Here is a 72,089-nt window from a genome sequence, read left to right on the forward strand (position 1 = left end):
TCTACTATTTATGTTGTTATTGAAGATCAGCCTTTGTCCGTGGTGACCTGATAGGATGCATGGGATAATTTCAATATTTTTGTATCTGTGGAGGCCAATTATATGGTCAATTTTGGAGGAGGTACTGTGTGGCGCTGAGAAGAAGGTATATCCTTTTGTTTTAGGATAAAATGTTCTGTAGATATCTATTAAATCCATTTGTTACATAACTTCTGTTAGTGCCCATGTGTCTCTGTTTATTTTCTGTTTCCAGGATCTGTCCATTGGTGAGTAGGGTGTTGAAGTCTCCCACTATTATTGTGTGAGGTGCAATGTGTGCTTTGAGCTTTACTAAAGTTTCTTTAATGAATGTGGCTGCCCTTGTATTTGGAGCATAGATATTCGGAATTGAGGGTTCATCTTGGTAGATTTTACCTTTGATGAGTATGAAGTACCCCTCTTTGTCTTTTTTGATAACTTTGGGTTGGAAGTCAATTTTATTTGATATTAGAGTCAGCTTTTTTCTTCAGACCATTTATTTGGAAAATTGTTTTCCAGCCTTTCACTCTGATGTAATGTCTGTCTTTTTCCCTGAGGTGGATTTCCTGTAAGCAGTAAAATGTTGGGTCCTGTTTGTGTAGCCAGTCTATCAGTCTATGTCTTTTTACTGGGGAAGTGAGTCCATTGATGTTAAGAGAAATTAAAGAAAAGTAATTGTTGCTTCCTGTTATTTTTGTTTTTAAAGTTGGGATTCTGTTCTTGCGGCTGTCTTCTTTTGGGTTTGTTGAAGGATTACTTTCTTGCTTTTTCTAGGGTGTAGTTTCTGTCCTTGTTTTGGTGTTTTCCCTTTTTTATCCTTTGAAGAGCTGGATTCGTGGAAAGATATTGTGTCAATTTGGTTTTATCATGGAATAGTTTGGTTTCTCCATGTATGGTAATTGAGAGTTTTGCTGGGTATAGTAGCCTGGGTTGGCATTTGTGTTCTCTTAGGGTCTGCATAACAGCTATCTAGGATCTTCTGGCTTTCATAGTCTCTGGTGAAAAGTGTGGTGTAATTCTAATAGGCCTGCCTTTATATCTTACTTGACCTTTTTCCCTTACTACTTTTAATATTCTATCTTTATTAAGTGCATTTGTTGTTCTGGTTATAATGTGACGGGCAGAAATTCTTTTCTGGTCCAGTCTATTTGGAGTTCTGTAGGTTTCTTGTATGTTCATGGGCACCTCTTTCTTTAGGTTTGGGAAGTTTTCTTCTATAATTTTGTTGAAGATATTTGCTGGCCTTTTAAATTGAAAATCTTCATTCTCATCCACTCCTATTATCCGTAGGTTTGGTCTTCTCATTGTGTCCTGGATTTCCTGGAAGTTTTGAGTTAGGATCTTTTTGCATTTTGCATTTTCTTTGATTGTTGTGCCCATGTTCTCTATGGAATCTTCTGCACCCGGGAGTCTCTCTTCCATCACTTGGATTCTGTTGCTGATGCTCGCTCACATCTATGGTTCCTGATTTCTTTCCTAGGGTTTCTATCTCCAGAGTTGTCTCACTTTGGGTTTTCTTCATTGTTTCTACTTCCTCTTTTAGGTCTTGAATGGTTTTGTTCAATTCCATCACCTGTTTGGTTGTGTTTTCCTGTAGCTCTTTAAGGGATTTTTGTGTTTCCTCTTTAATGACTTCTACCTCTTTAGCACTATTCTCCTGTATTTCTTTAAATGAGTTATTAATTGCCTTTTCAAGGTCCTCTACCAGCATCATGAGATATGATTTTAAATTAGAGTGTGTTGGGGTATCTAGGACTGGCTGAAGTGGGAGTGCTGGGTTCTGATGATGGTGAGTGGTCTTGATTTCTATTAGTAAGATTCTTACGTTTGCTTTTCACCATCTGGTAATCTCTGGAGTTAGATGTTGTAGTTCTCTCTGGTTGGAGCTTGTTCCTCCTGTGATTCTACTAGCCTCTGTCAGCAGTCCTGGGAGTCCAGCTCTTTCCTGAGTCTCAGTGGTCAGAGTACTCTCTGCAGGCAAGCTCTCCTCTTGCAGGGAAGGTACACAGAAGTCTGGCGTTCAGACCTGCCTCCTGGCTGAAGATGAAGGCCCGAAACAGGGCCTGTTCCAGAAGATGTGTTGCCTCTGCAGTCCGCACTCTCACCTGCGCCGACTGGTCTCTGAGGGACCCAGGGCCCAAGATGGCTCCCTCACCTGCTCAAGTAATCAGAGTCCTCCCAGGCAGACACCTCTCCTCTGGCGGGGAAGGTGCCTGGATGTCTGGAGCCCTAAATGGGGTCTGTCCCAGAAGCTGTGTTGCTTCTGCCTGTCCCAGAAACTGTGTCACTTCTGTAGTCCGCACTCTCACCTGCGCAGACTAGTCACTGAGGGACCCGGAACCCAAGATGGCTTTCTCCCCTGCTCAGGCAGTCAGAGTCCTCCTGGGCAGGCACCCACAATATGCATTTTTACAAATGTATTTGACTTGATTCCATTCAGACCATAGGCTTCATTTACATTTCACACCTAGCCTTTCAGGAATTATGATGGACCACAAAAGTTTGGAAAGGAAGACCCCTTTGTAATGTCTCTTTGTTTTGTTGTACCAGCAAAACAGTGTGTCACTAGAACAGGCAGATGAACCTTGGGCTGATACTGGCCCTGTGGATGGGAATAGGCTCAGGTTCCAAGGCACCTGCTGACGCTTTGGTTACTATGGAGAGAGGCCCAGTAGAAGTGAAATGGGGACAACTGAGAGCCTTGGATGACTGCAAGTTACTAATAGTATAGATGTCTTTTGAAATGTTTAGCCATTCCATAGGACATCAGGCAGACATCAGCCTGTGTGTACATAGATGCTGTAAGGAGGAGGGGACCTATCCTGTAGTGTTTCCTCCCTAAATATTGATAACTTCCCGTTCCTGCAGCTTGTTTGACTGTTTGTACTACATATATCTTTTTCTCTAAGTGCAAGGACAACTTTTTCAGATAGGTCATACCCTTTTGTATAACAAATTATCTTAAAGTGTGGTGGTTTAAAACAATAAGCCTTATCTCTCATAGTTTCCTAGGGTCAGGAATCTAAACTATCAGCTAAGATTGCAGGCACCTGAAGGCTTAGCTTTGAAGGCTGGGTAATTGTCTCTGAGCTCACTCACGAGACTGAGGCAGGAGACTTAGGGTTGGGAGGACCTCACAAAGAAGATAATGATTAATCTTGTCAACTTGGAATGATCTAGACTCAGCAAAGAGACAAGCTCAAAGTGAGTTTCTAGATTGGGTCAACTGAGATGGGCTGGGGGTCCCTGACTGAATAAAATGGGAAGCCATCTGGGCTTCTGCCTTCATCTCTCCTTCCTGGTGGCAAATACAAGCTCCAGTCCTGATAACTCCCCTGCTGTGATGGACTGTACCCTAGGATGGACTGTAACCCCAAACTCTGAGCCAAATAATCCCTTCCTTCCTTCCTTCCTTCCTTCCTTCCTTCCTTCCTTCCTTCCACGGCTGTGTCAGATATTTCGTCACAGCTACGAGAAAAGTAACTAAATACAGAGGGTAACCATGCTGGTTGTTAATGACACAGCCAGAGCTTTCTGAAAGGATGGAACCTCAATTGAGAAAACACCTCCATGAGATCCAGCTAGAGGGAATTTTCTTAATTAGTGATTGATGGGGAACAGTGCTATCCCTGGGCAGGTGGTCCTGGATTCTGTAAGAAAGCAAGCTGAGCAAGCCATGCAGAGCAAGCCAGTAAGCAGTGCCCCTCCATGGCCTCTTACATCAGCTCCTGCCTCCAGGTTTCTGTCCTGTTTGAGCTCTGGTCCTTAATTCCTTCAGTGATTGACTGTGACATAGAAGTGTAAGCCAAATAAACCCTTTCTTCCCTAAGTTGTTTGGTCTTGGTGCTTCATCCCAGGAACAGAAACCCTAAGTAAGGCAATATAAAGCCCTGAAAGTTCCACCCTGAGGAATTGGTCAATGCTATCTATAAAGGAGCATTAGGTTTCAACTTTGACCTCTCTTGCTGTACTTCATGTGATGGCCTCTACCACGTCATGACTGATAAGAAGCCCCTCACCAGATCCGGCCACCAGAACTACAAGAAAGAAATCTCTGTTCCTTATAAAGCAGCTGGTCTGTGGGTCTCTGTTAGAGCAGTGCACAGAGCAGAAAACAGCTGTGACTCTTCCAAAGCTGTCATAAAAAGTGTTACCCTGTGACATATAAGTCTGCAGTCCAGAGGGATGCATACTTACTTTTTAAAAGGACTTTGCTTTTTTTGTTAGTTTTACAATCCACATTACTCGAAATACATCTCAAGTGAGCTGTTTGCAGCATCTTATTCTGAGGAAACTAAAGTTGGGCTTTGCAGGGACATGGATACCTCCAAGTCCAACAGCATTTAGTCAAGGATTAGACTCTGGTGAAATGTTAGTGTATTTTCTTGATTTCTTTGTTCTCCATGAGTCCTACATAGCCACAAAATGCAGAGCTTTGGGGGTGTGCTTGGTCTGAGGAAAATTCCCTATCCTTTCCCCCACTTATTTCTAACTTACAGAGAAATAAAATTGAAGTAAAAATAATGACAGCTACCATTTATTGTGTGTTTATAATATGCCCTTCATGAGGGTTTTTTTTCTACATGCCTTCATATTTCAGAGTGAGAAGGACCCAAGACTAAGGGAATGAGTTCTTGAGGTCTGTAGCATATGAGTTATGTCTGAGTGTTTTAACCAGTGTATTATCCATCATAGTCTATGAAATTATAAATCTTGCTTCAAGAACAAATGGCACTGAGTTATAGAGTTTATTAAAACTCTGTATGAGAAATGACCAGAAGTCTTTTTGTAAAGGAGAGTTTGGTAAATGAGATCTTATTATTTAATGTTTTAGAGACGGCAACTGTACACAGAATATGCTTAAAGAACAAGTGTAGCATAAATTCTTTTAATATTTTACTTGGTGTTTGTAAAAATTTGCAAATATTTGTGAGGTGCAATGTGATGTTTTGATTTGTGGGTATATGGGTATGGATGGAGGTTAATTAATAATTTTGATCATTTACTTTGGTGAACACGTTCCATTCCCATCTTCTATTTTGAGATATAAAAGTATTGTTGCTAAGCATGCTTGCCCTTCTTGTGGCACAGATCACCAGAATTTACCCTTCCTGTCAATAACATGGTGTCATCGACTAACTCCATCCTAGTCCCTCCTCACTACTTTCCCCTGTCTCCTCCTCCTTTGGGCGCATGCACCCTGGTGGGATTGCTGGATGTGTGGTAATTTCACTGTTTCTAGGACCTCCTGTTGTGTTCCCCATAATAGCCTCGCTAATTGACATCCCTGTTAACTGTGAATAAGGGTCCCTCCTTCTCACATCCTTGTGGGTGTGGTTACTTGTTGGTTTTATAATAGCTGCCCCCCCCCCATGAGTTCTGATTTGTGCCATTTTGATGATTGGTAATAGTGATCATTTTTATATGCCTATTGGCTATGTGTATGTCTCCTTCTAAGAAATATTTTCCAAATCTTTAGCACATCTTAATTGAGTTATTTTCACTAAGTAAATTATTAGGCTGCTATTTAGCAAAAGCCCAATCCATGCTTATAAGCTTGATATTGGTAGGTTGAAGTAGTATAACAAAAAAAAATAAATAAAATTAATAAAAGCAATTGTCACCAGGATTTCACTTATACAGGAGATTTTGGGTCAATTCTAGGTATGTTAGAATAAATCTAAAGAAACAGATTTTTTTAAAAAAAGCAACAGGGTGAATATTCCAATCAGCTCTGTCAATCCCAGAATGGTAATGACCAGCTCAACTCTGATCGGATGGTTTCCACCATGTTGAGATGGCTTCATTACCTCTTAACTTTTGTTCCTTCATTATTTGATGTGTTTATTGTCCATGGGATACTCCAATCACTTTGTCCCATCATCCTCATAAAATCAAAAGTATCTGTACTCATTTCTCAGTATCCTGGAGGCATTGGCTTCAAGATCCACAGTAGCTACCAAAATTCATGGGTTATCAAGTCTCTTATAGGAAAAGGTTAGCTGAAGCGATGGCTAGGTAGGTAATAGCACGTGCTATTAAACAATCAAACACCCAGGACCCATGCAAAGCAAAAACAACACAATAACTGCAAACTCTGTGTGTGGCTGTGAATGCCTATAACATCAGTTTTAGGAGTGGACACAGTTGGATTCCAGGAGCAGGCAAGCTTCAAGTTCAGTGAGAGACCTCATATCAAGGAAATTAATCAAGGATCAATACAGCAGGATGCCCAACATCCTCCTCTCTAAGTCCAAGGATGCTCACGCACACACACACACACACACTGATAAATATATAAATGAAAAATTTTAAAGGAAAATGTGAAGCATTTTCTTATGGCCCACACACATCCTTCTGAATACTTTAACTCATCTTTATATGACTTATTTTCCTAAAATAATGTAAGTACTGTATGAAGAGTTGTTATACTATATCAATGATAAGAGAATCCTCTGTCTACATGTCTGACAGACTGAAAAACACAGGCATGTAACACCATTTCCACTCTAACTTGGCAATTGGAACTATATAGCTGGTGGATGGTTGAATTGTGACTATGTATGCAGTGTCCATGCATATAGAGAATACTGTATACTGTAGAGCCTAGGTCTGTGTGCACCTCTGGGAAATAGCACCAGTAACATCAAAAGACCAGTACCATGTCTAAAACAGTTTTCTTTCTTTTTTATTTTATTTAAGATTTTTTATTGGATATTTTATTTATTTACATTTTAAATGTTATCCCCTTTTCTGGTTTCCCCTCTAGAAACCCCCTATCCCATCCTCCTTCCCCTTGCTTCTATGATGGTGTGCCCCCACCAACCTGCCTACCCACTTCTACCTCCCCACCTTGACATTCCCCTACATTGGGGCATGGAGCCTTCCAAGGACCAAGGGCCTCTCCTCTCATTGGTGTCCAATAACGATATCCTCTGCTACAGATGCAGCTGGAGCCATGGGTCCCTCCATGTATTCTCTTTGGGTTGGTGGCTTAGTTCCTGGGAACTCTGGGGGCGGGGGTCTGGTTGGTTGATATTGTTGTTCTTCCTATGGGTTGCAAATCCCTTCAGCTCCTTCAGTCCTTTCTCTAACTCCTCCATTGGAGACCTCATGCTCAGTCCAATGGTTGGCTGCAAGCATCCACCTCTGTATTTGCCAGGCTCTGAAGAGCCTCTCAGGAGACAGCTATATCAGGCTCCTGTCAGCAAGCACTTCTTGGCATCCACAATGTGTCTGAGTTTGATATCTGTACATGGGATGGAGCCCCAGGTGGGGTAGTCTCTGGATGGCCTTTCCTTCAGTCTCTGCTCCACACTTTGTCTCCAAATTTCCTCCCATGAGTATTTTGTTCCTCCTTCTAAGAAGAACCAAAGCACTCACACTTTGATCTTCCTTCTCCTTGAGCGTCACGTGATCTGGAATAACAAAAAACCCAGGATAGCAAAAACTATTCTCAACAATAAAAGAACTGCTGGGGGAATCACCATCCCTTGACCTCAAGCTGTACTACAGAGCAGTTGTGATAAAAACTGCATGGTATTGGAACAGACACAGGCAGGTAGGTAAACGGAATAGAACTGAAGACCCAGAAATGAATCCACACACCTATGCTCCCTTGATCTTTGACAAAGGAGCTAAAACCATCTAGTGGAAAAAAAGATAGCATTTTCAAGAAATAGTGTTCCTTCAACTGGTGGTCAGCATATAGAAGAATGCAAATTGATCCATTCTTATCTCCTTGCACAAAGCTCCAGTCCAAGTAGATCAAGGACCTCCACATGAATCCTGATACACTGAAACTAATAGAAGTGAAAGTGGGGAAGAGCCTCGAACACATGGGCACAGGGGAAAATTTCCTAAACAGAATACCAATGGTTTGTGCTCTCAGATCAAGAATCGACAAATGGGACCTCATAAAATTGCAAAGCTTTTATAAGGCAAAAGACACTGTCAATAGGACAAAATGGCAACCAATAGTTTTGGAAAAGATCTTTACCAACCCTACATCTGATAGAAGGCCAATATCGAATATATACAAAGAACTCAAGAAGTTAGACTCCAGAGAACCAAATAACCCTATTAAAAATGAGGTACAGAGCTAAACAAAGGATTCTCAACTGAGGAATACCAAATGGCTGAAAAGCACCTAAAGAAATGTTCACCATCCTTAGTCATAGGAAATGCAAATCAAAACAACCCTGAGATTCCACCTCACACCAGTCAGAATGGCTAATACCAAAAACGCAGGTGACAGCAGATGCTGGTGAGGATGTGGAGAAAGGTTGGTGGGATTGCAAGCTGTTACAACCACTCTGGAAATCAGTTCGGCAGTTCCTCAGAAAATTGGACATAGTATTACCTGAGGACACAAGTATACCACTCCAGGGCATATACCCAAAAGGTGCTCCAACATATAACAAGGACACACACTCCACTATGTTCATAGCAACCTTATTTATAGTAGCCAGAAGCTGGAAAGAACCCAGATGTCCTTCAACAGAGGAATGAATACATAAAATGTGGTACATTTACACAATGGTATACGACTCAGCTATTAAAAACAATGAATTCATAAAATTCTTAGGCAAATGGATGGAACTAGAAAATATCATCCTGAGTGAGGTAAAAGTCACAAAAGAACACATATGGTATGTACTCATTGTTAAGAGGATGTTAGCCGAAAATAGTCTTCTAAAAGGTGCTTCTTCCTGACCTCCTAACCTCCTGTGGTTGTTGCTCAGAACTAAAACAATTAATTCCCTGAGGCTGCCAAGAAGTGGCTGCTGCCTCTGGATCAGGAGACCAGAGCCACTTCTGTGACAGTATGTAGGAAATAAGTGCCATGGTTGCTTAACAAAGGTCACCTGTCCTCAGGGAGCTTATCTCCACAGTGGGAGAGCACATTCCTGAAAGTCCAGTGATATCTGGGCTGCTGGCTACCTGAGGGGAGTGAATCAGTCTGTGGCCAGCCGGCAGGATTCTGGAGCCATTCTGAAGAGCTCTCTGATTCTGTAAGATAAACAGAATCAGAGTCCTGGGAGTCACAATGGGAGTGGCACAGGAGGGTTGTGATCAGTGCATAGGCGCAGAGAGCAGAACAGACAGCCGTGTCCATTCATGCTATCTGACCACACCCCAGTTTCCTCATCTACGAGGCTGAAAGGGTTTGAGTCCCTTTACCACTATGCTGCCATGAGAATCAAGCGGGAAGTATACCTAAAGAGCTTACAACAGTGCCTAGAACACAGCAATGTGCTGAATGTGAGGGTTCCCGCAGTCCAGCACAGGGTGTTAATTCCTCATGATCTGTGAAGTCAAGTATTATATGTACAACTGCATTTTACAGGGGACCAAAAAAAAAAAAAAACCAGAAAGAAAGAAAGAAAGAAAGAAAGAAAGAAAGAAAGAAAGAAAGAAAGAAAGAAAGAAAGAAAGAAAGAAAGAAAATGGATTTGGAAGGAACTCCCACGGTCACACAATAATGGGTGGAAGGCAATCAATTTAAATCTGATGGGCTCTGGAAGTAAGATCTGTCATGGAGGTAACACCAAGCAACAGCATTCTTAGGAAGATGGACTGACCTGTGTGATTGACATCTATGTGCCTCTGCTGACGACTCCCATCCCCAAGGGTGAGAATGTGTCTGTTTAGCTCATCAGTGCCCCCCACCCCCGCAATATCCAGTACAATACACACCAGGTATGCAAAGAGCAAGTAAGTGAGCTACCAAAGGGATGCTCATTTGACCTAAGTTCTGTCAGTCACACAGGGCATATGAGTGCCTTGATTACCAGGAAGAATGAGGGAAACTGATAGCTGAAGCTAGGCTAACCTGGAATCTGACCGTTAGGCTTTTGATCCCCCCACCCATCTTGAGCTGAATTCTTGAGGAATAGGAGCCAATTTAACGCAGGGGATTCTGAGAGAAAGAGGAGCACTAGGCCCTGTTAGATTGTTCTGTTATTTTCTCTTGAGCTGAGGCAGGAGAATGTGAATTTTGAGAAGCCTAAACTACTCCCTTCTTGTACCTGAATCTTGTTGCTATCACTCTAATGGGTCACCCTGTCACACACGAGGTCGTGGAGCTATAACAACTCCCACTGGGCACTGCCTTCTAGATTGTCCTTGTCCTTTGCTCCTCTGGTCTGTGCCAGAACAGTCTGGTCAGTGTCATGTTGTTTCAGACAGTGTCTTGTAGCCTAAGATGCAGTATTTGCTGAGTCAGCCAGTTCTCTCTGCACCGTGCTATGCAACAAACACAGTCCTAGCATGCCATTCTTGGCTCTGTATGTTTCATCGCATGGCAACTGTCATGGACGCCACTACCCTGCACACAGATGTCTGCTGAAATGGCCTCCCTGCTGTCAACCTGCTATTCCAACTTGAGGAATTCTGGCAGCTTTCACTCCTCTGCCCTTACTTCCCACAAACCACTGCAGTGGACAGGGCACAGCGAGACTTTTCCATTTCCAGATGAGGAAAACACAGAAAGATGCAGGCATGCTTGTCTGCCATGAAATTCTGGCATTTTTCTATCTGTCCTGGCTGAGGACCAACAGTGTCAGAGACACTGTGTCCTGCCCAAGCCACAGGTGGCTCAGGTTGCTCTGCAGCTCTACTCACAGTCCCCAAGGGGTCATTGCCCTTTGATCTCTATCACATGGCTTACCTTGACCCATCTCAAGTCTGCAGCATTGGTGTTTGTCCAATACTCTGTGTTGACCATTCCCTGGGGACTTTGGCCTGCCCTGGCTAGCCCTCCATCCACAAATGCTAGTAATCAGGAAGTCAGCACAGTGTAGAGTGGGAGGTACCCGACCCTCCAAGCTCAGTTTTTGTTCTAGTTGCCAGACTATGTCAGTATGTTTCCCCAGCCATTAGTGTGCATGAGAATCCCCTGCAGGACTTGCTGGAGTTTCTGACCTGCTAGGTCTGAATTTGGACAGTTTCCAAGTGGTGACTCTATTGCAGCTGCTCTGTTTTAAATAACTGCATAAGCAGCCAGCCTGGCAGGGAGGCCCCCACTGTCTGTGACCAAGAGTTGAAGCTGGTCACCCCAGAATTCAGAACACAAAGATCCGTTCTGGGCCACAGAAAGTCTACCAGCTGCCTGAAAAAGACTGCCACTCACAGAGTAATGCCTTCTGGAAGAATTTGCTTGTTCTCAAGGTAGAGCCCTCCTCCCTGTGTCTAGATAAAGCAGAGATAGCAGGAGCTTTGGAAGCAGTCCTTGTCACAACCCTGCATTCATGATGTGATGTTTTTGTAACCTCCTTGACCACAGAACAGACCACTCATGAGGTTGCTGGGAGCTTCAGTCACATGCATCCAACCTCCCTAATAGCCTGGGTGGAGAACAATTGCAGAAGGTTTAAGGAGCATCAGCAACAAGGCCTTGGGTGTCTTTCTTTCGATCCCTGCCCTCTGGCCATGAAAGCAAAGAGGATTTTCTGGCAGACAGGAGAGAGAGAGAGAGGGAGAGAGAGAGAGAGAGAGAGAGAGAGAGAGAGAGAGAGAGAGAGAGAGAGAGAGCAAATTACAAAGACACGAGTTTTCTCTATGTTTCTCTCTGCTCTAAAAGGTTCCATCAAAACCCTTGACAGCTACTTGGGAGCAGGACACAGGACACAGGGCAGCCATACTCCCCAGCTTGCTGGGAGATGATTGGGAACATGAGACAGATGGGGTTTTAGATAACTGTTCCAACTGCAGACATTTCATTATTTCTTTGTGTTGGGAGCACTCAAAATCCTGTGAGACAGTCCAGCAGGTAAAGGTGTCTGCCTGGAGCCCGAGGACTTGAGGTGGATCACCAGGACCCACAGGGAGGAAGGAGAGAACTGACTCCTACACTTTACCCTCTGACCTCCACACATACACTAGAGCTTCCCATCTCTATCACATTCACAAAATGCACAGTAAAAAATGTCAGTGGACAAGTGATTAAAGTCATCTCTATCTCTCCTTGTCTCTCCATCTTTCCCCCTCTGTCTGTCTCTGTCTGTCTCTCTGTCTCTCTGTCTCTGTCTGTCTCTCTGTCTCTTTGTCCCTGTCTCTGTCTCTGTCTCTCTCTCTCTTTCTCTCTCTCTCTCTCTCTCTCTCCACCCTTGGTTGGAACTCTGATCATCAGTCTTAGCCATGAACCTCCCTTACACATTCAGTCACATCTCTGGCTGCCGGTTGTTTTGAAATACTCAAGTTAATTATTGTCAACCACTGTTGCAACTGAGTTCTAGTGGGCTGGACCTTACCCTCCACTCAGGTGATCTCCTTGTGTCTATGCTCTTTCCTTCCTTCCAATACCCTTACCAAGTCTTACGCACCGCTGTCCCATTCTATTTTCTTGATGTTCATCTGTCAGATTCCACATGTAGCTGGGAACATTCTTGTCTTTATGTGCCTGACTTATTTCACAGAATCATTTCGTTTTTAACAAATGGACACCAGGGCTGGGTTTTGGAAGGCCCTTCTCTGAGGACAGTTTGTCCACTACATCAGTGGGCATGTTGCCTCTGAGAAAGCACTACTGACCAGGAACCCATGCCCAAGGCAGCAGTCCTATTCAATACATACAAATCCCCCAACTATGTTAGATGTCTTGCCCCAAGAGATGTCATTGTGTCACTTTTGAAGACCAAATGATGTTTAATACATGGCAACTGGAGCTCTAGGGCAGCTCCAAAAGTCAGAAGGGGGTCTCAAGCCCTTGATAGCATGGAAGGAGATCTTTGCTTTGAAAAATGAGAGCTGGCCCCATAGAGTAGTCTCAACTTTTCATTAGCACAGAGGGGAAGCTCTTCAATGTCCTTCTAGAAGGACCGCCTTCCCCACTTCCTTTTGCTTCTCTTTGCATCCTAAATAGAGCCTTTTGATAAGCTGTAAATAAGAAAATTGGATATTGAGGTTTCTCTATGCGAATATCTGAGCATTTTATTTTTTTAAAATGTAGATGTGTCTGAAATTAATGGCGTAAATATCATGAGCAACATTTATTTATGTATTTATGTATTTATGTATTTATTTATTTATTGGCAAGTGTAATTCTAGGCATGTGATGTATAAATAAAAAGAATGTTGAGCCTCCCTCCTCAGCCAAGAGTTAGGCAGACAAGAAACAGGAACAAGAAGTACTGGGACAAATGAAACAGGTAGCACAAGGTATGGGGTTTGGAAAGGCTGTGGTGTGCGTGTGTGTGTGTGTTTGTGTGTGTGTGTTTGTGTGTGTGTATTTGTGTGTGTGTGCATACATGTGTATGCTCATGCCTCTGTGTGTGTGTGTGTGTGTGTGTGTGTGTGTGTGTGTGTGTATGTGTATCTGTCTGTCTGGGACAGGCTGTTGCTGAATATCCCCGAGTCTCAGGTCTTTCTGGAGAAGAATTGCTGGTGAGTCTTTGTAAGTCAGAGATAAGGGTTAGGTGCCAGAACATAGAGCAGAAATGTTCCTGTGGTTTTGGCGAACACGAGAAGAGGGCGAAGGCTAAAGGTGGAATTACAGGCCAAAAATGTAAATTAAAACCAACTGACACCTGGTAGTCTGAATTTCTTTCCCTCTGTCTCTCTTGGAGCCTGGAGCTGTATAACGGCAGTGACTGTCTTCCTAGAACCTTATCCTGTGCTGGAGAGGGAAGACATGGTGGCCAATGTTTGTGTGTGTGTGTGTGTGTGTGTGTGTGTGTGTGTGTGTGTGTGTGTGTGTGTGTAGGGGAAGGATATCTTTGTACATTCAGTGTGGATTTCTTGTGGTTCTGGGGCTAGGACCCAGAGCCCTGTGACTGCTAGCCAAGAACCCTACCACTAGGTTAAACCTCAACCTGATCTGATGTTGACATACACAGTCACCAGCTCTCTGGCCCCACCCCTGCTGAGTGGGAAGTTAGCCATGAGGAGTGTTGTGAGGGGTGCATGTTCTCTGGCTGTCCAGAGAACACAGCTGCTTTCTCCTGAATTATCCACAGCTCACAGAGGCACACATGTCAACACCATTAACAGCAATGTGGAAGGTGACTTTACATGTGATATAGAGCCCACAGGGGCCATGGAAAGCAGGAGCTGTTCTGTCAAATTCCAATTACCATGATCATTAATGTCACCACAGGTGACAAACAGGGTCATGTAGCTCTACCCCTGCTGTGTCTAACTTGAAATATATGCTTAAAAAATTTCCCTCAGTGCCAGAAAATTCCATAGAGCTATTTGGTGGGTTACACACTGTTAGAAAAATGATCTTTAGTTCAATAGTGCAGGGAATTCTTTAGAGACATCTGGTAATGCTTGAAACAGGGACTGTGAGGGTTGCCCAAAAGAAGTTCAAACGGAGGTTGGACAGTGATGGAAATCCCTTCTTTACTGATCCCTGGTTTGGAGCTTAATTTTCATCCAGAGAGATACTCCTGAGATAGAGTTAGAATATCAGATTTTTTTTTCACGTCTTTTTTTTTTTCCTACCTCAGCTCCTAACATAGAGGCAATACCATCCTTTGATCCAGGCATAAGAATGTGTCTCTACCATCCTCCAGGGAATGCCACAATGAGCTTGTCTGAAATCCTGTGAGTGTTTCAGTCCTTGCTTCTTTCTTTGGGATAATTCCTGATCCACCACTCTGATCCCTGCAGGTAGGGTTGCCCAGTTGCCCTTGGCATGGCAAAGCAAGTACTTTATCCCTAAGATTGGTGTGTCCCTAGCCCAATCTGACCCTAAGGAATCTTAAAGAAAGATCACTCACTCGTGGACTTTCATGATGCTCCTTTAGCAGGGTCATAGGAAATCAAAAAAAAACAAGATGATATTGATAGACGAACATTGAGAGAATCAAGATGTGCGTGCGTGCGTGCGTGCGTGTGTGTGTGTGTGTGTGTGTGTGTGTGTGTGTGTGTGTGTGTGTGAGAGAGAGAGAGAGAGAGAGAGAGAGAGAGAGAGAGAGAGAGAGAGAGAGGTATCGAAGAAGATGCTTCCTCTTTTCCACTTTTGGTGTGAACAGTAAAATTCTACTAGTTCTGAATTTTTTATAATTTGGCCAGGAGACAATTTGTTATTTATCTTCCTATTCTTAATTGTCAAAATAACCTTTTAAACAAATTAAGTACACAAATACTACCAGGAGAGGTAAAATGACTAAAATACCTATCAGAAACAAGCAAACAAAACGAAACAAAAAACCAAGTGGAATCTTTGAAGTTCTTATCCACAAATGCTTTGTCTGAATTTCAACATGTCTCCATCAATTATTAAAGTACATGCATATGGATTCCTGTTCTTAATTGTATATATATGTAAAACTATTAAATGTGGGAGTGGCACGGGCAGTGGTGGTGCACATCTTTAATCCCAGCACTTGGGAGGCAGAGGCAGGTGGATTTCTGAGTTCGAGGACAGCCTGGTCTACAAAGTGAGTTCCAGGACAGCCAGGGCTATACAGAGAAACCCTGTCTCGAAAAACCAAAATAGATAGATAGATAAATAAATAAATAAATAAATAAATAAATAAATGTGGGAGTGGAGAGATGGCTCACTGATGTTTGCTACACAACCACAAGGACAGGGATTTGGATCTCAGTACTCACATAAGAAGTTGGACAACTGGCACACATCTTTATCCCCAGCTCAAGAGGGAGGGGACAGGAGGAATACTGGAGTTTGATGGCTTCCTAGCTGATCCTTGGGTTCAGAGAGAGAGGCCCTGGTTCAAAGGAAAGAATGGTAAGTGTTAGAAGAGGCCATTCAATGACTTCTTTTGCCTCTCTGCACAGATGTGCACACATGCATATACACACATGTATCTATACACACAAGTAAATACATAGATGAATCTTTAAAATCTGAATTAAATAAATCTTTAAAAAATAATACCTTTTGAGCTTTTAAACTTCCATTCCAAAATGGCATGTTCGTGAATCTGTGTTGTGCTTTTAATGATCCTGTCTTTTATTCTGATGGGTAAGTTGCTGATTTTTTAAAAAAATGTGTATGCACTTAATTTACCTCTATGGCCTCTCCAGACATGCAGATGGCCAGCATTTCTCTGCTTGGAATAATTTTCTCTTATTTTTGATTCAGTTACATTAAGTATAAATATTAATGAGGCTCAGTGGGATATCTCCACACATGTGGATAGCATGTCTGGTCCAATCCAGCCTTTAATAGTGGAAAGACAGGAAGTGAGGCATGTGGATTCTCTTTATGGTTCTGATCAGGTCTGTTGTAAAGCATTTCCTCAGGAGACTTGAACAATCGTCTACCCAACCCAGAGAGAATACAGAGGTCAGACTAAAGAAATGATCCCAGCCAGGTCTAGCCTAGTGAACTGGGGTCACACAAAGGAGCATGAGTGTGTCAAAGGCAGCTGCATTATCCCAAAGCCCACCCCAGCATGGTGAGAACTCACAAAACTAAACCAGGTGGCTCCCTGCCAAGACTCACAAGTCACTTGGCTGGAGAGTCTCCTCTCCCCAGCAATGGTACAGCCTGAATAACCCTGCGGGGGAGCCTAGTGCATCTTGTTTGAGGAAATTTCTGAGGCTTGTGAATCTTGTTTACTTCCCAAGCATATAGGGCCTCCACCCGGATAGAACATTTCAATTTAAAGGAAATGGCTAGCTATAAGGACTATCTCATGCATCTCCGACCTCTCATCTGTGAGGCAGACCATGGCAGATTGTGCTACACTTTGTATCTGGAGTGTTCTTATAGGGAACACATACTAAAGGTCTAGGCTGCAGCCAGTAGTGCTACTAGCATGAAGTAAAACCATTTGCAGGTTGGCCAGCTGGGAAAAAGTTATGTCAATTGATGTGTACCCTAGAAGAGGATATTGGAACTCTGTCTCTGCCCTTGTCTGTGCTTCCAGGCCACCACGAGATGAGAAGCTGCACTCTGGACACCGATCCTCACCACAGTCCTCCAAACAACAGAGCCAAGTAACCATGAGCCAAAATCAGTCTTGCAGATCTTTATGTCAGGTGCCTTGACATGTAGTAAAAAGCTGTGGACCACAGATTGGTCCATACGTTGTGAAAATTACTGCGGTCATAGAACTCTTTCACCAAACATACCCTTGTACATAGGGAACAGACAGAGGTGCGCTGGAGTTTTGGTGTTTCCGTTCTATTTGTTATTTTTCAAGTAGATGCTGGGAACTAGGTAAGGTGAGCCCTAGGACATTCTCCCAGAGAAATTCCACTGTTACACGGAACTGTTTAAACTCCACTAGAATAAATGAAGTCTTTCTTTCTAGTGATCCCTCTGGCAGGCTTTAAGCCAGGAGGAATTCTGCAGTGAGGAATGTTCAAAGAGTCAAGATATTGCTTCACAAGGCATTATTATAAATTCAGCTTTTTATATTTTGAATTTCTTTAAAATAAAATATACTCGTATAATTTTTTTTTTTCGTAAAAAACCTATTTGTTCTCCTAGCTCGATTGTGTTTACAATACACGACGTGGCTTTAATGCCTGCAGGGATGCACTCAGCTTGGCTGGAAGAAATTGCCATAATGAAGGTCCCTAACTCCAGCCTTGGGATGAGGGCTGGCAGGGATGGAGGAGCTGCAGAGCCTCCCTGAAGCATCCCTGTCTCCTTCAGAGCCTCAGTGCTGGGTGCTAGCCAAGCCATCTGGTCTCTTGTCCCAAAGGACATGGCTGGGGACAGCCTCAGGAATTCAGATTGCTTCTGAAACTGTAGCTACAAAAGCAAGCAGAGAAGAGCTGAGACCTTCGCGCAGTCTCTCAGCTGACTTCTCTCTGCTTATAATCATTGTCTGTTACTTTTGATTCACTTACATTAGTTGTGCATATTAACGAGGCTCACTGAGGTCTACATTCCACACATGCACTGATTCCATTCACCCTTCTCCAAAATCGATAATTTACTTTCAGGTCAACTTTTCTTTGTTTCTACATAGGATGTAGTATCTTTCTGTGTTTTTGGCTCATTTTCTTCAACATAATATCCTCCAATTCTATCCATTTTGCTATAAATGAGTTTTACTTTTCTTCATGTCTTAGTAGCATTCTGTTATGAATGTACGTATGTGTGTGAGTGCATGTGCCAGTGTGTGCACATGCGTGTGTACTACATTCATTCATACTTCTGTTTTGAGCACAAGGCTGCTTTCACACATGAATAGCCTTGCTGTATAACTGGCTATGCTCATATCTCTTCTGTCATATCAATTTCACACCCTTTCCATATACACCAAAGACTAGGATAGCTGGATCCTATGGTTGTTCTAGTTTTAGATTTTAAGGAGTCTCCATGCTGCTCTCCATTGTGGCTGTACAAGTTCATGTTGTCACCAACAGTGGATGGAAGGCCTTACTTGCCCTCATTTTCATCATTATCTTAATTTTTAAAAAGTTTTGGTAGTAATGGGTCTAGTTGGGCTAAGAGGTGTCTTCTTGTAGTTCCAATCTACACCAAATGAGGGCAGCACAAAGCGCTTTAGCATGTGTCCCTTGGCTGTTTATATTTCTTTGGTTTGGTTTGGTTTGGTTTGGTTTGTGGAGACTGGGTTTCTGAGTAGCCTTGGCTGTCCTGGAACTTACTTTGTACACCAGACTGGCTTTAGACTCACAGCTATCCACCTGCCTCTGTCTCCTGAGTGCTGCTGGAATTGAAGGTGTGAGCCAACACTGTCTAGCAAGCTGCTTACGTCTTTTTTGAGAAGTATCTGTACTGATAATTTGTTCATCTTAAGATCGGATTGCCGCCCTTCCGCTCGACTCAAGACTCGAGCCCCGGGCTACCTTGCCAGCAGAGTCTTGCCCAACACCCGCAAGGGCCCACACGGGACTCCCCACGGGACCCTAAGACCTCTGGTGAGTGGAACACAGCGCCTGCCCCAATCCAATCGCGGGGAACTTGAGACTGCGGTACATAGGGAAGCAGGCTACCCGGGCTTGATCTGGGGCACAAACCCCTTTCGCTCCACTCGAGCCCCCGGCTACCTTGCCAGCTGAGTCGCCTGACACCCGCAAGGGCCCACACAGGATTCCACACGTGATCCTAAGACCTCTAGTGAGTGGAACACAACTTCTGCCAGGAGTCTGGTTCGAACACCAGATATCTGGGTACCTGCCTTGCAAGAAGAGAGCTTGCCTGCAGAGAATACTCTGCCCACTGAAACTAAGGAGAGTGCTACCCTCCAGGTCTGCTCATAGAGGCTAACAGAGTCACCTGAAGAACAAGCTCTTAACAGTGACAACTAAAACAGCTAGCTTCAGAGATTACCAGATGGCGAAAGGCAAACGTAAGAATCCTACTAACAGAAATCAAGACCACTCACCATCATCAGAACGCAGCACTCCCACCCCACCTAGTCCTGGGCACCCCAACACAACCGAAAATCTAGACCCAGATTTAAAAACATTTCTCATGATGATGATAGAGGACATCAAGAAGGACTTTCATAAGTCACTTAAAGAATTACAGGAGAGCACTGCTAAAGAGTTACAGGCCCTTAAAGAAAAGCAGGAAAACACAGCCAAACAGGTAGAAATCATTAAAGAAAAACAGGAAAACACATCCAAACAGGTGATGGACATGAACAAAACCATACTAGAACTAAAAGGGGAAGTAGACACAATAAAGAAAACCCAAAGCGAGGCAACGCTGGAGATAGAAACCCTAGGAAAGAGATCTGGAACCATAGATGCGAGCATCAGCAACAGAATACAAGAAATGGAAGAGAGAATCTCAGGTGCAGAAGATTCCATAGAGAACATCGACACAACAGTCAAAGAAAATACAAAATGCAAAAGGATCCTAACTCAAAACATCCAGGTAATCCAGGACACAATGAGAAGACCAAACCTACGGATAATAGGAATTGATGAGAATGAAGATTTTCAACTTAAAGGGCCAGCTAATATCTTCAACAAAATAATAGAAGAAAACTTCCCAAACATAAAAAAAGAGATGCCCATGATCATACAAGAAGCCTACAGAACTCCAAATAGACTGGACCAGAAAAGAAATTCCTCCCAACACATAATAATCAGAACAACAAATGCACTAAATAAAGATAGAATATTAAAAGCAGTAAGGGAGAAAGGTCAAGTAACATATAAAGGAAGGCCTATCAGAATTACACCAGACTTTTCACCAGAGACTATGAAAGCCAGAAGAGCCTGGACAGATGTTATACAGACACTAAGAGAACACAAATGCCAGCCCAGGCTACTATACCCGGCCAAACTCTCAATTACCATAGATGGAGAAACCAAAGTATTCCACGACAAAACCAAATTCACACAATATCTTTCCACGAATCCAGCCCTTCAAAGGATAATAACAGAAAAGAAGCAATACAAGGACGGAAATCACGCCCTAGAACAACCAAGAAAGTAATCATTCAACAAACCAAAAAGAAGACAGCCACAAGAACAGAATGCCAACTCTAACAACAAAAATAAAAGGGAGCAACAATTACTTTTCCTTAATATCTCTTAATATCAATGGACTCAATTCCCCAATAAAAAGACATAGACTAACAGACTGGCTACACAAACAGGACCCAACATTCTGCTGCTTACAGGAAACCCATCTCAGGGAAAAAGACAGACACTACCTCAGAGTGAAAGGCTGGAAAACAATTTTCCAAGCAAATGGACTGAAGAAACAAGCTGGAGTAGCCATTTTAATATCGGATAAAATCGACTTCCAACCCAAAGTTATCAAAAAAGACAAGGAGGGACACTTCATACTCATCAAAGGTAAAATCCTCCAAGAGGAACTCTCAATTCTGAATATCTACGCACCAAATGCAAGGGCAGCCACATTCATTAGAGACACTTTAGTAAAGCTCAAAGCATACATTGCACCTCACACAATAATAGTGGGAGACTTCAACACACCACTTTCTTCAAAGGACAGATCGTGGAAACAGAAACTAAACAGGGACACAGTGAAACTAACAGAAGTTATGAAACAAATGGACCTGACAGATATCTACAGAACATTTTATCCTAAAACAAAAGGATATACCTTCTTCTCAGCACCTCACGGGACCTTCTCCAAAATTGACCATATAATTGGTCACAAAACAGGCCTCAATAGATACAAAAATATTGAAATTGTCCCATGTATCCTATCAGACCACCATGGCTGATCTTCAATAACAACATAAATAATGGAAAGCCAACATTCACGTGGAAACTGAATAACACTCTTCTCAATGATACCTTGGTCAAGGAAGGAATAAAGAAAGAAATTAAAGACTTTTTAGAGTTTAATGAAAATGAAGCCACAACGTACCCAAACCTATGGGACACAATGAAAGCATTTCTAAGAGGGAAACTCATAGCTCTGAGTGCCTCCAAGAAGAAACGGGAGACAGCACATACTAGCAGCTTGACAACACATCTAAAAGCCCTAGAAAAAAAGGAAGCAAATTCACCCAAGAGGAGTAGACGGCAGGAAATAATCAAACTCAGGGGTGAAATCAACCAAGTGGAAACAAGAAGAACTATTCAAAGAATTAACCAAACGAGGAGTTGGTTCTTTGAGAAAATCAACAAGATAGATAAACCCTTAGCTAGACTCACTAAAGGGCACAGGGACAAAATCCTAATTAACAAAATCAGAAATGAAAAGGGAGACATAACAACAGATCCTGAAGAAATCCAAAACACCATCAGATCCTTCTACAAAAGGCTATACTCAACAAAACTGGAAAACCTGGACGAAATGGACAAATTTCTGGACAGATACCAGGTACCAAAGTTGAATCAGGATCAAGTTGACCATCTAAACAGTCCCATATCACCTAAAGAAATAGAAGCAGTTATTAATAGTCTCCCAACCAAAAAAAGCCCAGGACCAGATGGGTTTAGTGCAGAGTTCTATCAGACCTTCAAAGAAGATCTAATTCCAATTCTGCACAAACTATTTCACAAAATAGAAGTAGAAGGTACTCTACCCAACTCATTTTATGAAGCCACTACTACTCTGATACCTAAACCACAGAAAGATCCAACAAAGATAGAGAACTTCAGACCAATTTCTCTTATGAATATCGATGCAAAAATCCTCAATAAAATTCTCGCTAACCGAATCCAAGAACACATTAAAGCAATCATCCATCCTGACCAAGTAGGTTTTATTCCAGGGATGCAGGGATGGTTTAATATACGAAAATCCATCAATGTAATCCATTATATAAACAAACTCAAAGACAAAAACCACATGATCATCTCGTTAGATGCAGAAAAAGCATTTGACAAGATCCAACACCCATTTATGATAAAAGTTTTGGAAAGATCAGGAATTCAAGGCCCATACCTAAACATGATAAAAGCAATCTACAGCAAACCAGTAGCCAACATCAAAGTAAATGGAGAGAAGCTGGAAGCAATCCCACTCAAATCAGGGACTAGACAAGGCTGCCCACTTTCTCCCTACCTTTTCAACATAGTACTTGAAGTATTAGCCAGAGCAATTCGACAACAAAAGGAGATCAAGGGGATACAAATTGGAAAAGAGGAAGTCAAAATATCACTTTTTGCAGATGATATGATAGTATATATAAGTGACCCTAAAAATTCTACCAGAGAACTCCTAAACCTGATAAACAGCTTCGGTGAAGTAGCTGGATATAAAATAAACTCAAACAAGTCAATGGCCTTTCTCTATACAAAGAATAAACAGGCTGAGAAAGAAATTAGGGAAACAACACCCTTCTCAATAGTCACAAATAATATAAAATATCTTGGCGTGACTCTAACTAAGGAAGTGAAAGATCTGTATGATAAAAACTTCAAATCTCTGAAGAAAGAAATTAAGGAAGATCTCAGAAGATGGAAAGATCTCCCATGCTCATGGATTGGCAGGATCAACATTGTAAAAATGGCTATCTTGCCAAAAGCAATCTACAGATTCAATGCAATCCCCATCAAAACTCCAACTCAATTCTTCAACGAACTGGAAGGAGCAATTTGCAAATTTGTCTGGAATAACAAAAAACCTAGGATAGCAAAAAGTCTTCTCAAGGATAAAAGAACTTCTGGCGGAATCACCATGCCAGACCTAAAGCTTTACTACAGAGCAATTGTGATAAAAACTGCATGGTACTGGTATAGAGACAGACAAGTAGACCAATGGAATAGAATTGAAGACCCAGAAATGAACCCACACACCTATGGTCACTTGATCTTCGACAAGGGAGCTAAAACCATCCAGTGGAAGAAAGACAGCATTTTCAACAATTGGTGCTGGCACAACTGGTTGTTATCGTGTAGAAGAATGTGAATCGATCCATACTTATCTCCTTGTACTAAGGTCAAATCTAAGTGGATCAAGGAACTTCACATAAAACCAGAGACACTGAAACTTATAGAGGAGAAAGTGGGGAAAAGCCTTGAAGATATGGGCACAGGGGAAAAATTCCTGAACAGAACAGCAATGGCTTGTGCTGTAAGATCGAGAATTGACAAATGGGACCTAATGAAACTCCAAAGTTTCTGCAAGGCAAAAGACACCGTCAATAAGACAAAAAGACCACCAACAGATTGGGAAAGGATCTTTACCTATCCTAAATCAGATAGGGGACTAATATCCAACATATATAAAGAACTCAAGAAGGTGGACTTCAGAAAATCAAATAACCCCATTAAAAAATGGGGCTCAGAACTGAACAAAGAATTCTCACCTGAGGAATACCGAATGGCAGAGAAGCACTTGAAAAAATGTTCAACATCTTTAATCATCAGGGAAATGCAAATCAAAACAACCCTGAGATTCCACCTCACACCAGTCAGAATGGCTAAGATCAAAAATTCAGGTGACAGCAGATGCTGGCGTGGATGTGGAGAAAGAGGAACACTCCTCCATTGTTGGTGGGAGTGCAGGCTTGTACAACCACTCTGGAAATCAGTCTGGCGGTTCCTCAGAAAACTGGACATAGTACTACCGGAGGATCCAGCAATACCTCTCCTGGGCATATATCCAGAAGATGCCCCAACAGGTAAGAAGGACACATGCTCCACTATGTTCATAGCAGCCTTATTTATAATAACCAGAAGCTGGAAAGAACCTAGATGCCCCTCAACAGAGGAATGGATACAGAAAATGTGGTACATCTACACAATGGAGTACTACTCAGCTATTAAAAAGAATGAATTTATGAAATTCCTAGCCAAATGGATGGACCTGGAGGGCATCATCCTGAGTGAGGTAACACATTCACAAAGAAACTCACACAATATGTATTCACTGATAAGTGGATATTAGCCCCAAACCTAGGATACCCAAGATATAAGATATAATTTGCTAAACACATGAAACTCAAGAAGAATGAAGACTGAAGTGTGGACACTATGCCCCTCCTTAGATTTGGGAACAAAACACCCATGGAAGGAGTTACAGAGACAAAGTTTGGAGCTGAGATGAAAGGATGGACCATGTAGAGACTGCCATATCCAGGGATCCACCCCATAATCAGCATCCAAACGCTGACACCATTGCATACACTAGCAAGATTTTATTGAAAGGACCCAGATGTAGCTGTCTCTTGTGAGACTATGTCGGGGCCTAGCAAACACAGAAGTGGATGCTCACAGTCAGCTAATGGATGGATCATAGGGCTCCCAATGGAGGAGCTAGAGAAAGTAGCCAAGGAGCTAAAGGGATCTGCAACCCTATAGGTGGAACAACATTATGAACTAACCAGTACCCCGGAGCTCTTGACTCTAGCTGCATATATATCAAAAGATGGCCTAGTCGGCCATCACTGGAAAGAGAGGCCCATTGGACTTGCAAACTTTATATGCCCCAGTACAGGGGAACACCAGGGCCAAAAAGGGGGAGTGGGTGGGCAGGGGAGTGGGGGTGGGTGGATATGGGGGACTTTTGGTATAGCATTGGAAATGTAAATGAGTTAAATACCTAATAAAAAATGGAAAAAAAAAAAAAGATCGGATTGCCTGGAAGCTTTTTATTTGTATTTTTGAGGTATATATTTTGTATACTAATCCTTTAACAGATGAGTATTTAGTAAATATTTTCTCTCATTCTGTAGTTGTCTGTTTTGTTCATTACTTCTTTCACTATGCAGCTTGTAGCTTGACATAATCACATTTGTCAAGATTTTGTGTTCTGTCCTTTGGAGTCACCCAAGATTCACTGTCTATGCCATTATCTTGAAGCATTTCTAAATTGTCTTACAGAGTTTCAGGCCTATGCTTTATGTCAAGTTGATTGTTGGATGCATGATAAATAGAGATTCCATTTTGGTTTTCTGCTGTGACTGCCCAGAGATCCATTTGGTCTTCAAGTCAGGATGAGGTACAAAGGGCATTGGGACTATAAGCATGGAAGTGAAGGTCTGGGATGAAGAATGGTGTCAAAGGTTATGGCTTAGCACTGGAAATAGTAGGCAATAAAAAGTCATTAGAATCCTTTGCTCTCCCAACCACCCTTCAAAGCTAGAGTTGGTGTTTTCAAGTTAGGGAAATGCAAATATGCTTAGTAGCACATGTGGTATACAGTCAGAGCTTAATAAACAGCTGCTTCTCTTTCAGCAAACAGCCCTTGTTGTTGGACTCAAGGAAAGGAGATGACTCCAGGATTTCACAGCCCAAGCCCAGTTCTCTTCTTTGCCCCACCCACACCAACTCCACAGCCCACCGTGTAGCTATTTGGTATGAATGCCCCAGATCTCACACTGGAAGGTCCCCTAGTCCAGAGAGCAGATGTCTACACTATGAGCAGGAGAGGGGAGCATCCAAGCATCTCTGATGTGAAATTCCTCCACCAACAAGTCAGGGCACAGATAGTAGGGCTCTTGCAGGTTCCCAACACACAAATACCTGGGAAGGCAGGTGAGTGCTGAGCCCTGTGGGTCAGAGAATGTTTGGGCAGAAAGTATGGGAAGGGAATGCTCCCTGCTTATGAGAGACTTGTGAGAGACGACCATACATAAATAAGGCCTTCAGGACTCAGCCCAGGCTTAGGCGAGCTCTTCTACAGGGTGGGAACACAGTCCAAACTAAGCTGAGTGACTCTCAGAGGTCGTAAAAGCACATCCAGGTATCAAATCCTGATGATCACCCCTGGGAAGAGAGCATAAAAATGGAAGAAGTCTCTACCTCATAGATGTAACCAAACAGCCACCAAGAGCCTCTAGGGGACAGAAGTGCAACCGAAGCCTCCCACCCCCCAAAAACATGGGAGCTCCCCTCAGTTTAACAGTAATGTATTGGAGTGTTCCAGGGACGCCTGCAAGCTTATGTTTCTCAGGAATGTCCCAACAGCAATCTAATGCCACCTACTCCCACCTCCAATTTAATCTTCTCCAACATGGAAGCCAGCCAATGGGAAGTTAGGCTTTTTAGAGCCAAGAGCTGAATCTGAAACATGCTCTTACTATGTCTATCCCAACTGGCTTCCAACTGTCCATTCTCCCTGTTGTTGGATCCCAAGGATGCACCACCACACCAGGCTCTTATTGTTTTTAATAGACTCTATACTGAACATATATGGACTCTCCCATTCTGAAAGCCACCTCCATTCTGTAGTAGATAGTGTAAATGGGATAGAAACAGTTTAAAGTCTGAGGGAGGCCACTGACAGGCTCTATGCAGACTGTTATTTTACAACTTGAGTGTGAGACTTGGGATCTTGGGCATACTGTGGCAGGGTTGAATGGCTCAAAGGCTCCCAGGCTGGGGAATCTGTGCATTTCTTTCTGGTCTGACTTCAGTCCCACTTCTCCTTAGCACCTCCCTGCAGCAGAGATGAGGAAAGTAGCCATGTTGAGGGCCGTGTGCCTGCATACATGTGAGTGACAGAGGCTCTATCAGGCAGCCAACTTTGGTCTCAGGACCTTCCTCAGCCCCTCCTTCTCTCCTCATCCCAGGAGTTGCGGTCCAGGCCAAATTTACCACTGCTAGTGTTAGTCCTACTACCTCAGCTCTGTGCTCTCTGAGTGGAGGAGAGGCATTCTCACAGGACACTGTCAGTCTCTTTTGCTTCTGGCCTTCACTACAGCCACTTAGCTTGTGAGTGGAGCCACCCAGCAGGGCATGCACAGCTAGAAGCATCCACACAAGTCTGCACTCCTCCAAAGCCCTTCAGGCTGGACAATGCTGGCTTTATTCTGGCAAATATAGTCCACACCAACCCACTATATATTGTAAGCAGCTAGCAGGATTTAGAAGGTTCTCAATGCACAGAGCACCCCCTGTATATGTCTAGTTATCATGTGCCAGTAATAAACCTAGTAAGGAGACCGCTGCCTCGTGCTGTGGACTGTTTCAAGTCTGTTTCCCATCAGCTGCAGCAGAAGCTACCTGAGGGCGGAGCTAGGGGAGGGCTTGGGCTGTGTATAATCCCTGGGGGTCAGAGTCTCCTCCTCCCTTGTCCAGAGCCCAGCTTTAAGTCTTCTCCTTCCTGGAATCATATCTGAAAATGGCTGTCCACAAACATATTTAATCACAGGAACAGTAGAAGAAATTAGTGATAGAATTTCATGTGGAATGATGAGTCCTTACGATGTGTTTTGCAAAGCCAAGGGTATGTTTTGTAGAACACGGTATGGTGCGGTGGAAGGGGGTTCCTCAGTGGGCCCATGTTGAGGCATCACTCCTCCCCATCACCCTCACCCCCCGAGGTTCCAGCCATACAGCATGCCTAGTATAGAATAGAGTTTATTTGGGAGCATGGGAAGGTGAGTTAAGGAGGGTGTAGAGGCAGAGAAAGAGAGGGGACAGAGAAGGACAAAGAGGGGATGGGAAGAGAAGAGAAGAGGCAGTCATTTTGCAATATGGAGAAACAAGCAGGAACATCAAAGTCCTGCTCAGAAAGGATGGCGATGGTAAGGGTGGCACTTCTAAGTCTGTGCACCAAACTGGATGTGACGTGAAATAATTATTAAATACCTTTACTACTTAAGTAAATACTAGTTATTTGTTCCTTGCAGGCAGACGTTTTATCCACCACAGCACTGATTTCATTTGGAGAATATTCCTTATGGTCTCTGTAATAGATTTGACTTCTACTGTGTGTCTCCAGCTTTCTAGGGATTCAACCCAGCTAATCCATCTTTTATCAGACCCTCATTTGCTTTTCAACCACCTGCTACCTTTACACAGCCTGCTGGCTTTCCTTCAGATGACACCCCCTGGTTTGTAGGCTTGGTTTATTTTCTTGGTTTTGATCCCTCCTCATCTTGTATTGTTTAAGGAAAACCCTGCAAGGCACTTATAAACTGAGAGAACTGGGTAGATAAGGTACGACTGCACAGATATTTCTGCTCCTAAGTTGGGTTCTATTTTCCATGGCAGAGTTTTGGCTAGCATTTTTCTTTAACATCTGTGCATTTTGTGGTACTTCCTGAACCTCATGAAGATGAACTTTGTCAGGAATAAAATCCAAAGAACAGAAGGGTGACAGGATGACAGAGCGGAAGCCCTTGGAGCTTAGCCATGGAGGAAGCACAGTCCCCGCTGATGTGCCAGGAATCACCTTCGGCCTGCCCAGTGGAAAATTTGTCTCCACCACTCCAGAGTCTAACTTTTGTTCTGAAGTTGTTGAGAGTACTTAAAATTTATGGAAGATCTTTGAACCACTGCTTGGGGGGGTGGCATTTAAAGATTTTAAAATAAATGAGCTGTTGTTGGGAAGATGGCTTGCTCTGTAAAATGCTGCCTGTGTGAGCGAAAGGACCTGAGTCCAGTTCCCAGATCCCACATTAAAATATGGATGGTTAAAATGGTGGTGTAAGCCTATCTTAGCACTGGGGAGGCAGATACCAGAGGATCGCTGCGGCTTCATGGCCAGCTAGCTGAGCTGAATCCAGGAGCTGTTTGTTCAGTGAAAGCCCCTGTCTCAAAAAATAAGTTGGAGAATGGTTGAGAAAAAAACGTGGTTAAAAAAATAAAATTGAAAAGAAAAGAAAAACAGTGGTTTTTGACCTCTACATGCGCATCACACATACACACACACACCATATGAACATACCACATTTACTCAAATACACATACACCACATATCACACACACACATACCACTCACCATACATACCACTACACAAAAAATACAATAAACACATAGACCATACACTACACACACACACACAAAAGCCACCATCTATACACACACCACTTACACACACATACACATACACCACATACCATACCACACCACACACACACCATACCACACACACACACCACTCTCAATGAAACAGCTGTTAAATCTTATCATTTACATCATATTCATCTCCCTTATTTATACAATGACAAAATATATTTTTATCTTACTGCATCATTAAACTAAAATATCAGTCTCCAAGGAAGCACCATTATTTAGAGGAAACCAATTAGACAGCAAGCCCAAGACTATGACTTTGTCTCCTACCAATTAATGGCTGCACGCCCTCGGATGTCTTTCCCACCCCTGTCTGAAGGATGCTGAAGATGCTTTCTCAGCCTGCGAGTGCTTTGGTGAGCAATCAATACGATGCAAGTTTGAAAGGAACTGGCAACGCCCGTGCTCACATAAAGGCTACAATTACGCTGCGCTGCATCCACATGGTGCTTGGAAAAGCCTTTAGCTCACGCCACTTTCCAAAATGTAGCAGTTGTAGAAATGGTGTAGGATTTTAAATTCAACACAAAAGAAACACAGCCGTTATGACAAGTTAATTCAGGGCTTGTGGTTCTTATTTGGGAAGGGTGTGGCAGACAGACAGATCCTCACACCCTGAGCCTGTAAGGGAAGAGCTGTGTGGGTATATCCAACCAAACCCACCTGAGTAAGCACAGGTCCTTGCCCTTTCATGTTTATTCCCACATGGAGTTTACTTACCAAGGCATCGATAACAGAAGACTGTCATGGACGTGTCCCCTCCATGTGCCCTTTCACTTTCTTCTCCAGTAGTCAACTGAGGTCTGGAAGCCATAAGTGGAAATTTTCAGAAGTAAGCTCTAAGATTTACATAACTTTAATTACAGTACACACACATGAACACATATGCACACATTCATACACATGCATGCACATACACATGCACACACATATGTACACATGCATACACATATACATATGTACTCACACATGCACACACACACACACACATACTTGTCTGTATTCTTGTTGCTTCAATAAAACATCATGACCAAAAGCATGGGAGAAAAGGTTTTATTTTATCTCATACTTCCATGTTAGCCATCATTGAGGGAAGTCAGGGCAGGTACACGAGAAGGTACCTGGAGGCAGAAACTAAAGCAGAGACCAGGGAGAAGACGAATGTACTGGCTTGTTCCCCCAGGCTTTCTCAGCTTACTCTTTAATACAACACATGGCCGCCTGCCTGGGGCTGACACCAATGTAGTGGGCTCAGACAACCATATCAATCATTAATCAAGAAAATGTCAACTGATGAATGGATAATAAAAATGTCTTTCATATAAAAAAGAAAAAAGAAAAGAAAAAAGAAAATGTCACCCAGACATGCTCACAGGGCAATCTGATGGAGGAAACTACCTAATTGGGGTTCCTTCCACCCAGGTAACTCTAGTTTGTGTGAAAATGACAAAAGCTAGTCAGCATAGTATACATGTTCTGTTTTATTATTGCTGATGAATGTCTCTACAGTGCTTATTTTACATGTTAAACTTCATCAGAGGTGTTCTACATACATTGTATATGTAGAATTCAGTACTGTTCTCATTTTGGACATCAACTAGGGGTCTTCAAAATGTTTCCTGAGGTGAGGGACCTACATTGCTCCACATTCAAATGAGCCTTATTAATAATTCATTCAGAGCAAGCTTGCTTCATTATATGTCCCCTGTGTCTTTTCTACATAAACTTTCTGCAAGCTCAACTGTGCTCATCATTTAATCTGCAAATATTCAGCAAGAATTGCTGATATTCCCATCACAATATTATTGTCACAAACTGTGGTGGTTTGAATAAGAATGGTCCCTATAGACTCATATATGAATGCTTAGGGAGTAGCATTAGGCGGTGTGGCCTTGTTAGAGTAGGTGTGGTCTTGGTGAAGTAAGTATGGCCTTGTTGGAGTAGGAGTGATCTTGTTGGAGGAAGTGTGTCACTGAGGGTGGGCTTTGGGGCTTCAAATGATCAAGTCAGGCCCAGTGGCTCTCTCTCTGTCTGCCTCCTGGCAATCTAGATGCAGAACTCTCAGCTACCTCTCCAGCACCATGTCTGCCTGTGTGCCACCTTGCTTCCTGCTATAATGATAATGGACTAAACCTCCAAACTGTAAGGCAGATCCAATTAAATGCTTTCCTTTATGAGAGTTGCAATGGTCATGGTGTCTCTTCATTGCAATAGAAATCCTAACTAAGACACAAACATAATCAGTCAAATGCATCGTTTATTATCAAGTCATAGTCAAGTTTTCACTTTATCCACAAGACCCATCATTTGACTTCCTTTGTATTTGGTTCAACAAAGATGAAGGTTAAGTCTACACCTGCGGGTCATTGCTACATCCACTCCAGTAGTGACCCGCATGACAGGCCAAAAGCCTGGACTCCGTCCTGAGGCGAAACGTTCACAGAAACTTGTCTCCTGGAACTGTGGCAACCCGTATAAAGAATGCTCCAAACTTGTCCTTGCGAATACTTAAACATAGCATAATGCAAAATGCATTTAGTCCAACTTTCAAAGTCCTCATAGTCAATAGCAGTCGCAACAATGTTAAAAGTCCAAAGTTCAAGGTCTCTTCTGAGGTTCATTCAACTTAATTAACTGTAATCCCCAAAGCAAGGCAGGAAACTAGTTGGGCAAACTCCAAACTCTGCATCTCCATGGCTGATGTCAAAGCGGTCTTCAGATCTCCACTCCTTTTTCATCTTTGCTGATTGCAACAAACTGCTTTCTCCTGGGCTGGTTCCACTCCCTGTTAGCAGCTTTCCTCAGCATGTATCCCATGGCTCTGTCATCTTTAACATCTTTGAGTCTCCAAGGTAATTTCAATGTTACAGCTTCTTGTTTCAGTGTCTGGGATTCCACTTGATCTTTGTCCTTGTGTGCTTTCTTTCAGTATTGTTTTATTATAGGTGCCTCCAAGCAATGACTTGCCAAATACCTAAGCAAAATTGAACTTTTGCTTCCTGGCCTTCACCAATGCCCTAGATAGTCCTTGAGCAGACCCTGGGCTTGGAATTCAGTAAGAATGTTACCTATTTAGTGACATTCTGAATGCCTCTAGTATTGTAAGAGAGATGGTGAAAGAAATCAGGCATTTCTATCTATTACATAGACTTAGAAATCTCAGGGCAAGATTAGCAAAGTAAGTTTAGAATTCTTATTATAGTTATGTATGGCAGACTACATTACTAATTAATAGAAAGTCCCCCCACACTATTGCTTAGAATAAAAGCCAAGTCGCTCGGTATACAGGAATTTACAATGGTTTAGGAAGTAGATTGGGCTGTGGTCTTAGAGTATTGCATTATTCATGAGAAGGTTAGCTAGAGAGGAACTCCCTAATTAGAACCAAGACTTGGGCGTGAAAGCACTTGCCCTGGGAGTATAAAGACCTCACACCTGGCTTCTAAGAATATAGCTGACCTTAGATAGAACTGAGTTTGTCTCAGTTGTTTTATTGCCCAGTTCCTGTCAGTCTTTATGTTTGCATTCCTCTGTTTTGTGTTAGAGTCATTAAACATCTGGGAATCTCATTATACCTTCCCAATGTGTCACCTAACTTCCCTATTTTCTTCTGTATTAAAAGTCTGGTGCTCAATTTGACAAATTACATTCAGATATCACACTCCCTTGTGTATGTATTTGCTTGTCATTTCTGGCCAACTCTTTGCCCACCTGTCCGGAACCCTGATTTCTCCTGTGGATTGAGAGGGGCTGACTGAGGCTGGTCTGTGGCAGGTCATTAGGTTTCTTCATTTAGCAGCTCTCTTGAGAAATGTCTATGGTGAGACTGGCTGGGCATTCTGCAGGTACTTTACCCCAGAGTGGGTTGACAGCACCTATAGATGGCTCTGCATGCTCCTAGATCCCCAGCTGTTCCTTGATTGTTGGTTCTCAAGACTCATGATCAGATTCAAGTTCCTTCTCCCAGTGGAAAGGCAATATAGGTGGTAGAGATTTCTTCCATTAGGTCATTATATTCTCTCATTCATTCTCTCTCTCTCTCTCTCTCTCTCTCTCTCTCTCTCTCTCTCTCTCTCTCTCTCTCTCTCTCTCTCTCCCTCCTCCCTCCTTCCCTCCAATGCACATACAGGTTGAAATTTCTAATTAAATTTTGAAATACTACTAAATCTGAAACTCTTGACAATCAGACATGTCACATATGGAAAATTCCACACCCAAACTCAAGCAACAGGTGGCAGTCAAAAATGCATGTGTACCAAAAATATAGTATGTAAGCTGATGGCTGATCAAATGCCCTAACAGGCAAAAAAATCCTCTTGCTTTTGATCCCTTTATCCCACATAGTAGAAAGAGAGAATCACTTTGCCCACATTATCCTCTGACCTTCAAACATGAGCACCCATGTACATGCATGTGTGTATGCATTTAGTGTGCATGTACACACACACACTAAATGAGGGAAAAGTGTAAAAATATTTTTAAAACATCATATAGCATCAATTTCAGGCTACATAAGCTTGGTGCATATATTATAAACATGGTTTGTCTTGGATCTAATCGCCAAGATTTGAACTTGTCACAAATATACGAACAGTCTAAAATGGGGGAAAAAAAATCCCAATCAGAAACTCTTCTGGTCTCAAGCATCTTGGATAGAGATCTACAACCTGAATCTCTGACTTCACTGGGGGCTGAAGAACAGCAGTTCTCTATTGTGTCTTAGCTAGAGCTCTTCTGCAGAGGTAGGGGCTTCCACAGAGAGTAGCTGCATAGAGAGGAGTATCACGGAGATCAGCTGCACAGGGAATACCTGAGCATTGTAAACTACCACAGAAGGAAACTTCCACACAAAGAAGCTGGGTTTTCACAAAGTAAACCCCAGTTTAGAACAGACAGGCACTGAATACTGAAGTTCCCAACATCTCTAGAATTATCCACTTAATGCTGCTTCTCAGCAGTTCTGAGCTACAACCTTTTGGACAATTCAAGCTCTGGGCCCACTGATGCTGGGACTGCCCACATCTGACCTCCTGCTCATCTCCATATAGCATTGTGAGTCCTCCTGTCTTGCACAATGCCCTCCCCTGCTCTCTAGGAGACCAGATGGTCCAATATCATCTATTTCTCTGTCCTGTTGTCCCCTGGAAAAGAAGGAAACACAGAATCATGCTCATTCAGTCATAGTGACTTAGTGTATTTAATGCTTGAGCAATAAAAAGTACATAAAGGAAAATGAGCTTTTATCTTTTTTTAAAGATTTATTTATTTATTTATTTATTTATTTATTTATTTATTTATTTAATGTAAGTACACTGTAGCTGTCTTCGGACATCAGAAAAGAGCATTCAATCTCATTACAGATAGTTGTGAGCCACCATGTAGTTGTTGGGATTTGAACTCAGGACTTCCGGAAGAGCAATCAGTGCTCTTAACCACTGAGCCATCCCTCCAGCCTGAGCTTTTATCTTAAAAAAGTTTTTTCCCCCATGCCAGCAAATAAGATGATGAGAAAACCACCTCGGCTTGATCCAAACTAGCACTGTTCTTGGGCATCACAGGGTTTTTGTGTGCAATATGTTCTCTTTAGTCTTCCTTCACCCCTAGTCAAAAGATGCAGGATCTCACATCCTTTGAGTATATCTAGAGCAAAATGGAACAATCCAAGAAGGAAAAGCTTAGGTGACCAAAAGTCAAATATGGTACATGGTGAGTTTACAGGAACATGGGCACTGGCTTGAAGGAATTCCTGGTTTAGCTAGTGTTTATGATTTATAATCTCTGTCCCTGGAGACCTGTGTGTGACCCACTTAGGACATGCCACAGCTCTGGATTTGGCTTTTCTTCTGACACAAGAGAACTCTCTTCTCTAACAGAGGGAGGATAACTGAGATGCTTGAAGGGTTAATGTTGCTTCACCCAGGTTATAGGATTTAAAACTGGCATATTTTGGCCCAAAGTATTGTTATCTTGCGTTAAAAGGCTATAATCAAGGCAACAGTTGTGTTGGTTCAGGCTGACATAGGAAGTACCACAGACTGGATGCCTTGGAAGCAGGAGAGATTCACTTGTCCCAGTTTGACAGTGTATAACCTGATGATCTAGATGGCAGTATCGTGGGGTTCTACTCTTCAGAGGCACCGTCTGCTTCCTGTTCTCACAGAGTGTCAGCTAGTCAAATGCATGGGACTCCAGCTTCATGGCCTAAGCACCTTCTAAAGCAGTGGTTCTTAACTTTCCTAATGCTGCAGCCTTTAATATGATTCTTCATGTCATGATGACCTTCAATCATAAAGTCATTTTGTTGCTACTTCATACCTGTAACTTTGCTGCTGTTAGCAATCATGATGTAAATATCTGACATGCAGGGTATCTGAAATGTCATCCCTATGAAAGGGTCATTCAATCCCCAAAGGGGTCTCGACCCAGAGGTTGAGAACCACTGTTCTAAAGGTTCTCCCTCCTAACACTGTCATCCGCAGGGCTAGGATTTCAATGTAGGAATTTTTTTTGGGGGGGGGGGGGCTAGACAAACATTCAATAAGTTAACATCCACTTAAATAACTAAGTTATAATCAATAGGGTGATTAGTAAAGAGTGTAATTTGTAATTTGGTGAATTATACCGCTAACCAACAATTTGGAATTTAAAATTGTTCTTATTAGATACCTGCGGTGTAATACACCTGTAATATCAATACTGAAAAGGCTGATGTGGGAGGATAATGAGTTTTAGAGTTTATCTTGTCTCTAAATAAATGGGACTTTTGGTGTTTTGTTTCCTTGAGTTTATTTCTCTTAATAAAATATCATTAATGATGCTCTGTCAAATTTGAGAGTGAGACACAGGAGATTTTTCTCTTTCAGTCACTGGGACTTGGACAATAGCAAAGCTGTTGCAGGCTGCCATTCCCAGAGACTGTTCGTACTAATACCCTTTCTCCTCCGCAGTCTTTTGTCTCCGACGAATGATCAACCGAGTCCCTGCAACAACCGTGTGCCTTTCCTATCAGTCTGCAGACTGAGCAAGGTTCTTCCATTGGGTAAGCAGGGCCCCTTCTTTCAGGTCTAGGGTCCTTGCGATTAAAATACCATAACTGAAAACAACCTGGGGGAAGGAAGGATTTATTTAAACTTACAGTTCTCAGGTCATACTATTACTGAGGTAAGTCAGAGAAGGGATTCAAGGCAGGAATACTGTTGACTGAGTTGCTCCTCTTGGTTCCTTCAGTTTTCCTTCCTTCCCTATCTACCCCAGTACCACCTGCCCAGGAATGGAACTTCTATCTGTGGACTGAGGCCTCCTGAATAAACCATTATTCAAGAAAATGCCCTATAGACTTGTCTATAGGCCCATCTTAATTGAGAGGCCTCCGCTCAATTAAGATTCCCACTTCCCAGATATGTCTAGCCTTCTTTCACATTGACAAAACCTAGCTAGGATGGTGTTGTATGGGAGATAGGGACTGGCCAGTGGTCAGTGATCTCCCATATGTGTGCTCTGTACCGTCCATCTGTGTTCATCCATCTGTACCGTCCATCAGCCTCACCAGCAAGAAGCACTTTGACCTGTAGCAACTTGGGGTATCAGGTGAGGTACAAGGAGGAAAGTTGACACCCAAGCTTTCTATGGGGTCATTTATGTCATGCTATGCATGAACTCACCTCTTGTGGAGTTTATTCATAATTTATATAGTTGTATGTTGCAATTCTGCATAGGCCAAGGAGAGGATCCTAGTAGAGCCAATGAAATCAAGGAGCATCATCCCACACGGGCTGCCCTCCCAAGGGCTTCTGAGGGCACAGTGGGCCTTGCTGCTGTGCAGCCCAGGGGCCCCAGCAGCTGTACTCATGATGCACTGCATCATGGTATCTTCTTTATAATCTCAGATGCTTTCTTATTCGCTTCCCTCCACTCGTTTTTTAATTTTTTTATTGGCATATGTTACTTGCACACCATGGATTTATGACATTTTCATACATACACATGATGTATTTTGACCACATTCACCCCATTATCCTTTCCTGTCTCCCTCCCACTCTCACTGCTGACCTTCCTAGTTTCAACAGGTCTCCCTTCTTCTTTCCTGTCTTTTCCTTTGAAATGGCCCAATATATTTTACTAAGTTTGCTTACAGGAGTATGGTGAATTGTTATTCCAAGGGGCATGGCCACCTTACCAGAGGTTACACCACTGTGGAAAATGTCTTTTCCTCCCTCCAGAAACTTAATTGCACATAACTCCCCAGGGCAGAGTAGAGTCTCCTGAAATACTCCCCCTTCCTTGACAGATGTTGGCAAAGCCCAGTTATGTGCAGGGGCTTGCTGTGCAGGTAAGCCACAGTGGCTGGGAGTTCCAGAATGTGACAATCATGCCATGTCTGGAAGTCAGTGTTCCTTACCTTTCCTTGCTTCCCTTTACATCTTGCATGCCTTCCCATGCCATAGTCGATGATAGTATGGTATTACTTGAACCTTGGGAAAGGTGATCTAGATTTGGCTGAGCATTCAGCCCTCACCTATTCCCATCACTTTAAACAATAGTGAGTCTCTGCACTTACCATTGCCCACTGCAGACAAGAGCGACACCAATGAGAATCTGTATAGGCCTAAGCATGGTTATTTGGGAGGAGCTGGACGAGCATATCATGCCCATTAAAAATAAAATAATAACTATAGCTTTCCCCGAGCCTATTGCCTTCCCAGTTGTGGGCTTTTGATCAGATTTACAGTACCACAACTATATTTCCTCCTGTGTAGCCAGCTTCAAATCCAATCAGAAGGAGGCTGATTACTATAATGTACTGGTTTGTCACCATTACACCAGTGGGTCTATCTTGCCTGGCAGGCAGGTCAGTAGTGTAGCTTGCATGGTCCATAGCTGAATAAGACTGCTGAAGACTTTTCTTCCCCAGTAGAACCTTCTAGCACTGTGGAAGATAGCCACTGTGTGTGTGTGTGTGTGTGTGTTTGTGTGTGTGTGTGTGTGTGTGTGTGTGTGTGTGTGTGTGTGTGTGCGTTTTCCTTCCTCTCCTGGTTCCTTTGTTTCTTTGGTTTTTCTCTATTTCTTTCTTTTTTATTCTGTAGCCCAGACTACACTCAATATTCCTGCAGCAGTCTTTCTGCCTCATGCTCCTAGGTATAGGGACTATCGATATGAGTCATCATGCCTAACGTGTATTCTTAAATGAACTGATGTATTTTAATTCTTAGAAGAAGTGAACAAAATGTTTCCCTCCTGTTCTCCACCTAGGTTAAAATCCAAGACTAACTAATGTTCTGTTCTGTGCCATTGAGTTTGGGACCCAGAGTCTCAGGATCCTGAGTATTTGTTCTACCACCAAACTATACCTGCCCTTTAGACCTCTGAGTTAAAGCACTGAATTTTATAAGTCATGCACAAAAACAATCCTCTACAGAGAGTTACAGGAAAACATTGTTCATCCAACAATGGCAATGCTCTAACCTCTAGGATTTATGAGTTGCACAGAGAAAACAACCAAATTCCCAGAATGGACACTCTAGTGAAGAACCGGTCTGCAAAGAACAAGAAGAGCAGAGACAAGGAACTGCTGTGTGCCGGGGCCATCCTGCTCAAGCTGCTATGCCCTGTGGGCCAGCATTCAATGACGAAATCAGGTTCCATCCAGTCTTCTCATGTTGTCTAAGGCTCTGCACATCTCTGTACAGCTTAGGATATGGTGTCCCATCATCCTGACACCACAGCACACTTTTAGTGGCAAGGGTTGGATGGTTTCTGTGGTAGGAGAGGGGACAGATGGGAGAAGTACACCAAACTCACTTGACTAATGGATGCATCATTAGAAAAGGATACCTGAGCAAAGATTTTAAGGAATGTATGAGAATATCTTGGAAGAAGTTTGTATGTCCCAAAGGCAAAGCACAGATCAAGACCCAGAACAGTAGACATGCCTGACGTGTAGACAGTCCCTGAACCATTTTGTTTCCATGGATAATTTTTTTTTTTTTTTTTTTTTTTTTTACTTAATGATATATATTCAGTCAAAACCATTCTTTGAAATTTGGATCTGAATTATTCCTTGGGATAACACCATGCTATCTCATCATCTCTGGTTGTAGTGGCTAGGAGCAGGGAATGCCCAGTAAGTCCTAGAGTTACTCAAGAAAGAGCCAAGGTAGCATTGTGCCCTGCTACAGAGCTGGGCCAAGGGCAAGTTGGGCCCAGTCAGTGAGTGTTCTGTTTGTGATCTTTTCAGTTTCTAGTGGACTCGCCATGCTCAAACCTCACTTAAAAAAAAAAAAAAAAGAAAAAAGAAAAAAAATAAGGAGCATGAATACTGGAGCAATGGAAGGAAGTTCACGTGACTGCATTTGGGGCCTGTACAGAAAGCAGGAGCTGACAAGGGAGTACGCAGAAGTTCTAGGAAATCAGGCTATAGTGTGAAAGAAATAAGGAGCTTTGGCAGTTTGAATTAGAATGGCCCCCACAGGATCATATATTTGAATACTTTGTCCCCTGTTTGTGGAACTTTTGGGGAAGGTTAGGACAGTGGCTCTTAACTTTCCCAATGCTGCCATCTTCCTCATGGTGTGTTGACCCCAAACCCTAAAATTACTTTTGTTGCTACTTCATAACTGTAATTTTGCTACTGAGTCGAATCTTAGTTCCTAAAGCCACAGGGAATATGTGTTTTCTGATGGTCACAACCCGTAGGTTGAGAAACACTGGATTAGGGGATGTGGCCTTGTCAGAGGAGTTGTGTCATTATTGGTGGACTTTAGAAGTGTCAAGTGACTCATGCCATTTCCAGTTAGCTCTCTCTGCCTCTCGGTTGTATCTGAAGATATGAGCTCTCAGCTACGGCTCCAGTGCCAGGCCGGTCTGCCTGCTACCATACTCCCCAATATGGTGGACATAGGCTCTAATCTCTGTAATTGGAAGCCTTATTTCCTTTATAAGTTTTCTTGGTCATGGTTTTGATAAGACAGGAGATAAGAATGATCTTGCATGCCTATAAACATGTGTATGAATCATTCATATCAGCCTCCTTTGTGTTGCTGTCTCCTTAGTACAGAACACTTCCTCTGTCTCCTTGTGTTCACAGCTCTTTCATTTTTGAAGATGACAAGGCAGATGGTTTTGGGTTGTACCTAAGTACATATTTACATACTACTTCCTCACAATGAGCTTCAAGTTATATATTTGCAAAACTGATGCCAGCCTGGAATACATAGTGACATCTTGTCTTAAAACAAGCAAGCAAGCAAACATCCAAAGAGCCCAAAGGGCTCAGTGATGGAATGATGGAGAACTTGCCTTGTATGCATAAGGCTCTGATCTACAGCAGTGAAAAAAATCGTGGTAATAAAAAGAACTATAAGGAATAATAATTGTGAGTGAAGCATGCTATTCAGAACATTTTACATTCATAAAATTCACAAGTCCAAAATGATACCATTTTAAAAGGCAGTGAAAATTATTATTTGTCACCATTGGAAATGGTAATTTTGCAAACTCCTTATGCTGAAAATTGGAAAGGATAAAACATTCATGCTGCCTTTTCAATAGACATTATACTTCAAGCCAAATTTAGTAGATGAGTGAAAATATTATTTTACAAGAGAAAAGCGGCAATTATTTGTTGTAAGAATGATGAAATTGGAAAAATAACCATTTTTCAATTTCCAATGAAATACTTGACTCACATAAGGATCATGAACAGATGCCTAGGTAAAATGCAGCCTAGGGACTGCACATGTTATCTAAAGACAATTTGTGTTTAAAATTGACAAAGTGTAAATTCCTCTTACTGTACAAAGCTGTTAAATTCATAACCTTTTGACCAAATATGGCAACATGCTTATGGAACAGTCAGAACTTACATGCCTTCTTCCATGATACCCCATGAAGAACGCAGCATGATCTACAAGTGTTATTGCTTAAAATGTGTAGCCTGAGTACAACTACCTAGATAACAGGAAGACATGCTCTTAATTGTTCAAATCATAAATATAGAAGGAAGGCAAAATGTTAACAGTGTTTACATCTAGATTAGGAATTTCTTGTTATTGACTATTCTCTAGACTTTTAAATGTCACATAGCAAAGGGGGTTGTTAGACAGTATAAATATATCTTCTTATTCTTGAGGTGAGTATTGCTGGATAGAATGACTTAATGATTTTAGGGCGACAAATACTTTTTTTCTTACCTTGGAGATATTCCATTGACTTCTGTTTCCATCACTTCTGTTAAAGTGTTAGCTGCAAATTAAGAAATTCTAAAATACTTTCACTCCAATGTGTTCTTTTGGGTTCTATTTCTTTGGTATTGTAAAAAAAAAAGTTATGAAATTCTCATTTATTCACTCAGTCCTTCCCTTCTTCTCTTTTCCTTCCTCATTCCTCATATTTCCCTCCCTCCCTTTCTTTCTCCTTCCCTCTTTTTCTTCCTTCTTTATCTCGGTTATGCTGGGCTTAAACCTAAAGCCTCTCAAATTTTAGGTAAGCACTATACAACTGAGCTCAATCCTTCCCTGCTTCGCTAATTTCACACAATTTCCTCTATGTGTTTCTCTTTGGGGACCCACAATACGTGTGTGTTATGTAACCTTCATCCTATGATATATAGTTTATTTTTTTTTCATTTAAGTTTTTAGTTTCTCTATGTCTGTTAGGAAACTTTAAGAGACTTCTTTGGTGCTGAATTCCAATTCATTTGTCTTGTATCCACTGAGTTTGGCCCAAAAGTTTGTATATTTTGTTGCTTTTTATGCAAAGTATATTATCGTTTTGTTTACAGGATTTCTATTTGTCTAGTCTCCACACCATGCTCTGAGGAATTGTGCTCATGAGTGTAGTGCCTATGAAAGCCAGAAAAAGGTTTCAGTTCCCCTGGAGTTGGAGGTACAGGTGGTTGTGAACCACCTGATGTAGGTACTGGGAACTGAATTAAGGTTCTGAAGAGAATAGTACATATCCTTAACTGCTGAGCCATCTCTCCAGCTTCTAAAAACATTTGTTTTAAAGGAACAGATGTGGTACAGGAGTAGAATACTCGCTCTGTGTTTATGAAGTCCAATCTTTAGTAAGACAGGAAAAATAAAATAGATATTAATTTGACTCAATAAATTGCTCCATGTAAAGAAAAGATTGTTGAGGATAAAGATTGTTAACATATACATGATGCATTTGTATAGTATTTTAAACATTCTAGTTAACTTTTAAAATACAAGTTAAATATCTCATACCCAAAATACCTAGACCATAAAAGTGTCTCAGAACACAGATATTTGTAAATTTTGGACTATTTTAACCTACATAGTAAGATTTTGAGGATGAGATCAACGTCTCAATGTGAAATTTAGTTATGCTTAATTCAAATTCACAAAGACTTCTAGCTGTGTCTTTCATATACATCTGCCAGTTTCTTCCCATACCTCCTTTGAATAATACTGTTTGGATAGAGACCACATACAAGAAATGAAATACTTACCATATGTAAGTTCAGAAGTTTTGACTTATGAAATGCATCCAACAAACTATAACTACCATTTAGTGAATGAGGATATTTATCTCCCCTCATGTATAGAATTTCATGTAAGTTGAAACATACAATATACAATCTCTCTCAACGTCTCCCTTTCTGTCTTTTAACTTTGTAAAATCCAAAAAATTAATTGACATACTTTTAACAAACATATCATGGCACAGAATAAACATCCCTATTGCCAAAGTGAAAAATGGGGTATAGAACAGAAGGATGAAGCCAAAAAAGATAAAAATCAAGCAGAAAAACATGAAATCCTTAAGTTCTGAGTCTAGCATCCAGGGCACATAATGTCATGACATACATGCCCAAGGGCTTAAGCAATCCATTAACCTAACCAGTTACAGCCCACATGGCCTCTCTTTGGTTTGGGACTACTCATTACTTTTGGCTTTCCTGGACAGATATTTCATTCTGAGCCTTTCTAAACTCTATTCCTTTGAATTCACCCTCACATCTTCATAAAATGCCCTCTTGGAGTTCCCTTTCTTATGTGGGAGTCTGCATGACTCCTGCTTTCTTCAGGACAGTGAAATCAGCAACATGTGGATGATGGAAAGGTCTATGAATCACTTGAGCAAACCTATCCTCCACAGACCACAGTTGCAACAGCTTCTGAATTTCTGGAGAGCTAAACTCAAGGACACACTTTCCTAGATGCCCCTGTGATCCAAAGAAGTCCAAAGTCCTCATCTCAAAGTGATGTCTTCCAAAGGAGTTAAAATCTTTATGCTTTTGAGCCTGATATGGGTGGAGTTTTGTCAGTCCCTGAGATGCCTTCCCTACATTTCACTGCAAAACACTTGATTTCTTTTTAAGTCTCATCTTGGCCTCATCTTTACCCAAACTTCTTCATTGAATAAACTAAGTTTTTCAAAGTTTTCTGCTATGCTATTTGTTCACATTTATCACTATAAATTTGATTCAAAGCACCTAAAAGTAACCATATCACAGACAGAACTTTGATTTTTCTTGAAATTTTTCCTACTAGAGTTACTAATAAATTTTATTTAAATTCAGCCTCATCCTAAGTCCCAGGGCATGAACAAAACTAGACAAAATTTTTTGTCAGAATAATATATATATGACCTTTAGTACAAAGGTACTCCCTCCTGAAAACTCCTGAGAATAGTTTTTGTTAGCTGCTTTTCTGTCAGCATTGTGTATTCTCTGTATTGTCATTAGAGTTACCCATTAGGCTCTGTATACAGTATTCTCAGATGTCCTCATTATGAATCTCTAAACTTTTCCAACTTCCTCTTACAAACAAGATCCAAAGGCTTAAAAATAATAGGATCAATAATCATGTCAATGACTCCACTTCTTGGTATCAATTTTATGTGTTTTCTCTTCTATATCAGTGGTTCTCAATCTGTGGGTTGTGATCCCTTTGGGGGGGGTCAAATGAGCCTTTCACGGGGGTCACCTAAGACAATCAGAAAACATAGATATTTTCATTATTACTCATAACAGTAGCAAATTATAGTTATGAAGTAGCAATGAAAATAGTTTTATGGTTGGGGCCACCACATCATTAGGAAGTGTATTAAAGGGTCACAGCATTTGTAAGGTTGAGAACCACTGTTCTAGATGCTTTGGTTCATTAAGGCAAAAGACTATGACACATCATCATTGTTAGGAAGCAGAGAAAGCAGAGAATACCTGCATTCCGGGCTTCCTCCTTTTCCACCTTTCATTATACCCACAGCCTCAGCTGATCTTCTCTGAAAACATCCTCACAGATAAATCCAAACATATGCTCTTCAACTCTTCCATTCATTATTTAATCTAATCAAGTTGATGATAAATATTAGTCATCATGGCAATCGAAAACTGCCTTATAGGTACAAATCTCTGATGCCAAGAAAAGAGAGCAAGAAGTCATTTGACTGCATATGAGTGTGTATACTAAGACTCTGGAAACAATTATACCACCTGAAAGTGAAAACAAGCCAAAGTGAAAACATTAGGGCTCAGTAGTCTAGGTTATACATTATATCTTAAGAATAAAAAGAGAATTTATAAACATGTAAGTCATATGTGGCATGCATACAAATATACATGTATATAAAAACATGCTGAAGCAATGTTCCCTTTAAAAACCACTTATGATGTCTATATGTTTGTGTATAAATAGAAAACATTATATATATGCATATATATTATAGTTATGTGTGCAAGAAAGACACAGAGTATGCACATACACTTGTGTGCATATGAGTAATATATCTGATATATGTTTTTCTTTAAATATGTAAATGATGTCATGTATGTGTATTTATATAAAACACACACACGTGTGTAAATGTGTATACATAAATAGGAAGCACATAATAATCTCATACTTATATAGGTGATGTGTATGTGTCTCTATGAATATGAAAATCATACATGAAATGTATAAATTTTGTATGGTCATGAATTTAGGAAGGGCATACTAAGGGGTTACCACTTTCAGGTGACCAGAATTATAGATATTTAGTATAATGTATTGCTCAGCAGTATTCCCTGATGTTTTGGCAATGTATTTGCAATCTCTTTTATAAGTAGTTACAAAATACAATTCTGTATATATAATTTTATATAAAACTTTAAAAAGCACTCAACATTTTATGGGTACAGTACCTCCTACAGCAAGAGAGTTGCAGTTTTAAAGGAGAATTAGGAATACATTGTAAGTCAAAACCACAAAGAGCTAGGATATAGAATTTCTTTTTAATTGAGTCCCATTCTGAAAAGAAGTTTGATTCAACAAAAACAAAACATAAGCATTTGTTGGGGGGGATATTTGACTTAAAATGTATATAAAATAAGAACTGGAAGTCTATATATAAAAAAAGAGGTTTTGGATGTCTGATTATTGATTATTCTCCCACTTTCCACAGAGGCCTTATCACAGGCTCCATGGAGTTGACAACAAAGATCCACCCCTCCATAGTGTGGCTTTACAGAGTAAACCTCGTTGTCTGCCTGATGCCACATCTCTGTCTTAGCTGTTCAGCACAGCACATGTTTGTCAATTTTAGTCTCTGTCTTCGTCAGTTTTGTATCTCTCGCTCTTGCAGAAAACATTGCCCAACTTTAGCAAAGCTTGGCTTGTTGCCTGATGGTACCCACATGTCTCTTCAAGTCAGCTGGGGCAGATCATGAAACAATATGTTGGCTGATACTAGTGTTCAAAGGGACACACTGTTTGTCATTTTAATAGAGTCCTTGCCACATAGTATACAGAGGAGTTATGAAAATTAGTCATTCCACTGAGTGAGATTTGTGGTTTTCAGAGAAGATGGACACATATAATTAAACAGAGAGAGGAAGAGAGGAGGAGGAAGAAGACTACAGTATCAGAGATGGACATGAAGTGAGGTTCTACCTTGTTTTCTTGTGCACTTTTGATAGATGTCTGGGTAGACCCATTTCCTCAGCTTTCCATAGCATGCATTCACTAGGGCTAGATGACATCGCCATGGCCCTGGTGCTCAGGAACATGGTGAATGTAAAATCCAAGCACAACCTATGGTTGCCATGGCTCCACAGTGCCCCGGACAGCAAGGTGATTAAGAACAGGTTCTGACATCATTTCATTCCATTGTGCTATATGGAGAAAGCTCCCAGTTCACACTTGCCCCATATCTTGAGGCAGGGAGGGGAATCATAAGTAACCCCAGGAATAATGACACTAAACACTTAAGCAGGTCAAGAACCAAGGCCCTGGTTTTGAACCTGGGCTGTGTGAATTATACACAACTGATTATTCGTTCTATGCATCATCCCAATAGAAGAAGCTGCTTGCTGGCTCCTCCACCATGGAGGCCTCCTGAAGCAGGAGAGCTAGCTTTCTGAAGACCAGCTTGAAGAAAGTGTCCATTTTGTTCCCAGAAGTTACAGCAGTTTTCTTGGAGAATGCTTTTAGTCTTGATCTTTTCTCCTTAATCATTGACACTCTTAAAAAGTCTTCTGGTAGAGAACTCATTCGACAGGGGCAGAATTGTGTCTGCCTTAGTATCAAATTCCTGCATATAGCCAATTACATAGGTGCTCTGGATAGAACACATTTTTTACATTATGTAATGCTCAAACAGTGGTTAAACAAAGTGGTTTTCTGTTGTTGTTCTTTGTTTTTTATTTTTATTTTTTATTTCTTTTTTTATTATTTGAGAGTTTCATGTATCTGTATACAATGAAATATTATTTCCCCACTTACCCTCCAAATAGTGCCGCAGAGGTGCGGGGCCATCCAGTGGAGTGTGGGAAACCTACCAGTGACCCCACCCTCAAGGAAGAATGAAGAGTATCCCTTTCCCCAGCTACACTAACCTTCAATAGATCCTCAGTAATGACTGGAATCTGGAGACTGTCTTACCCATCTGTTCAGGAATTTTGGTGGCTTGATCCTGTGTAGGCCTTGTGCAAGCAACTGTAACTGCTGTGAATTCATGAGTGCAATAGCTATGTCATGTCAAGGAGACAGATTTCACAGAATTCTGCCCTATCTTCCAACTCTCATAATGTTTCTGCCAATTAACCTGTTAGTGGTGCTGGCCAAAGGGTTAGAAAATGAACAGACAGACCCTCATTCTTCTCTCCTAATTCCAGTGGTCTATCTCTATCAGGACCTTAGAAACCTCCTCTCACAAGCCATCATAATTCTGTAACTGTGATACTTACTCTGTTCAAGCTTGAAAGATGTTAGCACAGGCATGAGAGGAAATTAAAATAAAGACAAGGAAAGTGTCCTCCTCATTGGAAAAGCCTGCATAACGAAGCAACGGGAACATGCAAAACATACTAAAATAAAACCCCTCTTGCTCCCACAAGAGCTTTCATCTGAGGATTTCAAAGTGATTCTCTAATTTTTACAACATTTTCATGCTGAGACTTCTCATAGTAGCAGATCTTTGCCCCTGGCTACTCCACTGGACCTTGCTTTCAAACACTTTTTATTGACTCTGCAATCTCACTGAATTCTATCCTTTTGCTTTTGGATTCTCCCTCTTGGACAAAGATGCTACTTTTATGCTGAAACTTCTAAACCATCATTCTAGACCTCCATCCCCCTCCGTTCCCTCATTGGTCCCACTGCCTAGTTCCATTGTCTCACAAGTGTATGAGCTTGGTCCTCAGATAGCTTCCTAAAGGTCTTTAATTCTCTTGTGAATCCATTCACAGAGTATATAATACTAGACATGGATATTCTCCTGGAGGGCAGCTTTGGTCTCACAAGAAGTGTTTTGTTGACCACATCTCCTTACTGTTTCCTTTCCAGAATACAGAAGTGAGAAGCTTCTGAGATTTTCAGGAGCTAAGATTGTAGAGGGTTAACACAGAGACCTCTGGTGACACCATATACATTTATTGCACACCTAAAGGAACCCAGGAGTTTCTCTTGATTTAAGAGCTTCACAATTCTCAAATCAGGCAGTATGACAACTGTTTAATCTGACTAATCCTTTACAGAGTTCTTCTCACTCACACACCTGTGTCCCAATGATGACGCTGGTGGTGGTAATTGTAAGCAAGATATGGTAGTGGTGGTTATAATACTGATGATGATAATGGCAGTGGTAGTAGTGGTGATGGTGTTGATGATGGTGATAGTGGTGGGGGAATGGTTGTGATAGCAGTAGTGGAAATAGTGGTAATGGTAGTTGTGATGATGGTGGTATGGTGGTGGTAATGTTGATGATGGTGGTGGTACTGAGGGTGAGGGGATAAAAAATGGTAATGAGGAAGATACTGGAGATGATTATGGCAATTGTGACAATGGTAATGGTGAATAAGAACAATGCACTTTGCTGACCTGTTCCTCTCCCACACCAATAGTGATCTTATTTGCTGAGTTTATTATAATAGCGAGTTCTCTGTAACATCCTACTTGTTAGGGTAGACAAGAAGGAAAAAAAAAAACCCTCTTTATTCCTTGTCATTTTGACAAGAAGACAAAGTTCCAGGCATCTTACCTTTAAATAACCAAAAATCACATGAGCCTCTTCCTTCAAATGTCAAAAATGGCATTAGCCTGACAGCGTTCTCATTACTATGCACTGAGAGCATCTCTAACCAGATCTGTCAAATCCCAAGCAATCAAGCACCTTATAAACTAGGAGTCTATGCCTCAGTTTTGTGCCTTGGTCTTGCAGCTCCCAGCAAGTGAAGGAGAAAGAAGCCCATGATGGGAGAGGTTCTCTGATGTCAGGACGCCCAGGGGACTCCTTCTTATCAGATTCTGGAAGAAGAAGGAACAGTCAGTTTTATGTTGCCATGACAGAATAGTAGAGATAAACAACTTACAGGAGACGTTTATTTTTGTTTGTGCTTTCAGAAGTTTCAGTCCCTGTGACTTTGGGCTGAAGGCAGTACTGCTCATCACTGACAGGGGAGTTTAGCAATGGTCACCTGTTGTTGCTAGTTCTGGTTGTCAACTTGACTGCACTGGGAATAAACTAAACAATAAACGGCTGGGCATGCTTGTAGGGGGTTTTCTTGAACAGATTACTTGAAGCAGAAAGATCCACCCTAAATCTGGGCAGCACCTACTGGAGCAATCCAGATAAAAGGACACTGAAGAAGGACACTGCCTTTTGCCTGTTTGTTCCTGCTGACAAGTCCATCTATCCTGCTGCTGTGGTATTTCTTTACTGAGGTTATAACCAACTCCTTAGGGATGTAATGTAGACTGAAGATCAGCAGCTCTCCAGGGATCCTCCAGGTCTTCAGTGTGCCACATTGGAGATGATTAGTCGTCCTTCCTCTTTACTGACCAGCTGATGGATTCTCTGTCTCTCCAATGTGGATTCTCTGTCTCTCCAATGTGAAACAGCCCTTGTTGGACTACCCAGACCACATCCTGTAAATCACTCTAAAAAATCATTTATATATACATATACATACACATACCATACACATACATATACAGATTTTATTCTTTCAGTATAGCTCCTATAGATAACCCTGACTCACAGTGGCTGGAAAGCAGAGTAAGAAAACAAAACAAGACAAATAAACAAAGAGTGTGAGGAAGGTTCTGGAACACTGACATCCCCCTTCAGGGCAAGCCTCCAGTCATATAACCTTCTTTTAATAAGCTCCATGTCTTAAAATTCCCATCATCTCCAAAGGATACACTGAAAAACAAACCTTCAGCATGTGGCCTTTGTGGGACACTCCATATCCAAGCTATAACAAGGATTACCGTGGGAGGGAACTGCTTTAGAAGTGGTCCCAGATCCTTCTGCAAATGGTTCAGAGAGAATAAGGGAGCATTGTTCCAAATGCAGTGTAGAGACATGGGGATAAGAAGAAATTCTAGGATCAAGCAATGCAGCTGTCCACCTTGGTTCTGTTCAGAAAGAGGTGTTTACTTAAGAGTTTACACCTGCCTGAAACGATGCACTTTGATTGATGGCAGGATCTAAAATCACCCGGAAGACAAACCTCGGGACATATCTGTGTGAGCTTCTAGACAGCTAATTGAGGTGGAAGGACCAATCTCAGATATGGGTGGAGCCATTCTGTGGCCTGAGTCCTAGACAGGATAGACAGCAGGCAGTGAGTTGAGGACTAGCATTTGTCTCCTCTGCCATCTACTTGCAATGGAATGTGACCTCACCTATCTACTGCCATGGCTTTCCCCCTATAACTGACTATGCTCTCAATTCCAAACCAAAATAAGCCCTTTCTTCCCTATTTCCAAATTCCAAGGTTGCTTTTGCCAGGCATTTCATCCTAGCAGTAAGAAGGTTAAGTAATGTCACCCCATCTACCCAATGACAATTCTGTAAAACAGAGCCAGAGACCCTGTCCCCCAAGCCTTTTCTTCTGAGGAGAGCCTAAGCTTCCAGTAGACAGAGTAGGGCTAGCTCCACCTAAGCAAGCAAGGTTCAGGACCCTGCTACCTCTTCTGAAATTTCAGGCTGAGTATCCTCAGGCCTGCCAAGTGCAGGTAAGCCAGTGGTGATGTCAGCACTTCTTGGGTTCCCTTGCTCAGCGGCAGAGAGCTCGGAATGGAAGTGCAGCCCAGCCTCAAAGCCTCAAGAGTAGGCAGCTCAGAGATGCTGCATCCTAAAAGCCGAAGGAGCTAAGGCACGGGACAGCGCAGCTTATTGGAACTGTGTCATTTTTATTATTATTATTATCATCTACATTTTAAGCAGCTGAGCTAGTTTATGGGCTGCCAATAAATTGTGTGGTTTGGAACATGACAGCTAACAAATGCATGCCATAAATCTCTAATTTGGTACATAAATAAAATATATCAAACCATTATTTTTTAAAAAGAAAAACACTACTTCTGTTCAAAAAAATGTTGGGTTGTTGTTTAAAGACTATTAGTTTGAAAGGAACTCAAACTATTCCCAGGGTGCCTGTATTTTTTGGTCCTGCCTGGAGCAAGGGAGAATTAAAAGTTTTTGATGGTTTGCAAAAAAGATATTTAAGCCCAAGTAATCCTTTGGAAATGAGGGTCCTTCTCTTCTGTGATGCTTGTATGGTAAGGATGAGAAGGGAGAGAGAAAACCTCCATCCAATTTCCAGAGAAATAGTTCCAAGGGACTCAGGAAAGAGAAACGGGTTGTGGTCTCTGGACTCCTAGAGACTGGGAAGTTGTAATGAAGTCTGTGTAGCAGCTGGAGGTGATGTTCTACTTCCTACTGAGGCAGAGAATGGGTTCAGCTAAATGTACCGTTATGCTCACCTACAGTTCTTTCTGTCAGCATCAGTGGGCTCAGAACAGACTTACCATCTTCATTTCTGGGCTGGTCCTCTGACTCCAAAGATAGGTTCTACCTCAAGACTCAGTCTCCTTCAGCAGGTTAGTGGGAAATGTGAAGATTTCTTCTCTACTTACTATTGGCTAATGGCAGAGAAAAATGGAATGAAATGCCCAGGAGTGTGTCCCCTTGAACAGTTCAGGCTGAGACAAAATGTCTCTGTTGTATTGTGAGGAGACCGAAGCTGACCTTAGCAACTCAGCCTTGATCTTCCTGATAAAGGAGAAGAACTGGAGAAGCCCAGTTTATGTCCCTAAGTGTCACATTTTGATCATGATGGTCACAATCCCACAGTCCCCCTGAAGCTCTATTATAGGAGTAGGCTCAGTCCTGAGTACTGGTGACTCCTTGTGGGGACTATACTGAGAAGTTATAACTAGAGGGCTAAGCAGACTAGGAGAGAGGACATGATTGATTAGTGATGTCTGCTGAGAGTGCAGGCAGTGGTGGAAATGTTTCTCTTTCAGTCTAAGATAATTCTAACCTAAGAACATTATAGCAGGTGAGTTCTAGTGGAAGCTTAAGATTATCAGAAGGGAATAAAGCCAAATCTCGTATAACCAGAGAGTCTGGCTCATAGGTTACAGCACTGTGGTTGGTAATGATTGGCCCATCTTTATTCTTAGCATATCCAGGCTGTTGGTGTCCCAGGAGTAATCCGGGCTGGAGAACCAGCAAACTTCCCCTACACCTCTGTTTAGCTCAAATTCTGATTTCTGGAACCAGGTAAAGAGTCTGATTCTTTAACAAATGTTCACTTTAGAAATATCTAACATCTTTTAAGAGGGACAGGCCTATTGATAAGGGAGTAGAGGATTTTCAGGCCAACATATTACCTGAAGATATGGGAGTAGCAACTGCAGGCAGGAGACCTGGCTTGCCTTGACTTACAGGTTAGACCAAAAATCATATGGCTTACTCTCCCAAGTGCCTTTAAGAGGTGGTGCCTAGTGGGAGGCCCGAGGTCACTGGGGGTGTATACTTTTTGCTGCCTGATCATAATGAGATTGGCTTTGCTCTTCCACTTGCATGATGGGCGGTCAGAAACCTAAAAGCAATGGGATCAACCAATTACAGGCAGAAACTTCCATAACTCCAAGTCCAGAAAAATCTTTCTCTTTTGTAAGTTAAGTATTTCAGGTACAGAATGCTGCTGATTAATATGGTTGTCATGGGTGACTGCTGGGATTCTAGAATTTTCATCTTGGGTTTTAGTCCAACTCTTATCTGGTCCCACATGAATTTAAGAGGCTGGGTGAAAAGACCTGTGTAGTGAGAATTACAGAATTTTCTTTTAAAAATACTGAAATGTAAACAGAATATGTTTTCATTTTAATCCCAGGTGTGGGATATAGGGCTGCTTTGGATTGACCATAGTCAGTTGCAAAGACCAGCTACGAGTAAGGAGTTGATAGAGTGGAGAAGGATGGAGAAAAAGAAACACCCACAAAGTAGCAACGCCAGCTACAAACCTAGGGAGAAAGAAGGGTCAACTTATGAGTCATTCATGCTGGCCACAGTACTCACTCCCTTCACAAGCATTGCTTCATCTTCACTATAGTGATATTAGGGCGTGTATGAGTCTGCTAAGACTGTGAAACAAGTGCCACAGAGTTGGTAATTAAAGACATTTATTTTCCTCACAATTCAGAGGCTATAAGGCTTAGATCAAGGCATGCCAGGTCTAGTTTCTCCTAAGGTCCTTGCCCCAGGCTTGGAAATGGCCATCTTCCCACATCCTCACATGGTCTCCCCTCTACCTGTGACCTAATCCCCAGTCATATTATCATAGGGGTTTGGTATCACATTAGGTTAGGGGTCCTCCTAAAAATGTTTTACTGCTGTTTTCTCTATTAACAGACCTCTCTGAAGACAGTCACATGCAGGGTGGTCAGGGGCTAGGAATTTAATATATGAGATGGACTAGGAGATGCACAGTTCGGTTCACAAAAGACAGGGTGATATTCCCAGTTGAAAGATGTAGGACTTAATTAATATAAGAGCGGTGGTCATTTAAGTGTGAGGTGCTTGCTGTTTGAACTACTATGCTCTGCCTGTATATGTCCCAGTCTTGTATGTGTACCTGTGTGTACATACACTGTGTGTGTGTGTGTCGTACTCATGAGTGGACACTTATATGCTGTGGTGCACATCTGCAGGACAGAGTTATTTTTTGTTCATCTACCATCTTGTTTGATACAGGGTCTCTCTTGTCACTCATGACCACAGATGCCAGGCAAGTGGGGGTAGTGTACAGGGGAAGTTCTTCTGTCTTAAGCCTCCCATCTCACTGTAGGTGTGCCATGATTATAGACACATGTTACTGCCTCCAGCTTTATGCAACGTATTCTTTTGCCAATTGCTGTGATAAAATACTCTGAAATAAGCAACTTAAAGGAACAAAGGGTTTACTCTGGCTCACAGTTCAAAGTCACAGTCTGTCTTGGCAGGAAGTCACCACAGTTCAAGGCTACAGTCTGTCTTGGCAGGAAGTCACCACAGTTCAAGGTCATACTCTATCTTGGCAGGAAGTCACCACAGTTCAAGGACACAGTCTGTCTCAGCAAGAAGTCACCACAGCAGGATCTGTCTGGAAGCAGTTGGTCACAGACAAAGGCACTGAGCAATGAGTGCTGGTTCTCAGCTCAATTTCTCCTTTTTATACAGTCCGGGACCCCAGTCAGGGAAATGGTGTCAGCCTAACTAGTTGGCTCTTTCCACCTTAAATAACCTTATCAAGATACTTTCCCATAGACAAGCCCAGATGCTTCTACAACTCAAGTTGACGATTGAGATTAAACATCACATACCTGTATTAGAAATCCAAACTCAGGTCTTCATGCTTACCTAGCAACCATTTTACCCAGTGAACCACCTCCCCAGCTTGACCCTCAGTCTTCTAATAGAAAACTTGGAGCAAATATTTGGGTAGCTCCCATCCCCATCCCTACCTCCAGCCCTACCCCAACCCCCACCCACGCCCCACCCCTTGGCCTCCATCACTTCTGTTGAGGTCATAGGAGACTGCACTAGGAAGGCAGAAGAACTGACAGTATCAAAGCATAGCACTGATGTTAGCTCTGAAGAGGAAATGGCAGAGGATAAGAGCAATGTTATTGTTTGAATCTGAGATGCTTCCCCTGCCCATTCCTGCACAAGGTCGTCTCTTGAACACTGGGTCCTCAGTTTGTGGAACTATTTGGAAGGCTGTGGGGATAGGTCACTAGTTGAATGCCTTTAAAGGTTACATCCACCTCAGATTCCACCTATACTCTCTGCTGCCTTATTTGCCATGATGGAGAAACCTCAGCACAGGGTCTGTTCTACCTTCTCCACCGAGCTGGACAGAAATCCTTTAGAAACCGTAAAGGTCTTTCTTGTGTTGTTTTGCTCTGTCCAGAAAGCCCAGTTCTTACCTATCTACCCAGATCCTATTACAGTTGGCTTATTCTAATAGGACTCTATTTCCCTTCACCTATGTGACTGGCTTATTTGGGGGCCACTTAGCACCAGCATATTCTATTCAGTGGTCCCACAACACTGCCATGATTGGTTTATTCAAACAAGACCAGCCCACCCACCATTATTATTGTCTTTAGTTTAAAGGGGCCTACCTGATCACAAGACCCAGTTATGCTAATTAGGCTCCACCCTCCCCTCAATTTCTCTGCAGGAGACTAGATACCCCAACACTAGATGTGGTTCATATACAAAGGAGAGAGCTTCTGGGGATTTTTGCAGGGGGAACAAAAAGTCCAGCTTCAAAGCCCCACATCCTGGATGCTTTGGGGCTTAAATTAATCCTCTCCCTCAATCCCTTCCTCTGTGGGAAGAGGGTGAGCCTTGAGCCTTGCAGGCTGTGGTTGAAGATCAGTGAGCTCCCGGAATGTGTAACTACATAACACCAGGTGTTGCTTAAAATTTCTCTCACAGGAGCAAAATCAGATGTGCCTGTGTGTAGCAGGTTTTTTTTTCTTCCAGATTCATATTCATCTGGGATCATTGAAATGCAGATTCGGCATCACAGTCCCAGAAAGTCTGACAAAATAGTTCCTTCTTTGACTCTAAGATTCTCATGGCTAATACAGCCACACTGTATTGCAAGTGACCTCCAAATGGAGGCCCATGAGGGAGCTGTTAGTAGAAAGCAGTAGAGAACAGCCGCACCCTACTCTTGCTGTGGCAGAGCAAGTGTCAGAATAGAGGCATATCTTAAAAGGCGCTGTCAGTATCCACTGTTCGAAGAGGCGGGGTGGGGGTGGGGGAGTTAGCGCCTGCAGATGTTGAAATTATGACAGCATTTTGCACTGTTGACATGCAGTGGCTGCAGGTGTTTGGCAGGCCTGTTTTCAGTTCTATCTCTTCTGTCTCTGATTTTAAGAGCAAATAAAAAATAAAATTGCTGAGACATCATGAAGCCAGCTTTGATGTCAAACCCCTGGTTTTGGAGAATTTCCTTCGGACTGATTACTTCACGCCTCTCGAAGACCTCATGAAGTAAGGATGTTGGACTTATCTTGTGGTTTATGTACCCATGTGTGAGTTTAGTGTTTAGTGCTAGACAGTACACAATTTGTCCTGTGTGTATTCACAGCTTTCATATGCTTGAATTTGCCTAGTGCATGAACATGTACATGCATGTACATATAAGGGTATGTGCATACAGAAATGTGTAAGTACTGTATCTGATGATATACACAGAGTTCTTATTTCTGTGTGTACATGTTCATATGAATGCAGTAGTGTGTGTGTGTGTGTGTGTGTGTTGGCCAGAGGTGTTTTTTCTTTCGAGTTGACACCTTGGTTTTATTGAGACAGGGTATTTTACTGGAACCTAAGACTTGTCAATCAGTTAAACTGTACTGGATGGCCAGAAAGCACTAAGGATTTGTTTGTCTCTACCTCACCCACACCCATGTTACCAGACCCAGCTTTGTGTATAAGTGTTGGGATCCAACTCATACTTTTGAGAAGGCTAGATTGACTCCATGACAGGATTCAAACTGGCAGTTTAGGAGACTAGGCATAAGAACTGGGCAAGTCTAGGCAAGTCCAGGCAAGTCAGTTACTAGGGGAAAACAAAACAAAACAAAACAACAACAAAAAAACCACCACCACCACCACCACCACCACCAACAACAACAACAACAAAAACAGGCTTCAGGCAGCTAGTTAGAAACTGCCATGTCATCACAAACTGGCCTGAGGCAAGGACAATGGGTCAGCAACAGTTTCCAGACTTCTCCAGCAACAGTTTCCACCCCTGGAAATGGTTCCGGAATGTCCGTAAAGATGAATCCAACAGATTAAGATAGAGGTCACCTATCCTGGAATTCCCTAATGTGCTTTAAACCAGACCTGCAAGCTTGGTTGTCTCTCTATCTTGGTATGGAGAGGCCCCAATATGCTGGACTTCTAAAGAATAAAACACTCTGCGTTTTCAAAATATCTGAGTCTGGGGTATCATTCTTCAGCGAATCATGAACCCTTATACTTTCATGGTGAGCCCTTTACAATCTAGACCAGTGTTTCTCAACCTGTGGGTCCTGATTCCCTTAGGGTTGCATATCAGATATCCTTCATATCAAATATTCTGCACAATTTACAATTCATAACAGTAGCAAAATTAGAGCTATACAGTAGCAATGAAATAATCTTGTAGTTGAGGAGGTCATCACAACACGAGGAACTGTATTAAAGGGCTGCAGCATTAGGAAGGATGAGAAGCACTGCCCTAGACCATCCAGCCAGAATCTCAGATATTTTTTTCTTTTATAAACTAACAGTACTTCCATAGTGTTGATGTTGAGTTGGTTTGAAGGACATGGGAGGGTGTGCACAGGCTCTGCAGTAATACTATACCATTCCATATATGTTATAAGAACATGATGAGGGGATAGGATAGATGGAATTGTACTTGACATTTGAATTTCAAGAGGTTTTAAACTGATTATAGAGGCAGTGGTTGTGAGGTTGGCTGTAAGTTGGGAGAAGGAGGCCTTTTAAACTGGAAGAGCCTGAGATCTTTTCAAAAGCACACATTCAGAGGGAAAGAAGGCATCCTCATAGAAGTGACCTGTGTATTAACCATCTTTCTTCCATGTTGAAAAACACCCACAATAATCAACCTAAGAGGAGGAAATTTAATTTGGACTCAGTTTTGGAGGATTCTGTCCATGGTTGCTTGGCTCATTGCTTTGGGCCTGTAGCAAGGCAGCATAAACAGTTTATTGTGTGTGAAGTAAGAAAGGATGCTTTAGGGGAACAAGAAGGGGGTCAGATACTTATAACCCCTTCAAGGATATGTCCTTGGTGACAACTCCCTTCCACTAGATCCCACCTCCTCAAGATTTCACCACCCTTCCAAAGCACCATGGACAGGAGACCACAGCTTTTCCATATGGGCCTTTGAGAGACATTTATCTACATCATAAAAAGTAGGATAAAGAGAAGTAGAATCAGATGTTGATAAGCCACACCTCCTCCAAACTGGGCACAGAAGACCTTGGCTGAATCAAGAAAAGACTGGTCTTTCCTTCCATCTCAGCTCTGAACTTTGCCTCTGTAACTCCTTCCATTGGTATTTTGTTCCCTATTCTAAGAAGAAGCAAAGTATCCATACTTTGGCCTTCCGTCTTCTTGAGTTTCATGTGTTTTGCAAATTGTATCTTGGATATTCTAAGTTTCTGGGCTAGTATCCGCTTATCAGTGAATGCATATCATGTGTGCTCTTTTGTGACTGGGTTACCTCATTCAGGATGATATCCTCCAGATGCATGCCTAAGAATTTCATGAATTCATTGTTTTTAATTGCTGAGTAATACTCCATTGTGTAAATGTACCACATTTTCTGTATCCATTCCTCTGTTGAGGGACATCTGGGTTCTTTCCAGCTTCTGGTTATTATAAACAAGGCTGCTATGAACATAGTGGAGCATGTGTCCTTATTACCAGTTGGAACATCTTCTGGGTATATGCCCAGGAGAGGAATTGCTGGATCTTCCAGTAGTACTATGTCTAATTTTCTGAGGAACCGCCAGACTGATTTCCAGAGTGGTTGTACAAGCTTGCAATCCCACCAGCAATGGAGGAGTGTTCCTCTTTCTCCATATCTTCACCAGCATCTGGGGATCCATTCCATGTATAACCACCAAACCCAGACACTATTGCATATGCCAGAAAGGTTTTGCTGACAGGACCCTGACATAGCTCTCTCTTATGAAGCTATGCCAATGCCTGGCAAATACAGAGGTGGATGCTCACAGTCATCTATTGGATGGAACACAGGGCCCTCAATGAAGTAACTAGAGAAAGTACCCAAGGAGCTGAAGGGGTCTGCAACCCTATAGGAGGAACAACAATATGAACTAAACAGTAACCCCCCAGAGCTGTGTCTCTAGTTGCAATATGTAGCAGAGGATGTCCTAGTTGGCCATCAGTGGAAGGAGAGGCCCTTGGTATTATGAAGATCATATGCCCCAGTACAGGGGAATGTCAGGGCCAGGAAGCAGGAGTGGGTGGGTTGGGGAGCAGGGTAGGGGGAGGGTACAGGGGGCTTCTGGGATAGCATTTGAAATGTAAATGAAGAAAACATCTAATAAAAAATACCTTAATAAAAAAAAAAGAAAAGAAAAGACTGGGAGACTAAGGGATAGAGGTAGACTTAGCTGGGGCCAGGGGAAAGAAGATGCTTCCTTCTTCATCCTAAATTTACACTGAAGAAACTGAGAACTCCCATCTGTACTGGTAGATCCAAGAACAGAGATTGTACCTTACTTTCTGAGTATAGCTTATGAGGATACAGGTTCACCAGAGAGCCCACAAATAACCCCAATCACATAGTTAAAGGTGTAGAATAAGGAATGTGGAGGAGTCACGCTGTCAGACTGATGGAAAACAGAGAGTCCTCCATGGGCTAATGACTGCACTCCAGGTATGGGATGTATGTGCCTCAGAGATTCCAGGAGGAGACGGTGCTCTGGTGGGACTGCCATGCTGTGCATGGCTCAGTGAACACCACACTAGGCAGCTGCTAGACCCTTCCACCATTCCTCAGTGTTCTATTAAGTCTCCCAAAGGTGTCTTAGCTCCAGGGAATGGGGGTGAGGCGGTGGCAAGTACTGGAAAGTGTAGGCTTATTCAAATTTACTCTGCATTAACAAATAGTCATTTTAGAAAGTAGAAATTATACTGTTAGAGAAAATTTCGTTCTCTCTGCCCCTCCCCTTTGTCTGCAATAAATCAGGGTCTGTAGAGACAAAGCACATACATATGTCTCCATTTATTCATCAGGATCATGGGAATTCAAACACGGCATTGCATTTTCCTGGTTTGGTGTGAAGCCCTAGATTCCATCTCCCATACCAAGACCCACCTGATTATTCTTTCCATCTTAGTTGTAGATGTTCATGGGACATCCAACGACATTTCTCCCAGCATTTACATTCAGCCAGGTCTACCCTGACTAAGTCCCATACACGGTGACAGTGAGCCTAAGAGAAATCACAATATGGTTCTGTTGCTAGAACTCCAAGATCATGGTTCCAGCATGTTGGATTTCTTCAGAGACTTCTCTGTTGGATATTAAGTTGCAACTTAATCCCGTGTATCTCCACAAAGTCTTCCCCTGTGTTTATCTCTCAAGTTTTTTCTGACCTCTGCATGTAAATTTGGGAGTTCAGGGCTGAGGTGGAGACAGAATGTAGCTCAGACTAGGAGGAGTCCTCTGTGAACTGAGATTATGTGGGTGGTCTCTGTCTTGCCCCATGGACAGAAACTTTCTTACTTTCTAACAGGTTTAGCATTCTCTAGGAGCTGGTTACAAATGCAGACTCTCAGGCTCCACCCTGGGTTTGCTGAATTGGAATCTGCATTGTGCCAGCATCCCTAGCTGACTCGTCCATAATTAAAATTGGAGGAGCACCTTGAACTTTCAACAACTCTACCACACTTGAGCCTGAAGGAATTTCCCAACCCCATCCTAGCAAAGCATGTTGAAATCTGGGCTCACTGAACACCAGCTAGGGTGGAGCTGTAACTACTGGGAAGCCAAACAACATGCTGCTGTACCTCAAACAGTCACAGACAGGAAGCTGAGAGGAGAGAAGCACTTTCAGGGCGTACAAAGAGTGGTCAGATTCAGCACAGAATATGGGCAATACACGGGACATGTGTGCACTCCGTGCAGCAAAAGCCCAGCCCTCTTGTGCAGTGTGGACTTCCACTTCTCATTTCTGTTCCCTTTGCATCTCCTTTCCTCTGCCCTAGCACCCTCCATGCAAATGGTGGGGACAAGGGGCGAGGAGAGTGCTGGAATATGTCTTGTTCAGTACAGACTCTGCCAGCATCATGGAGGTGGGAAGGAACTGGATCTTCCAAGCACCCTGCTTCTTTCCACTTCGGGGCCACTTCTTGTCCTGCTCCCATCTGCAGAATCCCCCCCTCAAGCTAACTTGGAACCAAGAAAGGAGTTCTGCATGGGCTCTTGACAGATCCCCAGCAACTGCTACACCCCAAGCACGCCTGTGTTCAGGCGAGGGAGTATCAAACAAATACAGCTCTCAATCACAGCCAGAGGCAAGGTTTATTGGTGGGATGAGGTCACCGGACAAGGAGGGTGCTGAGGGTGGAAAAAAGCTGTAGAACCCACAGGAATACCCAGGGACCGTGTAGTCACTGCACAGGAGGAGCTGGGTCAGAATGTTGCCAGCTTGGGCAAATCTAGCCCTGCCTCTGGTTTGGTCAGGTAGTTATAGCAGAACCAGTCTCGTTCCCTGTGTTGCCCTGCAGCTCCAGGAGATGTGATGGGAGATGTGACAGGAGAAACCCAACATGATATCTTGACGGGCAGGATGGGTGAGCCATGCAGTACTTGGCAAAAGGGGGATAACAGCTAGTGGAGCAAGTCACTTGAATACTTGCATTACAAGCCTCCAATGGTAAAGAGTTTATAGAAAGATTCTTTTATAAAGATTTATTTTTACTTTATACATATGAGTGCGTTGTCTGCATGTATGGACATGTACTGCATGTACCTGTTACTCATGGAGAGCAGAAGAGGGCTCTGGATGCCCTAGAAGTCCATGTAATTGCAGATGTATTTAAGCTATCCCATAGGTGCCAGGAACCAATATGGTTGCTTACATTGTTCAACCATGTAAGCAGGTCCTTGAGAGCAGCAAATGCTCTTAATGGTGGAGCTATCTCTCGATCCTCCAAAGATTCTTTTTTTTTTTTTTTTTTTACTTTAATACACTTCCTCATGCTATGGTCACCCCCAACTATAAAATTATTTTCATTGGTACTCCATAACTGTAATTTTGCTACTGTTATGAGTCATAATGTGCATATGATATAATGTAAGTATACAGAATATCTCAGATGTGGCACCTATGAAAGGGTCATTCAACCTCTAGAGAGATCGGAAGCCCACAGATCAAGAGCTGCTGCATTCAGAGGTCTCTATGTCTTTCTGTGGCTTTTCTATTAAAGCAGAAAGCCCTCTCTGTAAGATGTTCTGGCTGAAAGGTCCTCTCTTTCTTAGCATCTGTGCGTCTTTGCCTTTAAGTATATGGGAAACAATCTTTCATTGCTTTAAGCATCCATTCAAACTCTTTGTCTTGCACTCAAAATGTGACTGCCTAGGAACTTAAGCTTAGTAAAAGTTTAGTTTCTCTGTTGCTTTCTTGCTTCTGGAGCAGGAATAGCAAAGTTCTTCTGTAAAGATTCTGTAGTAAATATTTAGGGCTTGAGGGCCACATAAGCTCTGTCAAAACTGCTACTGTCCTGTAATGTGGAAGCCACCATAGACAGTACATAGATAGACATGAATGGGCCCCAATAACAACTCATTTACAACCCTGAAGACTGTATCAACCCATGTTTTAGATTTGAGGACAGGGAAGAGAATTATTTATAACCAGCCACAAATGACCTTGAAAGCTCTTTATGTAAAATATTATGCTAAATATCCCATGGCATTCTCTTTCTTTTTTTTTTTTTTTCCATTTTTTATTAGGTATTTAGCTCATTTACATTTCCAATGCTATACCAAAAGTCCCCCTTACCCACCCACCCCCACTCCCCTACCCACCCACTCCCCCCCTTTGGCCCTGGCGTTCCCCTGTACCGGGGCACACAAAGTCTGCGTGTCCAATGGGCCTCTCTTTCCAGTGATGGCCGACTAGGCCATCTTTTGATACATATGCAGCTAGAGTCAAGAGCTCAGGGGTACTGGTTAGTTCATAATGTTGTTCCACCTATAGGGTTGAAGATCCCTTTAGCTCCTTGGGTACTTTCTCTAGCTCCTCCATTGGGAGCCCTGTGATCCATCCATTAGCTGACTGTGAGCATCCACTTCTGTGTTTGCTAGGCCCCGGCATAGTCTCACAAGAGACAGCTACGTCTGGGTCCTTTCAGTAAAATCTTGCTAGTGTATGCAATGGTGTCAGCATTTGGAAGCTGATTATGGGGTGGATCCCTGGATATGGCAGTCTCTACATGGTCCATCCTTTCATCTCAGCTCCATACTTTGTTTCTGTAACTCCTTCCATGGGTGTTTTGTTCCCACTTCTAAGGAGGGGCCTAGTGTCCACACTTCAGTCTTCATTTTTCTTGAGTTTCATGTGTTTAGGAAATTGTATCTTATATCGTGGGTATCCTAGGTTTTGGGCTAGTATCCACTTATCAGTGAGTACATATTGTGTGAGTTCCTTTGTGATTGTGTTACCTCACTCAGGATGATGCTCTCCAGGTCCATCCATTTGGCTAGGAATTTCATAAATTCATTCTTTTTAATAGCTGAGTAGTACTCCATTGTGTAGATGTACCACATTTTCTGTATCCATTCCTCTGTTGAGGGGCATCTGGGTTCTTTCCAGTTTCTGGCTATTATAAATAAGGCTGCTATGAACATAGTGGAGCATGTGTCCTTCTTACCAGTTGGGGCTTCTTCTGGATATATGCCCAGGAGAGGTATTGCTGGATCCTCCGGTAGTACTATGTCCAATTTTCTGAGGAACCGCCAGACTGATTTCCAGAGTGGTTGTACAAGCCTGCAATCCCACCAACAATGGAGGAGTGTTCCTCTTTCTCCACATCCTCGCCAGCATCTGCTGTCACCTGAATTTTTGATCTTAGCCATTCTCACTGGTGTGAGGTGGAATCTCAGGGTTGTTTTGATTTGCATTTCCCTGATGATTAAGGATGTTGAACATTTTTTCAGGTGCTTCTCTGCCATTCGGTGTTCCTCAGGTGAGAATTCTTTGTTCAGTTCTGAGCCCCATTTTTTAAGGGGGTTATTTGATTTTCTGAGGTCCACCTTCTTGAGTTCTTTATATATGTTGGATATTAGTCCCCTATCTGATTTAGGATAGGTAAAGATCCTTTCCCAGTCTGTTGGTGGTCTTTTTGTCTTATAGACAGTGTCTTTTGCCTTGCAGAAACTTTGGAGTTTCATTAGGTCCCATTTGTCAATTCTCGATCTTACAGCACAAGCCATTGCTGTTCTGTTCAGGAATTTTTCCCCTGTGCCCATATCTTCAAGGCTTTTCCCCACTTTCTCCTCTATAAGTTTCAGTGTCTCTGGTTTTATGTGAAGTTCCTTGATCCACTTAGATTTGACCTTAGTACAAGGAGATAAGTATGGATCGATTCGCATTCTTCTACATGATAACAACCAGTTGTGCCAGCACCAATTGTTGAAAATGCTGTCTTTCTTCCACTGGATGGTTTTGGCTCCCTTGTCGAAGATCAAGTGACCATAGGTGTGTGGGTTCATTTCTGGGTCTTCAATTCTATTCCATTGGTCCACTTGTCTGTCTCTATACCAGTACCATGCAGTTTTTATCACAATTGCTCTGTAGTAAAGCTTTAGGTCAGGCATGGTGATTCCACCAGAGGTTCTTTTATCCTTGAGAAGAGTTTTTGCTATCCTCGGTTTTTTGTTATTCCAGATGAATTTGCAAATTGCTCCTTCTAATTCGTTGAAGAATTGAGTTGGAATTTTAATGGGGATTGCATTGAATCTGTAGATTGCTTTTGGCAAGATAGCCATTTTTACAATGTTGGTCCTGCCAATCCATGAGCATGGGAGATCTTTCCATCTTCTGAGATCTTCTTTAATTTCTTTCTTCAGGGACTTGAAGTTTTTATCATACAGATCTTTCACTTCCTTCGTTAGAGTCACACCGAGATATTTTATATTATTTGTGGCTATTGAGAAGGGTGTTGTTTCCCTAATTTCTTTCTCAGCCTGTTTATTCTTTGTGTAGAGAAAGGCCATTGACTTGTTTGAGTTAATTTTATATCCAGCTACTTCACCGAAGCTGTTTATCAGGTTTAGGAGTTCTCTGTTGGAATTTTTAGGGTCACTTATATATACTATCATATCATCTGCAAAAAGTGATATTTTGACTTCCTCTTTTCCAATTTGTATCCCCTTGATCTCCTTTTGTTGTCGAATTGCTCTGGCTAATACTTCAAGTACTATGTTGAAAAGGTAGGGAGAAAGTGGGCAGCCTTGTCTAGTCCCTGATTTTAGTGGGATTGCTTCCAGCTTCTCTCCATTTACTTTGATGTTGGCTACTGGTTTGCTGTAGATTGCTTTTATCATGTTTAGGTATTGGCCTTGAATTCCTGATCTTTCCAGAACTTTTATCATGAATGGGTGTTGGATCTTGTCAAATGCTTTTTCTGCATCTAACGAGATGATCATGTGGTTTTTGTCTTTGAGTTTGTTTATATAATGGATTACATTGATGGATTTTCGTATATTAAACCATCCCTGCATCCCTGGAATAAAACCTACTTGGTCAGGATGGATGATTGCTTTAATGTGTTCTTGGATTCGGTTAGCGAGAATTTTATTAAGAATTTTTGCATCGATGTTCATAAGAGAAATTGGTCTGAAGTTCTCTATCTTTGTTGGATCTTTCTGTGGTTTAGGTATCAGAGTAATAGTGGCTTCATAAAATGAGTTGGGTAGAATACCTTCTACTTCTATCTTGTGAAAAAGTTTGTGCAGAACTGGAGTTAGATCTTCTTTGAAGGTCTGATAGAACTCTGCACTAAACCCGTCTGGTCCTGGGCTTTTTTTGGCTGGGAGACTATTAATAACTGCTTCTATTTCTTTAGGGGATATGGGACTGTTTAGAAGGTCAACTTGATCCTGATTCAACTTTGGTACCTGGTATCTGTCCAGAAATTTGTCCATTTCGTCCAGGTTTTCCAGTTTTGTTGAGTATAGCCTTTTGTAGAAGGATCTGATGGTGTTTTGGATTTCTTCAGGATCTGTTGTTATGTCTCCCTTTTCATTTCTGATTTTGTTAATTAGGATTTTGTCCCTGTGCCCTTTAGTGAGTCTAGCTAAGGGTTTATCTATCTTGTTGATTTTCTCAAAGAACCAACTCCTCGTTTGGTTAATTCTTTGAATAGTTCTTCTTGTTTCCACTTGGTTGATTTCACCCCTGAGTTTGATTATTTCCTGCCGTCTACTCCTCTTGGGTGAATTTGCTTCCTTTTTTTCTAGAGCTTTTAGATGTGTTGTCAAGCTGCTAGTATGTGCTCTCTCCCGTTTTTTCTTGAAGGCACTCATAGCTATGAGTTTCCCTCTTAGAAATGCTTTCATTGTGTCCCAAAGGTTTGGGTACGTTGTGGCTTCATTTTCATTAAACTCTAAAAAGTCTTTAATTTCTTTCTTTATTCCTTCCTTGACCAAGGTATCATTGAGAAGAGTGTTGTTCAGTTTCCATGTGAATGTTGGCTTTCTGTTATTTATTTTGTTATTGAAGATCAGCCTTAGTGCATGGTGATCTGATAGGATACATGGGACAATTTCAATATTTTTGAATCTGTTGAGGCCTGATTTGTGACCTATTATGTGGTCAATTTTGGAGAAGGTACCATGAGGTGCTGAGAAGAAGGTATATCCTTTTGTTTTAGGATAAAATGTTCTGTAGATATCTGTCAGATCCATTTGTTTCATCACTTCTGTTAGTTTCAGTGTGTCCCTGTTTAGTTTCTGTTTCCATGATCTGTCCATTGGTGAAAGTGGTGTGTTGAAGTCTCCCACTATTATTGTGTGAGGTGCAATGTGTGCTTTGAGCTTTACTAAAGTTTCTTTAGTGAATGTGGCTGCTCTTGTATTTGGAGCATAGATATTCAGAATTGAGAGTTCCTCTTGGAGGATTTTACCTTTGATGAGAATGAAGTGTCCCTCCTTGTCTTTTTTGATGACTTTGGGTTGGAAGTCAATCTTATCAGATATTAGGATGGCTACTCCTGCTTGTTTCTTCATACCATTTGCTTGGAAAATTGTTTTCCAGCCTTTCATTCTGAGGTAGTGTCTATCTTTTTCTCTGAGATGAGTTTCCTGTAAGCAGCAAAATGTTGGGTCTTGTTTGTGTAGCCAGTTTGTTAGTCTATGTCTTTTTATTGGCGAGTTGAGACCATTGATGTTAAGAGATATTAAGGAAAAGTAATTGTTGCTTCCTGTTATTTTAGTTGTTAAAGGTGGCATTCTGTTCTTGTGGCTGTCTTCTTTTAGGTTTGTTGAGGGATTACCTTCTTGTTTTTTCTAGGGCGTTGTTCCCGTTCTTGTATTGGTTTTTTTCTGTTATTATCCTTTGAAGGGCTGGATTCGTGGAGAGATAATGCGTGAATTTGGTTTTGTCGTGGAATACTTTGGTTTCTCCCTCTATGATAATTGAGAGTTTGGCTGGGTATAGTAGCCTGGGCTGCAGTTTGTGTTCTCTTAGTGTCTGTATAACATCTGTCCAGGCTCTTCTGGCTTTCATAGTCTCTGGTGAAAAATCTGGTGTAATTCTGATAGGCTTGCCTTTATATGTTACTTGACCTTTTTCCCTTACTGCTTTTAGTATTCTATCTTTATTTAGTGCATTTGATGTTCTGATTATTATGTGTCGGGAGGAATTTCTTTTCTGGTCCAGTCTATTTGGAGTTCTGTAGGCTTCTTGTATGTTCATATGCATCTCATTCTTTAGATTTGGGAAGTTTTCTTCAATAATTTTGTTGAAGATGTTTGCTGGACCTTTGAGTTGAAAATCTTCATTCTCATCCACTCCTATTATCCGTACGTTTGGTCTTCTTATTGTGTCCTGGATTTCCTGGATATTTTGAGTTAGGATCTTTTTGCATTTTCCATTTTCTTTGATTGTTGTGCCGATGTTCTCTATGGAATCTTCTGCACCTGAGATTCTCTCTTCCATCTCTTGTATTCTGTTGCTGATGCTCAAATCTATGGTTCCAGATTTCTTTCCTAGGGTTTCTATCTCTAGTGTTGCCTCGCTTTGAGTTTTCTTTATTGTGTCTACTTCCCTTTTTAGGTCTAGTATGGTTTTGTTCATTTCCATCACCTGTTTGTATGTTTTTTCCTCTTTTTCTGTAAGGACTTCTACCTGTTTGATTGTGTTTTCCTGTTTTTCTTTAAGGACTTGTAACTCTTTAGCAGTGTTCTCCTGTATTTCTTTAAGTGATTTATTAAAGTCCTTCTTGATGTCCTCTACCATCATCATGAGATATGCTTTTAAATCTAGGTCTAGGTTCTCAGGTGTGTTGGGGTTCCCTGGACTGGGCGAAGTGGGTGTGCTGGGTTCTGGTGATGGTGAGTGGTCTTGGTTCCTGTTAGTAAGATTCCTCCGTTTACCTTTCGCCATCTGGTAATCTCTGGAGTTAGTAGTTATAGTTGACTCTGTTTAGAGATTGTTCTTCTGGTGATTCTGTTACCGTCTATCAGCAGACCTGGGAGACAGATTCTCTCCTCTGAGTTTCAGTGCTCAGAGCACTCTCTGCTGGCAAGCTCTCTTACAGGGAAGGTGCGCAGATATCTTGTATTTGGACCTCCTCCTGGCCGAAGAAGAAGGCCCAAAACAGGACCTTTCTCAGACACTGTGTTGCTTTGGCAGTTCCCAGGTGGTACAGACTCTCACCTAAGCAGACTAAATTCCTAAGTTCCTTGGAGTCCCGGGACCAAGATGGCGACCGCTGCTGCTGTGGCTTAGGCCGCCTCCCCAGCTGGGCGGGCACCTGTCCTCCGGTCCGGACGGTGGCCGGCTGTCCCCGGCCCACAAAGGGTGCTGCCTCAGCGCCTCTGTGCTTCCGCCTGTTCCAGAAGCTGTCAGGTTCTCTGGCGCACCCTCTCACCTGTTCAGACTAATTTCCTAAGTTCGGCGGGTCCCGGACCAAGATGGCGACCGCTGCTGCTGTGGCTTAGGTCGCCTCCCCAGCCGGGCGGGCACCTGTCCTCAGGTCCGGAAGGTGGCCGGCTGTCCCCGGCCCACACAGGGTGCTGCCTCAGCGCCTCTGTGCTTCTGCCTGTTCCAGAGGCTGTCAGGTTCTCTGGCGCACCCTCTCACCTGTTCAGACTAATTTCCTAAGTCCCAAAGATTCTTTTTAGTGGTGTATTTTCTTAAGGAAAGAAGACAGTGTGCTTTGATGGATCCCAATAGAACCTGGGCTATAACCTGGCCACCCTACTCCCAGTGTAGAGGCAGAGGTATGGTGGACCGCAGGTATGTAGACTGTGGGCTTATAATGGGCACTTCTGCAACCAATTCTGGGCCTTTGCCATGGCTCAAGCCAAAGAAACATTCTTCCCCAACAGGACACCTCTTTCTTCCTATAGGAAATCACCAAAACTGATTTCCTTTTCCTCTGAATATGGTCATTCCCAGCATGTTATAACATCAAACCACTCTAAAAATTCCACAAAACACAACCATACCTTCTCCATACAGTGGCCCCTTCATACCAGGACACTCCTCAAATTCAAGACAAGGAGAATCTGTGCTGGAGTTGGTCTAGTGTTTAGGCAAAACAAAACACTTATAGCATGTCTCTTCTTATAGATTTGTCCCCTCACTTAGGCCATTACCAGATATAATAAAGCTCCACCCATAGTTATCATTCAGGTGATCAATCAGTGGGCTCAAGATCTGTAAATCAAACCTCTTCTGTAAAATGGCATATTGCTCCCTGATAACCTGTGCATGCCTTTCCATATACCTTAAATCATCCTGGCATCATTTATAACAGCTAGCACAATGTCAGTGTTTTCCAGACAGAGGTTAAGGGATGACAGGACATGCCCAGTCAGTGCAGAAGCAGCTCTATCTTCTGCATGTTTCCAGTCTGTGGCTGGTTGAATCTGTGGATGTGGAGCCCATGAATATGGAGGACCAACTGTACATTCTATAAACTATGAAGTAATAGAATAATGAACTCATCTTCCTGGATGAGCTGGATTCACATAGGCCCTTGCATGAATTATAGTCACTCACTGGGAAGAATATGTGAAGGAGATAAAGCTTCCAAGGAGTGTTGCCAACCCCTCAGCACTGGGTGACAGAAGAGGAGGAAGTAAAGGAGACACCAGGGAGAATGATGCCACCGTTGATAAATGCAAGAGAGGCTGTTGATGTTATTCCTTGCTTGCTATTACTGGAAGAATGAGACACTCTATTAGGACCGTTGGAGCCTTGGAGTCAGACTGCCTAGTCCTCAGGCCCACTCTGGAATCATGCCTATGTAGCACTCATTACTCTTACTTTCTTCACAAAGGAATCAGGATGGTACCCATAACCATCATCCCGTGTGTGACAGAGAAGGCTCAGCAGGCTGTCAGGTGGGAAGGGATCAGTACTTGTCTCATGAGATGTGTTCCCAGACATTTGTTCCTCTGAAGAAGGGCATTCCCAACAAAGGCAAACTAGTGCGAAGCAGTGATCACTCCTGCCATGCTGTGGCTTGGCTACCTACCCACAGGCACATCTCATTATTATGGCCGGTTTTAGAAGGACTCACACAAGAGCTACAAGAGGGTACAACAATGCCTTATTCAGAAAAATTGGCACTTAGTAAATGTTTGTTGAACATGTGACTGGATAGATGGATGAACGAATGAATGAATGAATGAAAAGACTGCTGCCTCTAAGTATCGAGCTTTATTCAGACATCAGTGTGCATGGAAATGAGAGAAGACTATCATTCATTTATTCTCTGCTTATTGAAATGGTTCATAGTCTAAAGACTCAGGTTGCTGAGGTTTGATCTATGTATTGTAATGCTAAGTGTGGGTCCCCAAGACCTTGTCCCTCAAGCTATTTATGATACATAAATAAAGTTGCCTGCAGCCTATAGCTAGGCAGAATAGAGATAGGCAGTACTTGGTGTTCCTGGCCTGGGGGAGGGGGGGGGTCAGAGGAGAACACAAGAAGAGGGAAAAGAAGGTCAGGCAGGAGAGAGGAAAAAGATGTTGTGGGTCAGGAGTCAAGAAAATATGGCCCGAGGTCTGGCCAATTGGAGTTATGAGCAGCCCATAGAAAACATAGTAAGTAATAACTAGGGATTATCAATAGGAAAGTAAATTCTAATAACACAGAGGGTAGATATCTGCTGTACTGACTGGTTGTGTGTGTCAACTTGACACAGGCTGGAGTTATCCCAGAGAAAGGAACTATAGTTGAGTTGGGGAAGTGCCTCCATGAAATCCAACTGTGGGGCATTTTCTCAGTTGGTGATCAAGGGGGGAGGGCCCCCTTGTGGGTAGTACCATCTCTGGGCTGGTAGTCTTGGGTTCTATTAGAAAGCAAGCTGTGCAATCCAGGGGAAGCAAGCAAGAGCCATTCCTCCATAGCCTCTGCATCAGCTCCTGCTTCCTAACTTGCTTGAGTTACAGTCCTGACTTCCTTGGTGATAAACAGCAGTATGGAAATGTAAGCTGAATAAACCCTTTCCTCCCCAACTTGCTTCTTGGTCATGATGTTTGTGCAGGAATAGAAACCCTGACTAAGGCATCTGCCCAGCTCTAGTGTTAATTAAGGCTTATTGTAAATAATAAAAAGTAGTGTGTCATTATTCGGGAATTGAATGATCAAAGACGGGGTTACCCCAGATTGGGATTAAATATTCTACAACATTGGGTGTTAGAAAAAGAGAAGTAGGACTGGAGAGATGGCTCAGTGGTTAAGAGCACTGACTGCTCTTCCAGAGGTCCTGAGTTCAATTCTTAGCAACCACATGGTGGCTCATAACCATCTGTAATGGGATCTGATGCCCTTTTCTGGTGCATTTGAAGACAGCTACAGTGTACTTACATAAAATAAATAAGTTTTTAAAAAGTAAGAAAAGAAAAAGAGGAGGAAGGGCTGAAGATTGTTTAATATTGCAAATAATAGTTTTTGAACCAGAAATATCTACAGAAGGATTCATGTTATAGTTTTAAAATCATTTTTATTCGTGAATACAGAACTAAAAACACCCAGTGAGAAAACTATATATCTTTTTTTCCAAAAGTCAGGGCTAGGGAGAAACAAACATGGCTGTGATTGATGTTATTTTATCATATTCAGGCAGTCCTCACTTCATCTGCATGCCCTCAGCTTAATAGAGAAACCATTGTAAGGTGTGTTTCCCTACCAAGGACCAAGCAGTTTCTTACCTTTTCTTTGGAATTTCCTTTGTGAAAGAAGGCATGATGAACTGAGTGTGCCCACTTTGTTTAGGATTTTCTATTTCTTATTACTATAGTAATATATCAAACTGGGTAACTTAGGAAGAAAAGAGGTATTTTTGGCCCATTGACCTTTATTATGTCCAATGGCCTAGTGCTTGTCTCATCTCAGGACTAGTGCAAAACTCATGGAGATGATGTCACAATGGTGAATGTGTAGAGAGTAGC

The 72,089-nt window shown here is 42.2% G+C and overlaps 2 long non-coding RNA genes across 2 annotated transcripts; both read right to left on the minus strand.

Moving 5' to 3' along the window:
- Nucleotides 1-7,397: 7,397 nt before the first annotated feature.
- On the minus strand, nucleotides 7,398-30,022 carry Gm40908. Its single transcript, XR_873224.1, has 3 exons — nucleotides 29,822-30,022; nucleotides 15,583-15,698; nucleotides 7,398-7,436 (listed from the first exon to the last, which is right to left on the minus strand). It is a non-coding gene; the product is annotated as a predicted gene, 40908 (long non-coding RNA).
- A 17,940-nt stretch (nucleotides 30,023-47,962) lies between these two features.
- On the minus strand, nucleotides 47,963-54,340 carry Gm40909. Its single transcript, XR_873225.1, has 2 exons — nucleotides 54,205-54,340; nucleotides 47,963-53,984 (listed from the first exon to the last, which is right to left on the minus strand). It is a non-coding gene; the product is annotated as a predicted gene, 40909 (long non-coding RNA).
- Nucleotides 54,341-72,089: the final 17,749 nt, after the last annotated feature.

The sequence above is a fragment of the Mus musculus genome, chromosome 13 (genome assembly GCF_000001635.26).
Source record: "Mus musculus strain C57BL/6J chromosome 13, GRCm38.p6 C57BL/6J".
NCBI lineage: Eukaryota > Metazoa > Chordata > Mammalia > Rodentia > Muridae > Mus > Mus musculus.